This window comes from Mus musculus, chromosome 6, assembly GCF_000001635.26.
Source record: "Mus musculus strain C57BL/6J chromosome 6, GRCm38.p6 C57BL/6J".
In the NCBI taxonomy this organism is placed as follows: Eukaryota; Metazoa; Chordata; class Mammalia; order Rodentia; family Muridae; genus Mus; species Mus musculus.
The window spans coordinates 5,376,817-5,448,905 of NC_000072.6; the positions used below are offsets into that span (position 1 = coordinate 5,376,817).

General features: G+C 42.5%; 1 protein-coding gene across 2 annotated transcripts; it reads left to right on the plus strand.

The window, feature by feature from the left end:
* Positions 1 to 6,569: 6,569 nt before the first annotated feature.
* On the plus strand, positions 6,570 to 56,206 carry Asb4 (ankyrin repeat and SOCS box-containing 4). Of its 2 annotated transcripts, NM_023048.5 has the most exons (6): positions 6,570 to 6,589; positions 13,783 to 13,979; positions 21,408 to 21,707; positions 46,526 to 47,016; positions 52,924 to 53,037; positions 54,043 to 56,206. In NM_023048.5, the coding sequence occupies exons 2-6, from the start codon at positions 13,793 to 13,795 to the stop codon at positions 54,229 to 54,231; spliced, it is 1,281 nt and encodes a 426-aa protein (NP_075535.1). In that variant the 5' UTR covers positions 6,570 to 6,589; positions 13,783 to 13,792; the 3' UTR covers positions 54,232 to 56,206. The 2 variants fall into 2 exon arrangements, with proteins under 2 accessions (NP_075535.1, NP_001342591.1); NM_001355662.1 differs by lacking the exon at positions 6,570 to 6,589 and having other exon boundaries at positions 13,594 to 13,979.
* Positions 56,207 to 72,089: the final 15,883 nt, after the last annotated feature.

A 72,089-nucleotide genomic window follows, 5' to 3' on the forward strand; every position in this document is an offset into this window, starting at 1 on the left:
TCGCTTGACACACTTCTGATGCTTAGAACTTAGGAAGTTTGACTTCCCGGTACGTCAATCTTATCAGATTTATATGTGAAAAATACCTAAATGGCGGATTTCCATATAAAAGGAGAGGACATTATAATGTATGAATTTTAAAATAGTGGTTTTTGAGAAATTGCACTGTGGTAGTCCTGCCTTCCTGGGGTTATTCAACAGCACTTCAGCTCATATAATTGCCACACATGCCTCCTATACAGCACCCACAAGGCTCCCAGGTCGGTTACCATGACAACAGGTTCTGATGAAGTAACCCGTCCTGATACTCTGCATTGGGCTTCTTCCTGGAAAAGTTTCATTTATTTATTTATTTATTTATTTATTTATTTATTTTAGTTTTAACATACTCTTCCAAATTATGGCTATACAATTTGTGACTTCTTGTGTTTTCTTGAATATATATGTAACGTAGCTACTAAATGCCTGGGCACACACAATTTCTTGAGCAATAAAGGAAACCGGGTATAAAAATTTAAATAGAGATTGCCTTTTCATGATGGCACCATTTTGAGAAGAAGAGAATAATCTTTCAGAACAGAGAACACGTGATGGGATGGCCATTGGAGGAAAACAGCTCCTTCCATCTTCATGTTGCTACGAGAAGCTTCATCCACAATCCACAGATATAAGTCCAAATAATTGCAGGGTTTTGTGTGTGTGTGTGTCTTTTAAAAGAATGAGCACACACTTGCTGTAAGCTTTGCATTCAAAAACATCCTATAGTGTTTTCCTCAACCAATAAACAAGAGAGCACACAGACTCGTGTGTCTCCTGACCACACTCATCCCTCCAGGAGGCCCTGAACCATTGGTTAGGTGTGAGGCTGCTAGTGACAGCCAGTCCTGCCAGACCTTGCAGCTGTGTGACTGAATGGAAGAAGCAAGGCTAGCAATGCTGCCCCATCACCTAGGAAATAGGACTCCAAGGCCCTGGTCCACCTAGTAATTCATTTGAAACACACAGAAGCCTTTCTTCCTTCCTATAGTAAAAAAAGATACTTGCATGTTCTGTCAAAAAAAATCCTTTTTAAATTTCCAGGGTTGCAAGTTCTTTACAAAATAAGCTTAGCTCTTACTGTGATTTATTTTTAGAGACCTCAATTTAACTGATTTTGTCCAGTATTTCCATTTTAGCAGCCTTGGTTTGATTTTGATTAAGCCCTGGATCATACCATAGAACCCTTCCCATTCAGTTAATTTTCTAGTGTTTTCCATATACACATCCTTTGGACCTCTGGTAGCCTGTCTCTGAGGAAGGATCTGTAATGTCCACTGAGTGCTATGGAGGTGGGGGTGGGGGTGGGGGGAAGACACATGGTCCCTTCAACTGTTCTGCTTGCTTCATCGAAGTCAGACATGGTATTGAATGAGCTCTACCTTGCCAGAACCTGAGAGTCAAAGTAATTGTCCCATGGTTTTAAATACAGACTTTCCTTTGCAAAATAATTTTGATTCCTGCTTGCTCTTCTAATTAATGGGAAACAGGAGCAAGATGAGTAGGTCTTTTTCATGTGCCCAGTCTCCAGATGTATTTAAAAATAAAATGCACAAACAAGGTCATACAAGACTTAAAACAAACTTAATTAACATGGAGCAGTGACTTCTGGGAGGAATATGTGCTTCTCTTCTGGATTCTTGAATGTACTAGCTGACTCTACATATCTTGCCTCTCTTCTTCTTCTTCTTCTTCTTCTTCTTCTTCTTCTTCTTCTTCTTCTTCTTCTTCTTCTTCTTCTTCTTCTTCTTCTTCCTCCTCCTCCTCCTCCTCCTCCTCCTCCTCTCCCTCCTCCTTTCCTCCTCCTCCTCCCTTTTCTTTTCAGACAGGGTCTCTCTATGCAGGTCTACCTTTCTCAGAATTTGCTATGTAGACCAGGTTGGCCTGGAACCTACAGAGACCCACCTACCTCTGTATCCCAAGTGCTGGACTTGCGGGTGTTCATCCCCGTGACTAGCTTGTTTGTTTATAAAGGCAAATGTTCAAATGTTTGGGTTTTTTTTTTTTTTGTTTGTTTTTGTTTTTGTTTTTCAAGACAGGGTTTCTCTGTATAGTCCTGGCTGTCCTGGAACTCACTTTGTAGACCAGGCTGGCCTTGAACTCAGAAATCTGCCTGCCTCTGCCTCCCAAGTGCTGGTATTAAAGACGTGCGCCACCACCGCCCAGCTAAATGTTTGGTTCTTAATAAGTCTGAGATCCTAACTCAATATCCTCTTGCTTCAGGAGAGAAATCTCCTTACCAGAACTTTAAGTTCAAGGGGGACTGTGTGTTTAAAAAATTGGATTTGATTTCAGTGGAGGCATAAATGGCAAATTAGTAAAGGCTGCTGATTCTGGAATAGTCGTCATGCATACTAGAGCCAATTCTGGTTGTTTTACATATGGTCTGCTTTATGAAACTGTAGAAGAGAAACTGAAACCACGAGGCTACACAGTATCCTTGTGTCTGTGCTCCTGAACACTACAACATTCTGCCTCTTATCCAACACACAACAGAAAGCGTAAGGACTGGAGGATGGGTCCCCAGAAGGCAGACATGGTGGGGGTCAGTAATAAATTAGGTGATGGTTAGCAATCTGTGGGTTGTCCCCAGGGCTGAGGGAATTGGGTACATGAGGTTTAGACCTGCACTCATATTTTCTCCCCACAGAATGTGTCACAGGCAAAATGGAAAGCATCATTGTTCTATGACACATGGAGTCAGGGCCGTTGCTCAGACCCGTGTGCTGAGAGCAACCCACCACGCAGATTAATGATGTGTTGCTGCCATCTTGAAAGTCTTAATTTTCGAACCAGGGACTCTCGGTTTTCATTTTTCAGCATGTTCGTGGGGTGAGGGAGGGTGGGCAACTCACGAAGCCTCCAAGGTTCCATGTCTCTGTGAGTCCTTTGGAGCTGTAATGCTATGAATGTGCAGCGGGCGCCGAGGAGATTTGCATTCTGCTGCAATGCAATACTCTTCCTCGCAGAAGAAAGCAGTCAGCTCTCACTAATAGGAGTTTTAATGATGCTTTGCCAGAGTCCATGTGCACAGCCTGGAGCCAAAAGGCTCAGAAAGAGCTTTGAATTCAACAGCAGTGTTAACCACAGAGGGAGCCTTTTGCAGAATGATAAAACACGGCTAACCTCAGTTGGATTTACAGCTGGCCCTGCGCGGCCCTCTGCCGAATAAGTCTGGTCTATGTACAAAACTTCAGTTTTGTCCTCCGGGAAGCTCAACCTTCCAATTCAGAAGTGTTTGCATAATTTAGGCAAATTGACCAAAACTTGTAGAGAAAACAAAACTGCCACAGTACAAGAAACCAAGCCGATAGGCCGTTGGCTTCCTCCAGTGATGCTTGCTTGAGAAAGTTGGCACCAGGATAAATAACAGCTCACGGGCGGTGCGTGGTGCGCGTCTAGGCAGCCGGCTGCTGTGGCAGCTCCGTGGCTTTCTCCGAAGTGAACTACGGTAGAGTAAGCAGACTGTCTCCACCAGCACAGCCATAATACCAGTGAGCAGAAACTCCGTGGTGGGGAGGGGCATATCGAGTTCTCCGAGAAGAAAGGGAGGTTTGCACCTCTCACTATCAGTCAGGAGAGTCAGAGCCTTCATAGTCAAAGCTAGCTGCCTGGCTACACTGAATTAATAATGATGGCTAACATCTTCCAGCATTTACTGTGCCCCAGACACTCTTGTAAAAGGGCTTTACACATGTCAACTTAGTTAATCCTCACAACGGCTCAATGAGGTACATATTATTATGATCTCCGTTTTAAAGGTGAAGGGTGGGAGGCACGGAGAGAGGGCAAGCGGTTAAGTCAGGAGAGCAGCTGCCTGGCTGCGGGAGCTACAGGTTTATCCGGGACAATAACAGGCACTGATGAGTTCCTGGTGCGGCCTGGCTGGCTGTGCAGCTGCAGAGCTGGCTGTCCTGTTTGTGCTCACAATAAGCCCCCATTAATGAGGGAAGCACGATTGGGCTTCCTTGCTCTGGCAACCTGAAAGAGCCTATAGAATACAGATGCTATTGTGAACGCCTTTGTAATCTGGAGCTTCCCCCACCCTCTTAAAAAAAAATAAATAGAATAATCAACTTCTTAATGTATCCATAGGGAATTCAGGAAAGGGGTGAAGAAGCCGCTTCTGTTTTTGAGGCTTTTGCAATCATTGTTGGCGAGACAGAGCCAACAGATGGGGAACAATGGGGAGAGACTTGAGGCCTGGTGTAAGCAAACAGCCCTGTAGTCTGCCTGTGAATGGTGTGGGAAACAGAGGGAGGCAGACACTTGATGCCTGGGAGGGGGATGCAAAGGAGAAAGTGAATGGTGCTGAATGCAGTTCCTAATCTTCATTCAGCTTTTCCTGAGCTGAAAATGAAGCCATAAATTACCTTCAAGACCTTTTCCAGCTCTAGTGTACCCTTTTATGCAAGGGAGATTTTTATGGGTGATATGTATTAAAAGTCAGACACACCCAAAACTGATATGCCCAGACTACAGCTCACATGTTCAAAGTGATACAGTTTCTTGACCCCTGTGAGCTCCCAAGTGCATACACATGCCAGCTTTCATCTCACCCTTCCCTTGGCAATTAATCTAATAATGATGTTTCCCCCTTAGTGTTCTCTCCTTGTCTTGAACTATCATGGCATCCCCATGAAGGCTAGAAAGAGTCTCGAAGAGGCTGTTCGTCTCTAGAAACAAAAACATCCTTCCTCTAGTCTCTTGGCCTCTATTTATCAAATACTATTTCTTCAGTGAAGTGTTTCTCGAACCCCCAAACCAGTTGATATAATTTCTCCCTTTTATAATGCCCCATCCTTCCAACTTTTCTGGTTTTGATTCCTATAGACCAGATTTGCATTTTGTATCGTAGTGCTGTGTGGTTTCTTTCATTTACCTGAAGGAACTGAGATCTGGATTACAATTCACTGTCTCTTGGCTTCAGCCTGGTGGATCCCAGTAGCATACAGCAATAACTCAAGTCCATAGCCATTGAGTTATGGTATGTGGAGGCAGGGCTTCCAGCCAAGCCAGAAATGTATCAGATAGCTTTCAGCCAAGGCAATTTATTGTAGCATGTTGGTGTTTGTTCCTAAGTCGCCTTTGCTGGTGACTGATGTACCATCCTTCTAACACTCCTGAAAACCTCATAGTCATGCTGAAGAAAGAAATTCACCCAGGAGAAACGCCAGACGGATCAGGAGTACAAGCTCCCCGCCCTTTTATGCCCTGGAGCTATCAAAGGCCACCTAGCAACATTATCAGACAGGGAAAGGAGGGCATATCTTTGATTTCTCAGTCTTGCCTGGGGCCTTGACTGACAGTAGCTGCTGTTTTAACCTCCATCTGTGTCTTCGTGCCTTTTTAGAAGGGACTCAGGAAAGCTTGCTCTGGCATTATGGGGAATATCATCAACCTAGGAGGAGAATTCTGAACATGAGATGCAAGCTTGTCTTGCTTTCCCACAGCCCAAAACAGACGTATATGACAGTGAGTATGGGAAATAAACATATAGAAGAAAACACGTCTAGTTCGTTTACAGAACGCTTCTTAATACCAGTGACGTAGGAGCAAAGGATCGTGGGTGGGCGGCTACTCCTCCCTGACAAGCCTTAATTACTTTTATATTTATTAGACATACATCTTGAAATGATTCTATAGAATCATAGGCAAACCTATGGTAAAATTTCAGCAGAGAAATTCATCCTCGAAGCAAAATTTAATCAGCAAGGATAATGGTTTATATGGATTAAAACACATTTTTAAAATCTGCGTTTGATTTCATCTAGACCTCGTTTTTATCTGCATTGGCTCATTTCTCCCATTTTTGAGAGATTTTGCAGCTGGTCTTTCAGGTTCATTTTTCAAGGAATACTGCCCTCATGCGGCCGGGTGTGCCAAGACCGCTCACTCTCTGATTCCCTCCAGAGGACGGTCTGTGTGGCTCTGTGAGAGAGAGCTTTTGCTGCTTGAGGCTGTGTCTGTGGGTTCCTTTCGAAAACATGAATCCTTAAAATGCTTGCCAGGGGATGCACTCTGGTGCAGCTTTTGACTCAATTATCTGCTTACTGCATCAATAACCAACACATGCAAAAATAATCAGTCGCTGATCATTTTACACACTCGGAAAGTCCTCACAAACCCGACTCCTTTAAAGTCAGTAGAACGCGTTAGCCTTGCTTATTCCTGTTAGCTGCCTCCTTGTTACGATCCATGTAAATCAGCCAAGGCAGAGAGAACAAAACAAGAATCCTAAAACGTGGTGCGGGGAAACTTGTAAAGGACTGAAATTTGACTCTCCTCAGTAATTAACATAGTGGAACAAACAACGGAGGTGGGCTCTGTACTTTCTTAAAAAGACAAGGTTTGACAAGATACTGTTTCTCAGCTCCAATTCAGCCGTTCTATAGCAAGAATATCTGTAAGCAGACAGAAAATATGCAACCCTTCTCTCCACTCTTCCCGGGTCCTGCAGCTTCATTTGCATGATACACTCCAAACAAATTCTCTGCAAGAATGTCGATTTTACATTATATCCAGGGAAATGCGCAAAGTGCTACCCCAAAAGGTAAAATCAAATCGATGAATCTTTGCAACTGGTAAACTGCTTCTTGGTTTCTGTGAACTCTGAGGGCTAAAGGGCATCCTGGGATCTTAGGAAAGAAGGCTTAGAAGCCTGCCATATTTCTTTCCCACATGAAGGGCAATTTTCTTCCCTAGCTATACTTTGCCTTCAAAAATTTGTCAGAGGTAAAGAAAGAATGCAAACGCTGCCTGGAGTACAATTGCGGGGTCAGTGTTCTGATTGAGACAGAATTATGGCGAATTATTCCCATGAGTTGATTTTGTGAAGTGTGTGCTGGTGTGAGGGTGGAAATACAAGCCGGCGCTAGTGTTTAAACAAGGCTGCAAGGGCAGTTGCTAGGAGACCCTGCACACAGCTGATGCCCCCACTGCGGGCTCAGACGTGCTTTGTCTGAAGAACCCGGCCTTTCGCAGTCAAAGATGACATTAAATGTATAGTCTGTCAAAATTTAGGTGGAGGAAAAATTCAGGTGGACCAGGGCTCGGTTATTGCTTGTGTCAATCTAGCTATTCTGACGTCCATCACCCATTAAGGATGGGTTTTGAAAGGGAAAATATAGCATTGTGCCAGGAACCAAGAGCCTCCGGAAACGCTCAAGGGAATTTAGTTACAAATGCAGTTTGAATACCCCGATATGAAAGGCAGATGGTCTGGGTACCAGTTCCGGGAAGCAGGCGGCCCCAGCTAAGTAATCACTTCAATGTTCCAAATAGAGGACCTTGAGTCCACAAACAGAGACTTCTAAGAGGAAAGGCGCGCGAGTGTGATTTTAGATCCCGCCGTTTACAAACAACCATTTCAGTCATTTGTGGGAACCGTTTAATAGACTTTTATGAGAAACACATAGGCTTCCAGTTTGTAATTTAGACCTTAGAGATGCATCGAACTCGAGAGCTGAAAGTGGCTTAGAAGTTCCTCAAGCGCCCCCAACTGGTGGAAGGAGAAAACTGACCCGCTTTGTGGATAAGTGCAGTCTAAAAAAAACGTTGCTTTCTTGGTTTTCAGAAACTCAGGCAAGACTACTTGCCTTTGTAAAATAGTATCACCCACCCTCTGCCAATGCTCAAGATATGATACCCGGTGAGGAGTAAAGTAGAGGAAAGAGGAACATTTTGAATTTTGTGTTTTGAATATCAGTAGCACGGGAGCCAGAGACACAGTCAGTTAAGATTGCCTGTCTTCTCCAGGAGAGTCATGTTGTTCTGTGAGCATCGAGACCAGAATCATCCACAACTCTTTGTAGTGCTTTTCCGTGTACAAGCACATTCTGTGTATTAATTTTTTTCATTTGTTTCATAAAGTCTGACAATTGCTCTTACACGCTGGTGGTGAAACTAATAAGGATTTGATACAAGGTTTAGTTGTAACTCCACTACCCTACCTCCAAATAAGGAATAACTTCCTTGGCCAGTGATCTCACAGAATAGCTAATTGAAATCTCAAAGTGGTTTGAATTTTTAATTTTGTTTGTTTTGTATTTATACTTCATAGCCAGGAAAAACAAAAACAAAACAAAAAAACCTCTGTACTTTTTTTGCTTTTTTATGAAAAAAAAAAAAAAAGAAACCCCATCAGCACTTCCCATGTTGGAGAAATTAGTATTACTAACCCTGGTACATAGTAACTTTCGGAATGTTGTTCCAGGCAGCCTTGAGAGAACTGAGCTGGTTGGGTTCAAGAAACAGAAGGAAATAAAAATTACCCATCAGTCCCACTCTTAAACTTTACTGCAAAGAGATGTCTTTAGAGAGATGGAACCCAGGGGCTGATATGGCTTCTTTGCATCCTCTTGGCAGAGCTTAGGGGCCCAGGACTTGTTGCTTTAGCCCACAAAGCTCTGTCCTTACAGAGAAAACCAGTCTCGATGTTCCCTCCCCTCCCCTTTTCCTTCGTTCTAGGAGATGCCAACCACCATGCGGGGAGGGTATTCAGACAGGCTCCTGGAGAGACTGTGGACAGAAACCAAGGCATCAGGATCAACTTGTTAGTTAACTAATCAAGTCAGTTCAAAGCGGCATCAGCTCGCCCCTGGCCTTCCGGTCTTTCATCTGAGGTCCCAAGCATCAAAGCGCCAAGATAAGCCTTTCCATTGTGCTCTGACCTAGGGGAAATTACCTGAGAAAAGATTACAAGGTTACATGGTTGCTTCAAGCCAACACATTTGGGGACTGTTTGTTAGGTGGGAAAAAAGAAAAGGAAAGGAAATAAAAACCCCACAAACACAAAAACAAACCAAAGTAAACAAGCAACCAACAAACAAAAAACCCCCAAATTATTTGCCATTTGTTGTTGCAGAGGTCCACACAAGCCTGGGTTCTTTTTTTGTTTGGTTGTTTTGGGTTTGTTTGTTTGTTTGTTTCTTTCCTTGTGCTTATGAGCCACCCACTCACCTCCCCCCCCCCCCCCAAACATTCACATGTGGTTACAGGTTTGAGTAGATCCTTTAATTAGATCCTTCTGTGTCTTTTTTGTTTGTTTGTTTTTCGAGATAGGGCTTCTCTGTATAGCCCTGGCTGTCCTGGAACTCACTTTGTACACCAGGCTGGCCTTGAACTCAGAAATCCTCCTGCCTCTGCCTCCCGAGTGCTGGAATTAAAGGCGTGTGCTACCACGCCCAGCTACAACCCTTGGTTCTTAGTTTTCCTGACTTCTGCATTATAAATAACGATGGTAATTTCAATTACAGTACTAACCCTATTGCCAATTGGTATAGAAAACTTGGATCAGATCTCTGCTGAAGCCCATACAGCTGGAGGCTCTCACTGCATTTGTCCGTGTTGTCTATTAACCCAAGTAAATCTACAGTTAAAGCAATCTCTGTACAAAGCTTTAACATGCAAATATATGAGACAACAACAGCAAAAATTGATGCAGAGTGTCCTGAGATTTTACACAACTCCTTAAGTATGACAGAGGAGAAAAAAGGCGGTTTTCAAGCAATCCCATAATGCACAGCTGTGAGCCCATAGCAAAGATAACCCACTCCTCTGCTGGAAAGTCAGAGAGGGCAAAGGACTTTGCTCCCACAAAAATTCTAATTTCTGAAGATAAGTTTTAGGAATCTGCTTCTCACTTCTTCCCTGTGTTTGCATTTAACAACTGTAGCTTAATAGTGTTAAATCCATGTTTAAAGTGATATAATAAACAAAGGAACCATTTGTGTTCCAGAGATAACACACAGTGGGTAGATTGTGTGGTATACAGCCATTGAGATAACAAGCACCTGGGCCTTTGTGCCTGCTCCCTCAGGTCCCCAGGGAGTACAAGAGGGTTGTGGAACCATTTGCCTCAACATCACTGTCCTGTCAGGAAGGTCTTCCTACCATCAAGATCAGAAGACATGTCCGAGACATGTTGTTAAAGACTAATGAAAAACACGTTGTCCAGGACGGGAGTTTTCATTTTAAGAGACAAAGCGGAGGAGGGTTCCTGTCAGGTCAGACTAGATGGTGTAAAACATGGTCACTTCAAAATGTAGTCTCCTGTGGCCTAAGCAATGGATGCTATTTGAAGCTAAGTCTAGGTAATGACGTCAGGTCTCAGATTTTTTTTTTTCATTAGTCACAATATTCCAGATACGTTGCTATGACTTCGGTGAGAAATTAAATTTCTATTTTTTTTAAAAAAGATTTACTTATTTATTATGTGTAAGTACACTGTAGCTGTCTTCAGACACTTCAAAAGAGGGCATCAGATTTCTTTACCGATGGTTGTGAGCCACCATGTGGTTGCTGGGATTTGAACTCGGGACCTTCGGAAAAGCAGTCGGCGCTCTTAACCACTGAGCCATCTCGCCAGCTCCTAAACTTCTATTTTTTAAAATTCAAATTATCTCTGAATTTTATTCTTTGGTTCTTTGCTTCTAGTAGAATGGTAGAAATAATGTTCTTAATTTTGAAATTTTCTTCACAGAAACTTTGCTTTCTCAAAATATTTGACAAAGATACATTTATTTTTTTACAGCTATGAACCTGGATCTTTAGAAAGGCAGAAGTTATACAAATCAGATATTAATAAGATAAGCTTTTGGAGGTTGGGGCAGTAATTAAGTGGAAAACACTGGCCTAGCATTCATGAGGCTGTGCATTCAACCACAGCATCCAACCCAAACTGAGCCAAAAGACCAGCAGCTGCCCCCAGCGCAGCTGAAGCAACAAGAGAACAACAGAAGCAAGGACCCGGGGGCTTAAATAATAGCATTTCTTCCACAATGCAATGATAAGCCCTGTATCCAGGGTGAAAGATCAATGAGCTAGTTAACCTAGGAAGAAAAAAGTAAAAGTTAAAGAGCAATTAACACTTCCCAGATTAGGCATTTTCTAGCCAGGATGAAGTCTTGCTGGATTAGGAACAGAGATACAAACTGATCCTGGGGTTAACAATACAGTTCCCATCCCTGTTCACATTCTTTCATTGTGCTAGCTTTGCTCTTTATGGTCCCTGCATAAGGGGTGGAGGTGGGGATGGGGGTGGGGGTAGGGTGGAGTGGACAAAAGTGAGGGTGTCTCTGGAGAGAAGTCATACAGTTTCTGAAGTGGCCAATAATTGATTGTCCTAAAGTATCCATGTGGCTACAATGAATGAAGAACCCATAGCCAGTGGCAAATGACTGGAGCCACATACTGTATGACCAGCAGAAGCTAGAAGGTGACTAAAGCTAAATAAGACCCAGTGAGTGGAAGGAGACACTCTACCACCCTGCATAGAGTTCAAGGATGGGGCTCCAGAGGACGGTGAGCCTATTCAGGATTCCTTTATTCTCCAGACTCACATGGGTCTGGCCATACCTGTAACTTATGGCATAGTCTTTTATGTGCTGATTGTTAAATACCAGTGTTTTAAATATTGTTTGTGCAATGATCACAACTTCCTGAATGTCCTTTTACAGGGAACATCAGAACTGGCAAGGACACCCTTAACTCCTAGAGTTGTGACTACTTATATAAAGAGACTGCTATGTATTTGGACCATATTAAACATATCTGTCTGGAATAAAATTAAATTGCCCTTTACTTAATTGCCAAGCAAAGTAGGGGTGGGGGTATCTGTGAAGGGGATCAGATCCATGTAATTGTCACAAGACACATTCTGTGTGAAATTCAAAGAAGTTTGTAACTTTGTGAACAAAATCCATTTGGACAAGTGATGGAGAAGATCCTAAGCCATTAACACACAAAAGTCTACTTCAGTGGGGATTCTTGTATGTTTTTCTCATTGATACATTTCCAGTGTTCTGAATAAGTGACTTGTCATACACTAAGCACCACTAAGTATTTGCTGAAGAAGGTATCTGGGGCTAAGTTCAGGCAAGCCTCTCAGAAGAGTCTCCAATATATGTTCAACAAAAGCAAAAGGTCTTAACAGTGTCCTGGGGTCTAGAGCCAGGGCTGAGCAGACAGAAGGTCCCTGTCTCTTCGTTTCCGTGTCTCTTGATCATCTCACCCTTGCTGGAGCCATCATTTTGAAGTATGTATCTAAAATTTAAATGAGTAAACTATTAAAATTTCAAATAAAAGTTCTTTTAAAAAGTATGTAGAACTGACCCTCAGTGTTGGAAGTCATGGTAGTGGGTGTTGGCAGATTGACTCTCCCGTCTAAGAGTGTGTGAGGGGGTTCTGGTGGGCTTACAACTACTCTGTTGGGTCTGGGTGTTGAATGTGAAAATTGTTATGATTTGGTAAGTTCTGTGCTCAGGACTGGCCAGTTTTGTATATTTACGTTCCACATCAGTACATCAAGTGAAAGGGTATGCTGATTCGCAGTTGCGTTTATAGACATATTTGTTATTGAAAAATTTAAAAAATTCACACTGCAAGTACTGCAGGGATTTTTTTATATCATTTTTCTGAACCTATCCATGATATGTAAATTGCAGCTAATTTGTATACTAGTTAGCACTTGATAATTTTCTGACATTAAAGACACTAATAAGTAAAATTAAGTCTTCAGTTTTGTCTCTAACTTTTTCTGTTGAAAAACTAACAGGGAGAAATTTTAATAATAAAAACTAGCAGGTAACTGCATATTGCCCATGACAGTAACCAGCTGCTTAACTTTGGGCCACATTTGTTCCCTGTGTTCTCTCTGTCTCTGTGCCTCTTGTCCCTTGCTCTCTGTCCTATTTACATGTCTGAACTGTTTTAAAACAAAAGTGTTAAAGACCTTGGATGGAGTTAGCTCAGTAATAAAACACAAGCTGTGTGAGTCCCTGGGTTTGATCCCTAGCAAACACACACACACACACACACACACACACACACACACACACACACACACAAGCACTATGTAAACAGACAGAGGATGTGTGAGACAGTGTGCTAATTGATTAGGCATTGCTTTAATTGAGGACAAACAGGATTCTTTTACAGAACCCAAATACCTGACTCACATTTTCAAATCAATAAGCTCATAGTAGAAAGTAAGATCCAGCTTGTATTTGTTTTTGTAATTTGTTCAAACATGGCTTTTTTTTTTAACTGACTTGAGAAATAAAATGCAGGGTTCAATAAAGTCCACTCACTTGTTGCATTGATTTTCTTGTTTCTTCAGGTTCTTTTTTTCCCCTAAAATGACCCCCCCCCATCATCTCACTACCCCGCCCTGCTTTTCTCATAATATTGAAAAATTTTTAAGTGTAGGTTACTGACAAACCTTCTGTTTGTTTTTAGATGTGCATAATTAGGCTCGATTTTACAGGCTCATTTCACAAAATCATTAAAGGTTTTCAGTAGCACGTGTATCAACAACAGAAACAAATTCTCATTTGGGGCTATTAGTTAGTCAGACTAAGATACTGCGGCTCCAGCCAGGCGCCAGATGTTTTTTGTTGAGGAGAAAACATAAAGAGAATTAAGAGCTTTGTAAATCTTACACTTTCACTTTGGTCTTGTAAGAAATAATTGTGACATTTCATGCTCGGAAATGTGTCACAGAAGCCTTCCTGCTTATCGACTCCACGTAGAGCGGAAGGGACCCGCTTACGTATCTCCAGTTTAAAGGACCTGAGAACTCAGGGAGAGTCTGGGAGGATATTTTGAAGTTTGAAATGATCCCTATATAAATAGAACGGGTCAGCATAACTTTGGGATAAAATTAGCCGGCAGTTTGTGGACTCTCCAGCCTTGCCTGTGTGCTGGGTGCTGCTCTCCTGATAAATCATTGCTCCGCTTCCACAGGGCTCCGAGGATGGACGGCATCACTGCCCCTATCAGCAAAGCTGGAGCTGCCAAATTAGTTAAGAAAGATTTCCTGGAGGCTCTAAAAACAAATGACTTCGGAAAACTGAAGGCTATTTTAATCGAGAGGCAAATAGATGTGGACACAGTGTTTGAAGTTGAAGATGAGAACATGATTTTGGCATCTTACAAACAAGGTAAAAGAATTGGAGAGGTGTAATTGTGAAATTGATACAAAATGGATTTTTAGGTCAGTAGGTCAGCTTTTGTCTTTAAAGCAGTCGTTCTTATTGTTTAAGTGTTTGTTTAGACAGTATTTCTTATTTTTAAAAATCTTCCCTTCCCTTTTAAAAATCAGAGCGCATTTGGGGGTGATTTTCATAGATCCATACAGATTTTTGTCTATGTATTTCTATTTATTGCTCTTTGCCATTCTTGCGCCTGGAATTTGGGACCCTGGGAGGTTGTATTTGTCATGCACGGTGTGTGGGGGACTTCCCTTGTGACTGTGTTGGTACAGAATAAAGAAAAGCCTCTAGGCTCTGCTTAAAGACGCTGAGATCTCTGTGTGACAGTGTGGTTCTCGGTCAGGCTGCTGATTCTTTCCTAACAACCACTTACAGATATATCACCTCCGTGTCCCTGTGAATGAGAAAGGGGACCTTCTTTTCCATTTAGAGAGTTAATGAATGGCGAAAGATGCGCCAGGGGCACTTCGATGGTCTGCATCGGTTTAATGGGTTTCAGTGCAGGAACAAAAGCTGAACTCTAAACACCACAAAGTTAACTTTTATTTTTCTTTTCTGCTTGGCTGCAATAGTAGAGAAAAAAATTGAAAAATTAAAATTCAGAATCTCTGCTTTGTCCAAAAAAAAAAAAATAGGAAATCAAAAATTATAACAAAATTCTTTAAGTCTCCCCCTCCCCTGGAACTCCTCTTTAATAAATCAGAACAAGATTAACACACTCATTCTGATTTCTCAAATCAACTAGATAATGGGAAAACTTCAATAGTTAGACCGTTTGGCGAGCATACTGCAAAGAAAGACTCTATTTACCTTCACTGCTGCCTAGAGAAAATATGTGGGAAAGTCTTGGGAGTCGGGTGAAGGGAGACCTATTTATGTTCAAATATAAATCTGTTTTTTATTCATACAAAATCGTTAGTGTCACCAAGTTGCAGATACAAACACAAGTAGGATTTCTCTCTACCTAATTCTCTGTCATTTCTGAAATAAGTAGAGATGAGTTGAGGTCAGTTGCTGGGCTTGCTCTTTGATTTGTGTTTTATGATAAACTGTCATTGCTGTTTTGTCTGAAAAATTAAGAGTTCTATTTTTTTTCTACAAAGTTGAAAAGATTCTGTTGAAGAACAAATTATATGCTATATAATTAGGTTTCTTGGAACTTATAACTTTGTTTCGTGGTTCAATCTGGATACTAAGTTTATTTTAAAGAAACTTCTATGTGTGCCATATACAACAGGGCTCAGATTCAAGCCAGTAGCTAATGTATTTGATAGCGAGCAGCAAAGACCACCTTTTCTTATCTCTCAGGCAGGTAAACCCTGCAGACAGGCTCGGAAGTTCTGAGACAGGGAACTTAGAAGTTTGGGCTCCTGGAGAGCAGGCTGTTTTTTTCTGTTATCTCTTGGGTATCATAATCCCCAAATGTGAAGAAACTGTGTTTTAAATTCTTCTTGTCAAAATAAGCTAATTCCTGTGGCCCCCGTGGAACTAACTTTTTATTTATGCCGATGATTGTTTTACTAGCATTCAGGCTATGAGGTGTGGCTTTCAGTTAGAGGCAGAGATTTAAACTGTCTCCAAAAGAAAAAAAAGTCTTATGTAGGTGTTCATCTGGAAATATCAGGGTTTGCATTTGTATTTTCAGGGCTGTCCAGGAGATCAGTGTGCGTGTGTGTACATAATATCTATAGAAATAACTTTTCTCTCCATTTACCATGAATATGTAGCTGTGAGTCTGGGGTAGAAATCCCACTTTCTCAAAAGTTACTTGAAACTTTTTCCTAGGTGCCCACCTCCAGGATTAATGCCAGCTTTTTTTTTAAGGTAGGAATGGAAGCAGTGAATAGAACCCTCGCCTCGGCCCTGTAAAGTAGATCTAAGTGGTGATATCAATGTCTTACCTCACAAAGAAATTCTCAGAACAGTGTGGGACAGAGCGCTCTACAACTGGGTAGCTAATTAGTTACTCAGTCCCTTCTGGAGTTTGTCTAAGAGATGGAGCAGCCCCTGTGTGGCCTTGAAGAACATGTGTGGCTGGATTACTGTCTCTGAGACTTTATTCTTGTTGTTGTTGTTGTTGTTGTTGTTGTTGTTGTTGCTGTTGTTGTTGCTGTTGTTGAGTAAAAGGAGACTTTGGGGATTGTTGAAAGGCTACATGCTACTCTTTGATTTTTTTTTTTTTTTTAAGTACATGGAAAGGCTGCTCTCCTGACACTGAATAAGGAAAGTTCACAAAAGACTTTGGCTCAGTTTGATTCATTTTTATAAGACGTGAAGAAGCTTCATATTCACGCGTACTCTCAGCAAGGGGACACATCTGTCTAATCTCAGAGTGGGGACACATCTGTCTAATCTCAGAGTGGGGACACATCTGTCTAATCTCAGAGTGGGGACACATCTGTCTAATCTCAGAGAGGGTGTCTTCTGCTCAGTTGGCATTGATAAATGAAACAAAATCTACTGTCAGCAACAGTTACTGGTCACCTTGAGACTTTCTTGCAACTGATGATGTGAGTCTGTATTCAACAGTTGATTATCCTCAGAGGGCTAGCTGGTCTGAAGTCCACCTTTAACCAATCTGAGTTTCTTTTAAAACACCCTACCTCCTTTTCCACAGGATTTCAAAAAGTAGTTGAATTTGTTACTAAATACACCCTGTGCCAGCTAATGTCAAGATCCCTGTGTGAGTACTGGGAAGGTAACATAGAAATCCACTGGCAAAGATACCAACTCAGAAAATAAACATCCCAGGACACTAAGCTAAAAACCGCATCAAGTGCACCAGTAATTTAAAGATGACACCGCCTGCCCCAACTAAGCTAGTGTGCATTCTGTAAGGAGTATAGAGCAGAGATATTGGGCTAGACGGCTCTTTCCTCCTTCTTGTTCTGGATCCTTCTCCTTAAGAAACTCCCACCAGCGAAGGCAACCGGTTAAGGCAGGCTCTACAATAGTTCTCAGTGTGTGCCAGGGATTTGCCCGCACTTAACATTAATTCTTAAAGCCAGCACTCACTCTTTCTGCACACCCCGTTATTTTTAGTTTTATCATGAAATCTTCAGATAAAAAAATCCCAGTTTGTTAATTTTAAAAGTCCACTCTTTTCACTTTGTAAAGCTAACCAACCATTAAAGCATGCTGGTCTGTATTTGCAATAAATCGCAGAGAATGACAGGCAGAGACGGGGCAGAGAGGTTTAAAACATAGAAATATAAGCAAAATACAATCTACTGGACCATCACTTTATTTTTATTTTAAGCTAGTGAAGCCACATGTTATGGCTCAAAGAACAACTTGTCTGAGCTGCTTCTCTTCTTTTGCTGTGTGTCACAGAGCTCAAACTCAGGTATTCAAGCTTGGCAGCAAGCACCAACTCAGCCATCTCGACAGTCCAGATAATTGCTTAAAAATCACAGCGACGCAAAGAAATCCTGACTGCCCAAGTGAGGTGGTAAACTGCTGGGTGCAACTAATAGTTGAATGGTTAAAGAGAAGTTGTGACATAGTTTATTTTGAGACAAGTAGAAAACATTTAGGGTAAAGTCATAGCTAGGAGAAATCTCCAGAGCTTTCCATGATATTGGTTCTCTCTGGTAGCCTATATTCTGGAAACATGGTGGATGTCTTCCAGGCCGTGTTTTGTTTTGTTTTGTTTTTCCCAGCTATGTATTTTGGTTCTTCCTCAGATGAGCTTTGGCTCCCTCATGAGATAAGCAGAATATCAGACCTATCTCTGGTATGAAACTCCCTAGTCAGCAAAGTTAATGAACACCCTTTATTAATCAGTGCAAAGCACTTTAAGTACTTCATTTATGGCCCACAGCTTCTTCTGGTCCCTTGTATGGCAGTCATAGTTTTAATTAAAATAATCAATGAATGATTTCACTTGAAGACTTCCTGGCAGATACTCTATCTTCCTAAGGAGCAGCTGATGCCCAAACATCATGAACACTTTTTATGCTTAACAAATGATCTCATTATCACTTATTTTTTTTCTTCTTTTAAAAATTTTTCTTTCTTCCTTTTTTTTTTTCTCTTTTAATTACTGGCTGGAGATGGGGTGGGGACATCCCCTTTTCTAGTTTCTGGAAAAGTTTTTCTCTTTAAAACTTGGCATTTCAAGCCTGAGTCTCTCTCTCCCATCCTCTAGGGAACCTCTGAGAATTAGCCTCAGAATGTTAGCTATTAAACTAGTAGCCTAGAATTGTGCTTGGGTCTCTAATCTTTCAGAGCTGTGTAAACAGAGGGGCATGGTCCCAGAAACTGTCTGCTAATCCAGCCAGAGCAGCGTGTGCAAACTTTGGTGGCAGCCAGAGGCTTGTCCTGGCGTGGGGCTGGTTTCCCTTTGATAGCATTAGCTCTGATAACTGCTGCGGAGCCTGGGTTTAAGCTTTAGTCTAACCAGAGATGTGTAGCCTTTCCAAGTGCTGGAGCAGAACCAATGCCCCCTTTCAAGAACGGGCTGCAATCCTTCTGTCCTCACCACATTCCTTGAATGAGGGTGCTTTCTGCCTAGCCTTGCAGGCTTATGACTTCAGCCTCAGATTTATACGAAACACTCAGAAGTGTACACATAGCTCTACATAGTTTTTGTAAGGCTAAAACTTGTAAAATTTCTTTATAACTTTTAGCTGTGCAGATCAGAAGTAGCTTCTGACAGCTTTGGGGAGATTGGAGTTTGAGAGTTAAAAAAATGTTTTGTTGTTACTTTTAAAGATTTTCTTTCTTACAGGGACATATGTACCTAAAACACAAACTCACCCAGTCTTCTCTCCCACTAATCTCACTTCTTCCTTTGAGAATTTCATTTCTACTTCATTTAGTCTGTACACACGCGTGCGCTCACACAAACACACACAAACAAATACACACACACACACACACACACACACACACACACATACACACTACATGGCATCTAGGTATTGTAAAAGACAGAGAGACATATTACCTTTCTGTGGCTAACTTACTTTGATCATTTCCAGTCACATCCATTTCCTGAAACCATATAACTTTCTTCCCTTTTAAGGCTGGAAGAAAAAAAAAAATCACATTTTTTTCTCACCTGTTCTGTTTTGGGCACAAGCCAGCAGATCACAGAGACACGTGCACAGCCATACCTATGCATAACTCAGCCATAACACTGCATGCTACGGATGAGATACAGAGCCAATGCAAGTGTCAAGCCACACACTTAGAGAGTTTGGCCTCTGCCACTAGTGTTTAGATGAACATGGTTGTGTCCCATGATTTTGATTCGACCCACACTAGGTAACCCTCATGGAAACCCTTGCATGCGTACAGATCCACTGTGGTACGCTCTAGGTGGACGGCATGAGCAGATTACATCCTGGTGTGAAGAAGGGCAGCAGTGAACATGAATGCTACAGACCCCTGTGGACATGGCTTGGACTGGGGGGTTTGTGCAAAGGGAATGCCCTTGTTCCTGTCTCAGCCTCTCTTCTACTAAGCCCATTGCTGAAGCCAACCTTTTCTGAACCCAGCTTGCAGACATAGGAATATGAGTGGCTTTCCCGAGAAGGCAGCGCCTTCTTTCCTGCCCCTACCCACAAGTGTTTTATCATCTTCCTTTCCAGCCTGCCCTCTGTGCAGCCAGAGCACACAGTTCAGTGGCAGCTGGCCTGTGTAGAAGTGCACAGAGCTGTATCTTCCAAAGGTAAAGATCAAGAACAAGTCACGTGTTCCTGGCATGCTGGAGATGATACTATGTGTATGTGTGTGCAGGCACATGTGCACGAGAAAGTTCTGATCTTTTGATATATAGGCGTTACCAATAGCACATGAATTGGCCCACCTCATCCTTGGTTTCAGAAGCTCGCATGACCTCAGATCTTGTTCTCTGTGAGGCTCAGTGAACTTATTTCCATATTTTCTGGAGAACCTGTGCTCTAGCCTGGTGTTAAAGATGGTACTCTTTCCTGAGGAGTGCTCTTTTTCTCTGCTTAGCACAGTTAGCTTTCCTGCTTTGCTGAGTTATTCAGGCCCTTCCAATGCTACCTCCAACCCTACGAACAAAGTTCTGAAGTTCAGACTAAAAGCAAACATAAACATATTCACAGTCTGCAGTGAGCCCTCTAGGGGCAGCAGCTAAGGTGTGCTCTTCTCTCCCAAATACACCACGCTATGGGAAGAAGGGGGGTGGTGGTTAGAAATAGTTCCATTGTAGCCTTGGTGACATTCCAAGATCCTGTGGTCTGTGAGCCTGGTTCTCCAGCTCCCAGCTATGATTATAGACAGATGAAACTGAGTTTTGAAAGCCAAGGATGACTGACTGGTTAGTTACGTGTTAAAGGAAAACTCTTTTGGTCCTGCTGGGAATTTAGGAGAGGGAAACACAGTAAATGAACACATTTCTGTGCCAGCAATGTGGCACGTTACAGATGCTTTCAGGAGCATCTTCCCTTCTTGGTAATCTGTATCATCGTCTTGGAACTAAACCTGTACCATTGCCATAAAGACAAACAGAGATGGAAACCCTGCATGGCAGTAGCCCATGATATTGGACTGAAGCAGGAGATCTGTGGCTCTAGCAGGCTGAGAAAGTGGCACTCTTGTCATCTGGAGAATCAGAGGCTGGGGCAGGATGATCTGCCCTCCAGAGCCTGCATCCTGGGTTTCTTTGGCTTTACATCAAAATGGTGTTTTCTTAATCAGCTCTCTGCTCTTTCTTCCAGGGTCACTCTTTTCCCTATGCAGTTGCAGGCACAAGTTTTCAGTAAGTTGCAGCATGACAGTGACGTAGGAATGATGATAGGAAAGATCACGCAGCATCTTTGCTGCCAATAAGCAAAGTACACTTTCGTTTTCAGGTTCAAAACCAGCTTCATTCTACGCAGATTATGGAAGCAGTCATTACAAGTTGCTTGCTGAGGGGCGTTCCGTCCAGAACGTTGGGATGATCTGGGTTCAATGAAGCAGGCCTATTGTTCCGCTACCAGAGAAACTAAGGGAGGAGGATTGCTGTGAGTCCAAGGCTCATCTGGGCTATACAGAGAGACTCTGTTTCAAAGAGCTAGATTAGAAGAAGAGAAATCAAACATTTCAAGTGGTGAGAATGATCTGTCTAAGATAGTAATTCTACAAACATTCTCTTTACTAATTTGTACCTAGTCAATGGGCAAAATTGTAAAGGAACAGGGATCGAGGAGCCGTAGAGACTGTAAGAGTTGCAAAAAGACCGACCCGTGTCAAATCTCAGAAAAAGGCTCTGAGAGACTCAGCGGCTGCCAGTGACAAACTCCTGATCCATTTTTAATTCAACCTTGTAATTGTGACCAAATACCTTGTTAAAATCCTTACAAAGCAGGAAAGAGCAATGGGCAGAGTAGTTAAGCTCATCTCCCTTTCCTTTTCCAGGCTATTGGTTGCCCAGTTATAAGCTGAAGTCTTCCTGGGCCACAGGCCTGCATCTGTCAGTTTTGCTTGGTCATGTGGAGTGCCTGATGGTACTGCTGGACCACAATGCTACCATCAACTGTCGTCCCAACGGGAAGACCCCTCTGCACGTGGCTTGTGAAATCGCCAACCTCGAGTGCGTGAAGATTCTCTGTGACCGTGGCGCAAAGCTCAACTGCTACTCCCTGAGTGGGCACACTGCTTTGCACTTCTGCACCACACCGAGCTCCATCCTCTGTGCCAAGCAGTTGGTGTTGAGAGGTAAGACACGCCTGGTGGCGGATGTTGGGCTTGTACACACATGGTTTGTTGTATGTGTTCATACACACATAATTTGAGGACTTCGTCATTCTGCCTGGCCTCAGGTGATGTGGTAGGCCTTCCAGCACCTTCAACCTGATTTCATGGTGGAAATCTACATATACATGAGTATTTACATCTTTTTTTGTTGTTGTTGGTTTTATAGTGTGTGTGTTTCCTACTGAGGTCCTTCAGTGACTATCACATACAAATCTTATGTAAGAAATGAATTAATTTTTATAGCTACTTAGTGTGTTTATTTAACCCTTATTATGCATCAGGTAAAGTAGTAACAAAGAGAAACCAGTTTCCATTCTCAAACTTATATATATTTATAGATGTACACAGGAATTTATGTATATGTGTACATATTTCAGTAGAGGAGGATATTAACAAAATAGAAACAAAATAAATTTTAATTATAAAAGTAGGGAAGTGTTATTAAGGAGAAAATATCATCTATGTTAAGAGTCAACTATTACAAAATATTAAAGACTTTTCCAGGTCAATTAGTTGTTTTAGTTGCCAAATAATATTTCATGTAGACGTGCCATGCATTTTACACAGGTCTCAGTCAAGAGCTTGTCAACTTTGGAGAACTGTGAATGTAAGTACCTGTGTGTAGATTCCTGTAGCTGGACACATTTTGATTTCCCTTGTAATACACATCTAGAGGTGAGAAGATGGATGGTACACTTATAAGAGGCTGACACCCTGCTTCGCAAAGTGGCTGGATCACTTCTTAAATTCCATCAGCGATGGGTGAAAGCTCCAGTCACTTGCTAGTCTTGCCAAAATTGATAAAATATTTTACTTTATCTTAAAGTACAGGAATTTTACTTTAAGGGTAAAAAGTTTATCTCTCTCATAAGTGCATAGCAGTGTCTCTCTGTGGCCTCAGGGTGGCGTCCTTTCTGGGTGAATGTCATCAAATAATACTTGATGGATAAATTTTTACTTGGAGAAATATCCGTCCCTTTTCATGAATGAGCTGCTGGCTGCTTGCTTATCCTGTATACAAGATGAGGAGTTTGCCTTTATAAGATCCTTAGCTAGCATGTAATCATGTTCTCTCTGTCTCTGTCTCTCTTTCTCTCTCTCCTTTCCTCCTCTATTTCCTTACCCTCTCTTTCCTACTTTTTTCTTAATTTATCTCTCCTCTTTTTTTCATGACAATGTCTCACTATATAGCCAATGCAGTCCTGAAATTTAAGAGTTCTAGCACTTTGGGAGACTGAGACAGGAGGATGACAGGTTTCAGACCTGTTCAGGCTATAAAATCAATGAGAAATTATCTGTAAAACAAAAGAAATAATAACAAATCAAAAAGAATGAATCTAGACAAAGTCAAGATAAATGCTAACATTAAAATGACCAAAGTCTAAGGAGAATGAGAGGGAATGAGGGACATCAGTAACTCAGGACTAAGAAAGAGGTGTGCTCAAGGAGCAAGGACCAGCCAGCTACAGGAAAAGCTTTCAAGATTAAATGAGATATTCCTTAAATCAGGTGAAAGGTTAACACCAAAACAGCAAAACTAAACAAAATGAAAACCAGCTTGATGGCATCCAGTGGAAGCCAGATTAGGCTCGGGGAGGGGGTATGTGTAAATGGATGTTTTGAAGAGAATATGGTAAGAACTTCTGAAAGCTGTTTGCCTGGGGAAAGGGCTCAAGAATAACCTGATTATGATGGCTGGGGCAGGCTGCAAGGCTAAAGGTGACTGTAGGGGAGGCCAAAGGAAAATTGCAGACCACGGGCACAGCAGAGTTACTTTAGTAATCTTTCAAGTACCCAGGTTTCCATAGATAAGATGGGATGAGATCTGTAGATGACAAGACAATTTTAATAACAATGCCCTATAAGATGATTTCCAACACCAGAGTAGATAAGGTGAGGCCATCCAAATCTGAGGAATTCCCCATCAACCATTCGGAGGCAAAGGCATTGGTGAAAAATGAGAGAAAGCAGGAAAGGTAGATATTTGTGTGAGAGTAGGGAAGACTGCAAAAATAATTTACTCAAGAAGTGTAGTAGCACTAAGTGTAGTAGCACTACTGAGTCCAAAAGATGCCCCTGAAGCCATGGGAATGAAGGGGTCATCAGCACTGCTGATCTCTGAGGAGGGAGGGGGAAAGGGGGAGAAGGGGAAGGGAGAGAGACAGGGAGGGACCGGGAGGTCTAGACTGAAAGAGAGAGAGAGACAGAGAGACAGAGACAGAAAGACAGACAGACAGAGATAAAGAAACAGAGGAAATGACAGAGAGAAAGATGGAGACAGAGAGAGACTGAGAAAAGGACAGAGAGACATATGGAGAGAGACAGAGACAGAGAGACAGAGGGAAAAAGAGACAAAGAGATGGAGAGAGACAGAGAGAGAAAGGGAATAACAGATACAGAGAGAGAGAGAGAAAATGACAAACAGAGAGAGAGACAGACAGACAGAGAGACATGGAGAAAGACAGAAAGACAGAGATAGAGACAGAGAAGCAGAGAGATGAGGGAAAGAGAGAGAGAGGCAGAGAGAGACAGAAAGGAAGAGAGAGGGGGGGAGGGAGGGAGGGAGAGAGAGAGAGAGAGGTGAAGGAATCGCTGTTACCAGCTTGCTTAGCTCCTATGTTCTGGACACCCCCACATTTTATATTTACTTCCTTCCTCATGTTAGATTGAGTTTGGATTTTGTTCATATTTAAATAGTTTAAACTTTAGATTTCATATCATAAGAAATGACAGATCTGTTGTTCTGTTAGCAGGGACAGCAGGGTGACACCTGGAACCCACAAGCCATGTCCTAACTGTCCTCATTCTCCTTTCCCATTTTTAAACCTTTAGAATTCTATACATGTATACAATGAAATATGAGGATACATCCATCATATTCCCCTCTTTTACACCCCCCAACTACTCCTAACATTTCCCTGCCTTTATATCCTTGCCCCCTTCTGTTTAAAGTAACTCACTAAGCTCACTTGGTGCTTCCCATATAAGTGTGCGTGTGGAGCCATCTACTGGAGCATGGGCTGCCTAGCAGTGCCTGCACTGCCAAGAAGAGTAAGGCTTCCTTCAGCTGCAGGTGGCTGGCTCTTCAGCAGCGGCTGCCAGGCTTCCTCTTTCTCAGCCACCGCCAAGGTAGTACACACTGGGGGGAATCTTGACTACACACACCCACTTTTACTTGGGAATCCCATTTCTGGGATTAGACATTCATTTTGGACAGGAAGACATTTGACCCAGAGATTTAATTTGTTCCCAGGCCCAAATTCAAGCTGTAGCTGTCCCTCCAAACAAGGCTATTCAGAGAGTTGGAGACAACAGAAAAGGCAAGCTAGACACGTTCAGCATGAGTCTAGGACTGGGCTCCGTAATTTCCTGTGCGTCTTCAGAACAATCTGGCAACCACACAGTTTGTAAACTGTACACCTGAACTTCCAAACTTTACATATTATACATACATACCCATACATATGGATAGATACACGTATATGTATATATGTATATTGTGTATATGTATGTATATAAATATATATGTGTATATACATATATTTATAAAATGTTAAGACATATCTGATTTACTTTCACCACTACAGAATTATGTATATTACTGAAAAATTTAGAAATACTTGTCTTCTTAATAGAATATTTTGTTATGCTATATATATCCCATGTACAAAATAAATGATATAAAAGTATGTTCATTTGTACAGACAATTTTTATTTGTTTGTTTGTTTGTTTATATAGGGTCTGGTTGGTCTGGAACTCAGTCTAAGGGAGGCTCTAATTTGTAGGAATTTTCTTGTCTTAGACTCTTGAGTGCTGGGGCTACAGGCATGAGCTACTCATTACAGGCATTAGACTTGGCTAATGTTTAATTTTTTTTTAAATAGGCTTTTATATGAAGGCATGAACAGTATAGATATATATTTTAATTGTGTAATACTATGTGTATCAGAAAATAATATGTAAGTTATTTATCAAACATTACTGTTAGCTAATATCTAACAGTATCTAAATAACTTTTTGTAATCTTTGCTTACAGTGTGTGTGTGTGTTTGTGTGCTTGCACATGAGTGTGCACACACACCATATGGTTGAGGTGCGGAGTTCAGAGAGCAACTTTTGAGCTTCAGTTGCCTCCATTTATCATGCACCTGTTGAGCCATCTCCCTGTAGTAATCTCTCATAAGTAATTTTTTTTTAAAGACATGTCATCTATAGGTTAAGACCCTGAATTTTAGGATTTTTAAAAGATAGGGTCTCAGTAGCCCAGGCTATTCTTTGACTTGGTATGGAATCTGGGATGGCCTCGAACTTCCATTTCCCCTGCCTCTGCCACCCAAGTTCTGAAATTACAGGTGTGTGGGCTTATGCAGTGCCAAGCCTCCTGTCTGCTGGGCAAGCATCCTACCGACTGGGCTACAGTTCTCGCTCCCTCTTCCTATTTGGAAGGAATCAATAGAAAAACAAAATTGCAAATGAAATAATTGGGAAGTGTTTTTTTTTTTTTTTTTGTTTTTGTTTTTTTTTGTTTTTTTTTCTTTTATCTTTGCTGCTGCTTCTGTGGAGGAAGGAAACCCAGGTACGTGCTTGTGGGCCAGCCCTCCAGTCTGGAGATTCCAGAAGAGTCTTAAGGTTAACTCTCATGCCTTTCTGGGCATCTTCGCGTCCTCACCTCAGGGGGCAGCACTTGCAAGGCAGTCCTCGGTCAGAGGTCTGCTGCAGCAGCCCTGAGTGCATGACTGCACCCTCTACCAACGAATTAGTGCAAACTGTCAGGGTCACAGCTAGTAACGGCGAGCTCCAGGCTGAGCTCGCACCCCTGTCTCTAGGGAACTCGGTTGACGCCGGAGTTCTGTCTGGCCGGGATGATGTTGTAGGTAGGTGCTTTGGAGAAGAAGTCACATACATGTCTCCCTGACCGAACAGGAGAATGGAGACGGCACACAGGCAAGGAAAATAAGCCAGTCTAACATGAACCTCGGGACCAGAGAAGTCCATTAGAGAAGAGCCAGTGCCATGGCAACTGAAAACCGATGTAATTTCATTTGCTATTTAATGGGCTCTTTGTGGGAAAGTGCTCTTTGTGGAAAAGGCTAATTGAGTCCAAAAAATTGCATGCAATTTTCTCTTAAAGGATTTTGCCCTGTTTTTCACTGTTGCAGCGGTGACTGTGTCCCACGCTGGATTTTGCCTGCTATTTTTTTGTTTGCCTTTCTACTTAATGCCACCATCTTCTGGCCTTTGTTTCCTTTGGTATTAGTATAATGGCGTTCCTCAGTCGAGAGGGCTTATTTACCTCAGCAAAAATGTCCATTCTTTGCTTTCTGCATTTCCCTATGAATAAAGCAAGTCAGGTCAGGTTTGGCTGGCTCCTAAACTGTGCATTATTTCCATTCAGCCCTTTTCCTGAGAGGAAAATGAACACTGCTTGCTTTGGGCCACATGAAGCAAATCCTGACAGTAGGAGGAAAATTTGTTACCTGAGGAAAGCTATAAAAATTCAAGTGGCTTCTGACAGAATGTAGCACGAGGGGAAATGTAAAGAAGACCATGCCTTTGAAAAGACCGCCCTCTGTTCCTGAGGGCCACAGTAACACAGGTCGCCTACCTACTCAGGAGTCCCTGACCAGTGAGGCCCTCATTTTAATAGGGAAGCACCCCCACACACAGGACAGCCCACCCTCTCCCTACCTCGCTGCTGCCCACATTCCCATCCCTTGTGCTGTGGACTGTGATCACATAAATCTGGCCGCTCCATTCATTCATAGCCCACTCCAAAGATGCTTGCCCCTTCTGTGGTATTGTAAGTATACGTAGGCCAACTGAATTTAATTTTTTCTCTAAGTTGGTGTTATTTGTTAAAATTATTTTAAAGGAAATGACATATCACTACTAAAAATAAAAATTAAAAAAAAAAAAAACAGCAAAGGGAAAAATCTTTCATTGCCCAAAGAGAAACAGAAACAGTAAATTATAGGCATTGACTTTCGTGACCACCACCTGCTCAGAGCTCGTCCTCTATCAGATGGCAGAGAGAGTCTCTAAATTGCCTTGTCTTCCGAATGCTGCCTTCTGTCACCTTTTCTCCTGTACTGAATGAGAGAATTGATATAAGTTGGGGGCTCCTTTCTCATCTCCATCAGATAGCTGCTTCTCCAGCCTTTATGGAGAATCATTGCACACTTTGTAAAACACAGCCTTCAGCAGGGCCCTGTAAAGTCCATGATCCCCTTTTGTGGAATGTTAAAACCTCCTTTTCAGAATTGAGGCTACTTTCTCCACATCTCTTCAGCCCTGGGGGGCCTCAACATAAATAGAAAAGAGGAATTAATAATGTATGAGGAGCAAAGAAGAGGAGGAAAATTGCCACTATTTCCTACAATTATGTTTATCTACATAAAAATAAAACCTTAGAAAAATCTACCATCAAATGGTGAGGACTAATAATTGAGTTTAGCAGTTGTTCTGCATCTCCAATCGCTCTACCGACAAGTCAGCTGTATTTCTATTTGTAAGAAATAAGCAGTGAGAAGTTGTAGAGGAAGAAGATGCTGTATAGGGCTGGAGAGATGGCTCAGTGCTTAAGAGCACTGATTGCTCTTCCTGAGTTCAATTCCCAGCAACCACATGGTGGCTCACCACTGTCTGTAACAGGATCTGATAATGCCCTCTTCTGGTGTGTCTGAAAACAGCTACAGTGTACTCATATACATAAAAATAAAATAAAAAGAAGATGATTTATAAAATCACAAGAAATTGAAGAAATCCAGAAATGCATGTAATACAGGAGATCGGATAATGTGCTATTTGAAAAATATTAAGATATTACATTCAAGGTTCATTATGAAAAACGCAATGCCATGTTTTTCCTCAGAGGCAGCTGCTTCTCTAGTTTGGTTAGCCTAGAGTTTGCATATTGCCAAACAACTGTCACTCATCTATGTTTGAGAACAGAGAAGATGTAACCGTGTAAGTTCTGTGACAATCACATAGAGGCATTATTAGCACCTATGTCCTTTTTGTCTTTGGAGAGTCATATGACACCTACCTGCACTAGGTCCTTCTCAGTCCCCAGGTCCCCAATGAGTTACATTATAACCCAAAGCTCACCACCAATTAGAACAACGTCTTCTTTTAATTAGTATTTTGTCTTTTTTTTTATTTGCTTAGATTTCGATGACTTGTTGATATTTTAAGCCTTTTTTTTTTTTTTGGTGTAAGTTGCATTGTTTTTGTTTCTTTGTTTGGTTTTTATTACAAAAATATTTAACCTCAGCCAATATTTTAATCAACTTCATGTTCCAGGAGGAGGAGTCCCTTCTAAAGCCTTCATGTCTTGTCCTGGGAACCTCTGTCACCCTGGGGATCTTTTTTTGACATCCAGGTCTCCCTCCCCTCCTTAGGTCAGATTCCTCTCTCCCTGAATCATGCTTTTTTTTTTTCTTCTTCTTCTTCTTTTTTTTTTTTTTTTTAGTTTGTTGCTTTTTGAGCTGACCAAATCCTTAACAAGAGCTCTGAGAACTCACGCTGGAGATGATAAACACCAATCTTCCTTGATTGACAGAGAAGCCCGGATTCATAATTATTTCCCTCCAGCGTGATGAAAGCATTCCCCCACAGCCTCTGTTTTTCAAGATGTTGGTGGCAAATCTGAAGCCTTTCAGCCTTTGCTCAGTGACCTATGGTACTCGTTCCTGGTGCTTTTAGGGTTTTCTTCCCACCCTTGTTCTGAAAATTCACAAAGATCTGCTGGCATGCATTTCCTTTAGTGTGCTTTCCCAGGTCCTTCCAACCCCCTCAGTACTTCTCTGTCCATTTCAAGTGTTTTTGTGCACGAATTCTTTCCTGCTTTTTAAAGTCTTTTTTTTTTGTGTGAATTTTTGTCATTTGAATATTAGTTCCCTGGCTTTACTCTTGCGCCTGCCTTTTGCTGATTTCCTGCCCTGGATAGGTTTTACCTTTGTGCTTTCTTTCTGGATTGTCTTAGAATCCTTGGCTGCCTCTCTGTATGTAAGATGGAATGACTGAATTTCAAGTAAAGTCTATACATTATTAGCTTCACTCACTCTACAAGATTTGGCTAGATTAGTCATTCAAATTTTTTTTTTACTGGTTAGATTCTCCAAAGGAAAAATCTGGCTTCTTCCTAGAGGTTCAAGGTAGAATTGCTAGTATTCTCGGTGATGGGTCACAGGTAGTGCAACCACAGTAAATCTACCTCCACTCTGGGATATTACCCTCTCCTTTTTACAGTGCTAAAAGCTACTCCTGTGTGAGCCTTGAAAATAGCCTTCCATTCTGAAGTCCATTTTCCATGCGCACCATTACAGCTGCGTGTTATGTTCCATACTCCCATCAGACATTGTTAGGCTTTCATAGGACATTGTCATTTTCTTTTATCATACTTATCTTTGCTTAGTTCTTTGATTACTGTCTACTTGTGGGTTTCAGGAGGACGGATCTTTCCCCCAGCATAGCTAAATGCACAGTAGTACCTTCTGCATGGTGACTGTCAAGTCTATATTAAATCTTCAAGGGCTAGTGCTTGAGGGACCAGTGCACTTAAAACCTTGCCAGTACCTTGCCAGTACCAGTACCGGAACAGTTGTATTCAGTTTTTGGATTATTGCATTTATTTCTTTCCCATGAGAATTTACTTGCCAGACAGAGAAGCCAGAGACATCCAGTGTTCCTAGGAGATACAGTGAGTTGGGGATTAGGAGATCTCTGTTGATCTGGTGTCACGGACGGTGTTAAATACTGCAAAAATTGAGAGACAGGAACAAAACTGAAGATATTGATGGCTAAAAGCGAGGTGAAAAAACTTTTAAAAAGTATTATGAAGGGTCGGCAAGAGGGAGATTCTTCTTTTTTTATGTAACACCTGAACATAAACAAACAAAAATATTAATGGAAATTCTACTTGGTGTTCAGAGTTTGAAGACAGAAAGAGGTGGGTGGGGGTGTGAGGTGTCTGACAAGTTTAGGTTCTAAGGTCCAGAGAAAGCAATAAGATTGCCTCTGGAGAGGAAAACCCCACTTCTCTCATGCCCTACAGTGAAAATGGGGGAGGATGGAGACTTTGTTGTATGGTTGTCAGGGTCTGAAGGAGTCTCCATTTGCACTGCATTGTCTAAGTAAATCAAGTCATAAAGAGATCGGGTCAGCACAAGGATTTAAGACTGAGAGAAAAGTGTTTGGGATAATGACTATAGAGCATGAGAAATAAATTAGAAAGACAAATGCTGGACCGCCTGGAGGGGCCAGCTAAACCTCTCTGCTGACCTCTGTCATGGTACCAGGCTTGTTCTGAAGATGTCACAGCCACAGTGAGGTTCTTGCCAAAGGGCATTCAGCTGTTTGGAAGGAGGTACTGCCACCATCACATCTAATGTAAGCTGGTGCTGTGATAAAAAGGGAGAGGATTGGAAATTTGGGCAGCAGAGAGGATGGGATGGTAGGGCATAAAATTATCTGGAGGGGATGGGATGAAAGTAAGGAACTCCTACGGGGCAAAGAGATTGTAGGAAGGACATCCTGCAAGCTCTCAAGATGGCTACAGCCAATGGTATGCAAGCCAGATGTAAAGAGAGACGGTAATGGCAGAGAATTGGACAAGTGAGTGAGTGGTTGCCAGAGATCAACTAGCTTCAGAAATGGCTCAATCCATGCTGGAGAGTAAGTAGGAGTCAGAAGGGAGGGAAAAGTCACTGATGAGAACGGGGTCCAACATCTGAGAGGCCAGGGTCCTGGGTCATCCCTGCGTGTGTTTATTAGACACCCAAAAGAATGGTGGGCTCTTATGTACTGAAGCGAAATGCGACTCAGGTGTCTGAATCTATAGAAGCTGGTGGGAAGATAAATGTATTTAGGAAGGAGGTTAGGTAGCTAAAGAAGTGAAGCCTTCAAAGAACCAGGGATGTTCTTTTTATTTATTCCCCCCCCCCAAGGGAATTAAGGAGTAATTGGAAACAGCAACGGGGAGCCAGATATATGAAAAAGAACACCCTGCTCTATACTGAAGGCCAGAGCTAAGCACTACATTCCTTGCCTGAGCTTGGAACAGAGCAATGCTAGCTTGGTCGCCATGGTGACCAACGCCATGTCTCCGCTCTCATTAATCCTGTGTTCCAAACTAAGCACTTAGCAGTAGCTGCTGAATAAATGCAACAAGGCTCTGCATACTGAAAAGGGCACATTCATGTTAAGCAGGGGAAAAAAGGTTTTCAATTTCATTCATTAAACTTGAGTAAATAATTTAATATCTTTGTGCACCAGTCCTCCAAGCTAATGAATAAGGATAAATGCTTAATGGAAAAAGCTCGCTTAATAAAGTTAACAGCATCGGCTCTACACATAAAAGAAATTGATGTTGCCAGCATATATGCACACGGAGGAGAAAATGGGAAGGAAAAGAACATATATTAAGCACGTATGGTATGGCTATGTCAGGGACTTTAGAATAAAATGTCTCATTTAATTCTCTGACAACTGTGTGAAGTGCATGTTATTTTCCTCATCTCACAGATGAGAAATCAGAAAACCTGGCTTGTCTCATTTGAGCAGGCTCAGGGCTGTTTTCCCCAAGTCCATGTTGGTTGGTCCTACTGTGCCTCAATGCGAACTGTATGCCACTCTCCCTTCTGAGGCGGTGGGCTGATTAAAGAATTCTACAGAGACTTTGTGCTTCCTTGACCTGATCTGGGACGCTTAACCATTATATCTGAGTTCCAGTAGTTTGAAAAAAGTCACCCACCATGAGGTGTTTTGGATGTCGGCTGGGCAGGGTAAATGTGCTTAGTTTAAAGGACACACACACACACACACACACACACACACACACACAACAGTTGATGCATCTTTGGCTCCCCCAAAGCAATAATTTATTCCCACTTCATCATTTTCTAGCACACAGAAGATCTAGTTTTGTAAGCAGACAACCTAAGTGAGAACAATTCAGTCCTTTTTAATAGGATAATGCCTTTATATGGGTTTTCTGATTTGCTGCAACAATACAAGGAGGCGGAGGGAAGTGATTGAAGAAGTTATATTAAAAATCCATTTATTCATTTTCCTTAAAATTAAACTCTGTAATTAAAAATACCTCTTTGATCAATTTCCAAATTACTGAAATTTGGAGGAATTGCAAGATATTAAGTAACAAAACCAGCTGGGTGGGTGCAAGTGGAAGCTCTGACTTCCAGCAAGGAGACCCTGTGAGATGCTAAGCAGCAGATGCAGCCCGTTGCCAAGCAAACCCCTGCCTCTAAACTCACTTGTTATTAAGCTGCTTCTTTTTAAGCGGTACCCATTAGCAATCCAATTGCCAATTATTTTTACCTACAAGACTATTCCAGGATATTTTCTCAAATTACAAATTGTGAGGTGTTGCCAACAGGAGTCTCCGGCATCCTCAAAATCAGTTCCCTCTTCCGGCAGGCTTTCTTTAGTTTAAGCTCCCCCCTCAAAGCCAAGGCAGCTTCCTCTCTAAGCTTTCAGACTGGGTGTGTTATCTTCGCCTTATAGCTAGAAGCATCTAGAACGGGAAATTAAAGGATGGCATTTTCTCGGGCCTGAATGACTTTATTTTTTTTCCATCAGCGCTTCTATAATTTTTTCTTGTTTAGAGGAGCCTGGACCTCATTATCCTGTGAACACTTTAAACACCATTTAGCAGAAAGATATCAGATTTGGAAACACAAAGGCACTGTTTTCTTTGTAACCTCTGCAAGTAATGACTTACAGAAGATAATCTAAACAATTTCATCAGGTGCTCAAGGACCCAGGTTTGGAGGTGCCGGTTAAATCGACAAGGCCCTGAGACTCTCATCTCAGCTCTTTACTAATCCAAGTGAGAAAACTCACAAGGAGGGAAAATGGCAAAAGTATGAGGCACATGCCAGCTCCTAAGACATTTCTACTCATCGGAAGGCCCCTGGGAACTGAAGAAAAGCAGACACTTGCCTTTTCTGAGACAACCCCCTTCCCTGCCCCTGCAGCAGTGAGAGTAGTTCTTCGTCAATACCACCAGAGACCCTCAACACAGCATCCTTAGCCTTTGTTCACTGTGGATTTAGGATTTTGGTACCCCCACCCAACCTTTTTCCAATGGACAAGGCCAGACTTAGTTAAGAAGGGGGCATGATAGAAGTAAAAAGAGAATCTGCTCTCTGTAAGGAAGGTTGAATCACTGTAGATAAGGTCAGAAGAACCCTAGGAAATGGCAGGCTGGACTTCACAATAATTGTAAGAAATCCAGGTGTGATGGCACAGACCTGCAGTGCCAGTGTTTGGGGGACTGGGCTGTGAGGATGCCGAGTTCTAGGCCAGGCTGGGCTATAGAGCTTTGCCAAAAAGAGAGAGAAAACCAAAACCTTGTCATACATGGTGTTTTATGGCACACCTGGAGTTTTGTCTACACTCCTCTTAACTTTCAAAACCATCTCATGAGGCTAACTGTATTCTTTCCGTTGAACCACTTAAAACAAATCTGGGAGCAAAGGGCTTAACTTGTAAAAACCAGATAGTGGTCAGTGACCTCAATGCAGAGTACCTGTGCTGGACACTAGGTGGTGCTGTCTCACCTATTCTAGAGAGGGTGACTGGTAAGGACAGTCTTGGGACTGTCCTGGACTTTGCTGTTGCCCTGCTCAAAGAATGTTTGTCTCCACTATAACCTGCATGTCAGTCAATGAACTTGAGTTCTCCGGTGCTACTGATAAGGGAAAAGCAGGTCGGTGACACGTCCTCCTTTGCCAACATTTCTGGTTGGATCAGGGTGGGCAGTGGGCAGTGGGCACGCCTGTCTTGGTTGTGACAGTCTAAACTCTGAAAAGTAACGTCTAAAAGTGTAAGTTCTGTAGCAAGATTTCCTGAGTTAAGATCTTAACTAGTTGTGCAGAACAGAGATGGAGTGACAAGCCCCTTGAATCTTGGCTCTCACCAGTTTCCTCAAGACACTGTTAATAGGTCAAGCAATTCAGCATTGGAGGGAATGCTGAAACAAGCAAGACCCTCACACCTGCAAGTGACTATGCATCATGTCTGGATCTTTCTTTCTGTGTTGGGTCTGTGTGGCATCTTTACTTCTGTCTAGGAATAAATGCTCCAAAGTCCACTGTGTTGTGTGGCTAGCAGGTGTGGTACAGAAGACAGACCAATGACCAAATAATTCTGGGTAGGCTCTTGTTAAAGACATCAGCTTCCCTCCTGTCTTGTGCATGCTAACATGGGCCTGTACAAAGTTGCCCAGAACACACGCATTTATCTAATCACAGAGTTCTTTTCAATATACCACACAGTATTAATATGTCATCGAACAGAATTTGGGAAATGCTGATCTAGAATAATGATAGTGGGCTTATAGGTAAAGGAGAAACCCTCATTTAGTGCAGCAAGAACGTGAGGTTTTGTATAAATCAGTCTCGCTCCCTGCTACCATCTCAGGGAGGCCCTGGAAAGAGCATCAGTCAGGGGAAAGGATCTCCTTTTGCAGGCTGGGAAGACAATCTGCTTTTATTCAAAGTCTATAGATTGAAATGAGAATCTTATCCAAAAAAAAAAAAAAAAATCACTTTTACAAAAAGAAGCCAGGAGGCCAGGGAGTAATATAAAAATGTTGACTTTTTTCATCTGTGGAAAACATATGTGTGAGTTTCACATATGTACAGAAAGTAAGGGCAGAAGGGGGACTTTGTGGGGGGTGGGGGAAGTGGATCAGCTGGGGGAAGAGGGAAATAGCACGACAGCATGAGAATAAACAAGATACAATGAAGGATATGTAGTAAGTATATATGTGTCATAATAAAACACACTATTTTGTATCTTAAATAAATAAGTTAGCAATTAAAACAAGCACCACCATAAGAAACATCTAGAATAGTATTCGGTAAAATTTGGATCCAATAACTTTTGGCTGATCCTGGCCCAGGTACCACTTCTGCTGAGTCATGGTTCCAACCTCTGGCCGTGGCATTATAAGATAATGCATTTGTGCCACTCTGAGCCACTTCATTTGTGATGGTCTGCGATTGCAGTGGTAGGTAACTAGCAGCCATCTCCCATTTCCCTAGGCATTGCCGGCAGCCATTTCTTACTGAGGACCTGGTTATCAGTCTCAACTTTTCTCACCACACAGAGGGAGGTCTGGATATAATAGCTGCAACCCTCCCCAACTGTATTCGCAGAAGAAGGCCTTTCTCCAAGGTCCCCTTCCTAGCTGAGCTTGTTGTCACGTGACACTCAGAAAGCCACCAGAGCAGAATTGTGTCCCTGGGTAAAGTAAGAAGCCTATATTCTGTTTTTTTTGTTTTTGTTTTTGTTTTGTTTTTTTAAGTTCCTCTGGATTAGCCTCTTTTTTCAGTTGAATGGCAATAATAGCATTCATTTCTACAGAAAAGCATTTCAACAGTTTCAAGGGAAGATACGGTCTCACCATGTGCCCCACAAGATGAATGCAAGACTGCATAATAACAGCCCATTTTCCACGAGTGTGAGCTATTCACTCTTATCTCTGGTTACTTGGCTAAATTTTAATCAGTGGGCTTTGGAATTAAAAAGATAAAAGAAAATGAAGTAAACATAAGATGCCTGAGCGCAGTCAGTACCCGCATCTTGTTTTCCAGCTGCGCATCTAGAAAGATATCTTTTCTTTCAGGTTCAGTAACCTTAAAATAAACAAAATGATAAATAAACATAGGCTGTTTGAAAAACATCTGCCTCCCAGGGGACGAGAAGCAATATTGTGAGGAAGCCGGCAGGTAAGCCTTGATATGAAAAAGATTTGCTTCAGGAGTCTCGGGGAACTAGTTTACTATCTCTGCTTCCTGTTCTCATGCGGCTAAGGCAAGCACACCTCAGCTGGGCTTTGGCAGGATGCCTTCTCTAAGATGAGGCAACTGTGGAGGAGCGTGGCCAGCCACAAGGACAGAGCTGAGCTGACAGCCCGTGCTTTGCTTCCCTGCCAGCAGCCACAAGGACGGCATCTCTTTCTCTGTTGTGCAGGGAAGTGTTAGTGCATTGCTACAGGTTTTCCTGTCTAAACTCAAATATGGCTGTGCCCATCCAGTCCCGTGGTTTCAATACCATCCAAGGGTGTTCACTTGAGATTTTCCAGCCTGCCTCACCTCCCGGACATCCAGAACCCTCTATTTCACCGTGTAAAACTCACAACCCCTGGATATTTAATAATGATACTAAAGAATGTCAAATTTAACACACCAAGAAGGAAACTCTTCCTGCCCCTCTAGCTACTTTGTCTCGGGGAGAGGAGTGAGGAACTTCCTTTGCTTTAAGCCTCAGGCATTTGAATGTTGTTACAGAAACACATTTAACTTATCCTGATTAAATCATAGCCTAAGGAGAGCTTAGCATATGTTGGGAATCAAAGAAAAGTTGAATAACTTAGCTAAGGTCACCTGGGAAGCATTAACCAGGGGCTCAAAGTGAGCCTAACAGGATGGACATGGGGAAGCATTTAGCAGAGAATCTTCAACAGGCAGGTCCACGCAGGTGCTTGATAATGGTGGTGAAATTTTCCCCCAGAAGAATCAACAACTGTAACCGAGAGTGTGTTGGGTGGGTTACCCACAGTGTCAGGGTAGAGGGAAAAGGAAGAGTGAACCAGAACCTTTGCTATTCCGTGATAATAGAGAAGTCACTGGAGTTGGTGAGATTACTGATAAGAAAGGATAAAAGTAACCTCAGTGTGTGACATACACTTTAAAGGACAACCTCAGTGTGTGACATACACTTTAAAGGACAACCTCAGTGTGTGACATACACTTTAAAGGACAGTCAGTCTACAGGGAATGAAGAGGTGTGGGTTCCTGTGGTAAGGGGAGAAATGAGTTTTGGACTTCACACTGCAGAAAATGCAAGTTCTAGGGTAATGGGACCTTAAGGATGACAGTCGTTCACTTGAGGCTTCATTTAAAACAGGGCTATGGAAAATATGAGGGGGTATATTCGCTTTAGATTGTAGACCAAAGGGACAAAATTGAAACCAGAATAAAGCAGGTAACTGAAAATATGCTTTGATGGCAGTTAATAACAAACTTGATCCTGGACAAAATTGCATCCTTGACAAAGAAGCAGACCTGAGGAACAATTCTAGAACTCAAGGAAAATGAAGAGCTCTGAACAGGAAAGAAATGAGCTTCAACCTTGGAATAAGAGATGTCCCAAAAATAATATAAGTGTTTATAAGTGAGAAACAGTATGGAAAGTGCCTGGGAGTGCTCCAAAGTAGATTTCTTTAATATATTTGTAAGGGGGCAACTAGACAAACATGCTATGTTTTACCTGCATGGATGTGTACTGCCACCCTTCAAACCGAGTCAGGTGTAACTCACACCAGTGAGAGTGAATGGAAAAGCACTAAGATGAAATAATTCCAGTAAAGCAGCCAGCCAGCTGGGAACTAAACCCTTATGAAGTCAGTAAATGCAATCGGTTCTTCCTGAGACCTGTACCATCCATCTGAATTAATATTTCCTTTGTATGCTCATATGTGTCATGGGTCACCGTAATCTATGGCACCATAAACGCTTCATCCTATTACCATTTGTAAGAAAAGAGTAGTTACTTAAGATGACGTGAAAGGGGAGGCCACCAAATTGCTGTGATTTCATTTGTATCGTTGAGGACTGTGGCTGAAAAGTGGTAAGAAGGGATTTCTCATCAATGGCGGTAGCTTGATAATGAGTGGGTAGCATCCGAGTTACAGTTCCAGACCCTGTGGTAAAATACCATGACCAAAAGCAACTTGAAGAAGATAAGGGTTGATTTCAGCTTAGAAACCCCAGCTCATAGTCCACTGCCAAGGGAAGTCAGTACAGGAACCCCAGGCAGAATCCTGGGGAAGTGTGGCTTACTGGCTGCCTCCCATGGTGTACTGGCTAGTTTTGTGACAACTTGACACAGCTGGAGTTATCACAGAGTAAGGAGCTTCAGTTGAGGAAATGCCTCCATGAGATCCAACTGTAAGGCATTTTCTCAATTAGTGATCAAGAGGGAAAGGCCCCTTGTGGCTGGGAACCAACTCTGGGCTGGTAGTCTTGGGTTCTATAAGAGAGCAGGCTGAGCAAGCCAGGGGAAGCAAGCCAGTAAAGAACATCCCTCCATGGCCTCTGCATCAGCTCCTGTTTTCTGACCTGCTTGAGTTCCAGTCCTGACTTCCTTGGTGATGAACAGCAGTATGGAATTATAAGCTGAATAAACCCTTTCCTCTCAACTTGTTTCTTGGTCATGATGTTTGTGCAGGAATAGAAACCCTGACTAAGACACATGGCTTACTCAGTCTGTTTTGTTTGTTTGTTTGTTTGTTTGTTTTGTTTTTCAATCAAGGACATTTTTTTTTAAATCCAGGGCATGATGCCACTGCTAACAGTGGACTGGACTCATCCACGTTAATTCAGAAACTATTCCACAGGCCCTCCCACTGGTCAATCTGGTAGTGGCGTCTTCTCACCTGAGCTTCCCACTTCCAATGTGACCCTAGTTTGTGTAGAGTGACCCAACACAAATAAGAATTTGTTTTTAAAGGATGCCTTTATAGTTTCCAATTTATCAGAAAATATTTAATCTAAAACTATAAATATTATTTCAAAAGGATAGATTAAAATATGAACTCCTTTGGAGAAGTAGACAGCTCTTTTTCTTAGAAAAAAAAAAACGAAAAATCTAAGTGTAACCACATTTTTTGATATATGAAGCTTTGCCAATAAAAATAGTAAATCATAAAACATTTAGTAAAAAGTTGGTTATTAAGGAACAAAACTTGGTCAACTTCCATTTCTTTATAACATTCAGAATTTTAAAAATTAGTAAATGCCATCCTTATGGAATTAAAATGACAATCTCATACATACCAGGCAATCTTTTTACTTTATTTATTAAGTATATTAGTAAATATCAAGGCGGAAGGTGCCCCGCCTAGGCTTACACTCCGTCCGCCTCTCCAGCTGACCTTGTCTTGTGCTCCCCATCCTCAAGGAGCTGGTATTGCAGGTTGTGCCTCAAGGCTCCGCTTTAATGGATATTCTTAGTCTATGATGCCAACAGATGCATGGCCACAGAGTCCTGACTTCTTTAAAAGTAGACCAAGAGTTATCCTACTTAAAAATTTCATTGATCATGGGTGACTATAACTAGATCATGTATGATACATGTAATATAGTCATGAAATGCTTCTGTTTTTTATTCTGGTGTCTCTTTAAATTAATCATTATTTTGGAGCTCTAATTTCTCCCCTATTGTGGAATGTAGCAAACTCACGTTACTTCCACGAAATTTTAGGTAACAAAAGGTTGCCCATCTCAGAGAAACCTTCAGTCTCAACTCAAAAGTTAGATAACCAGGGCTGACTAAAAACTCAAACTTGATTTAAAATCACACTCCTCTCCGTCCTTTCTGGCTGGGGCTCGCCTGCTTTCAATCAGAAGCATACACCACAGAGAGGCTGCACAAAGTCCTCCCGTCCATTCACAAGGCCACAGGACAGGGCCAGAGAGAGGGAGCAGATAGGATCCTCTGACCTCTCGGACTCTACCTTGGCTACCTCCTGGAGTTTACCTTGGTCACTGTGAGTCTGGTAGTTGTTTAAAGCAGTAAAAATTATGTCAGCTCACAGAAAGAAATTAACTGTAGCTTGTTTGTCATTCAAGCAAAGGCAATATTCAAAATAATTAGAAAACATCCAGTTTAGGATGGAAGCTTTATCTGTAAATGGACAAGCAAGCAGGACTGAGTTGGTTGTTTTCGAAAACTCTGTCTTATGGCAAAGAGTAAAACCTTCCAGATACAGGCAAGTCATCTGTGTGCTTTAACACGCATTTAATTTTTATATGCTTGATTATTGCATATTTAGAAAAAAAAGCGAAAATTTAGTGCTATTGTAATAATAGATATTTGGATGCAGTAACACAATAGAGATATAAGCTAACCCCATTTTACATATAAATGCAAAACACTTTGGCATTTTAGAGAAATACGGGCATTTCTGGGAATGCAGCTATAATAAAAATCAGGGTGGTTTTGGTTTTGTGTGTTCAGAACTTTCCTAACGTGTTTCTCCTTTGAGAGTGTCATTCCTCAAAGAATAAAATTTAGCCTAGAGCAGAACAGAGCACGCAGCATTTGACAACACTGTAAATTCCTGTTGGAGGCCCAGTGTCCCCTTTCCTGTCCTTTGAGCCTGGATCCCCGTTCTCTGACTAGCCCCACTCTCCTTTCCAGTCTCTGCCCTACCTCATCTGCCTGCCCGGTTCTTAGTGCACATGAATTACAGTCCTTTGCCCACTGATGGATTTTAAAACTATCTCATTCTTTGCTACTTGGGGTAAAAGTCACTTTGTATCTATCTCCTTCGCTGCCATTGAAACTTCCTTCTGAAGACAGTGTTACATCAAGGATTTCGGTAGGCTCTCCCACTGTGAAAAGTTATTTCATCCCTGAATGATTTACCCTGCTCACTTAGAATGAAAATACTTGCAAACGTTTGGGGGATGTACCTTATGAGAATGTAAAACAATCCTTTTAAAGAAGCCTCCTCCTTCCCTCCCTCCCTCCCTCCCCCCTCCTTCCCTCCCTCCCTCCCTTTCTCTCCCCTCCCTCCCTTTCTCCCCCCTCCCTCCCTCCCTCCCTCCCTCCCTCCCTCCCTCCCTCCCTTCCTTCCTTCCTTGCTTCCTTCCTGAGACAAGATTTCTCTGTGTAATCCTGGCTGTCCTCGAACTCACAGAGATCTGTCTGCCTGTGCCTCCTGAGAGCTAGGATTAAAGGCCTGTGCCACCACTGCCTATCAAGAGGCCATGTTTCTGTGCATAAAAACTCCATGGAGATTTAAAGTCTTCCTAAATCCATATGTAGATCAAAATAAACCCAAGAGCAAGCAAATGTTAAATATCCCCTGGGGAAAAGGCTAGATTTTAATTAATCTGGATAGTTATTGGACCTTGAAGTAGTAGTAGACCATTGTAATGCAAAGGCAAAGAAAATAAGCAATAAAACAACCCACAAAGAAAAACTGACTAAAGTCATTATCACCATATTTATGAGAACTCAAGCTAAAATGGCTAGGAAGATATTCCATTAGGATAATATACACTTCGATCTCCATTGAGGAACTCATACAAATGCAAATCACTCAAAGTTCTCTACGCAAACAAGACTATTTGGATGATTAATCAAAGAAAAGATTTTAAGAGTTAATAATTATAAGGTGACTAAATAAATTCAAAATTATAAGAAATGTTATTTTTACCTTTCAGAATTAGCATAAAATTTTAAAAATGTGTAACACACTGATAGCAGAAATATCTACTCCACTGTATCAATAGGATAAATGTAAATATAATTCATAAAGATGCCAAACACACCAGACATCTCTGCTTTATAATTCTGTTTTCATAAATTTATTACAAGGAAGCAATACTAAAATTTCTACCTACTTATTATTACTAGTGTTAGTTATAAGATCAAAATATTGAAAAAAAGAAAAGAAAAAGAATACCCAATAGTAAGGCACATTTGCTTCATGGATTATTATTTAATTATTTTAAATAGTCTTTAAAATCACAATTTAGTAGCATAGAAATGATTATGAGAGCAAATTTAAAAAGGAATACAAGTATTATACCACATCTAACTCACTCAAAATTTAGGGGAAAACACTGAAACACAATTAGCGCTCACTGTGCATGTACCAGGTTGATTGCAGTTAACTGGACTCAAAGTTTCATTTCTGATGAAGGCATGGCTTACTGAGAACCCTCCCACGTGAGTTATTGACATATAAGCTGGTCGAGCAGCATTCATTCATCCTGTTTAATGAAACTGAAAGATGTAGTGCAGCTGCTTCATTCAGAAGTCAGAGAAACTCCCATGAATTATCTACTACTCATAGAAAGGACAAAGTGTGGACAGCTTATGCTGAGAGCCAGCGCCAGCAAAAAGAACAGGCGTAGTAAGACTCACAACTGGATGTCGGGTGAAGGAAGCAAACCAGCGATATTTCCTCATGGTTCTTGTGTTCAAATTTAGAAAAGGAGACCAAACCATCTGGTTTAGAGTTCTGCATACAACTGGTAGACTAAACAGAAGTAAAGATGGTACTTGCTTATGAAGAGGCTGATGAAGGCAGCTAGAGTTGCCTATGGCTGGAAGAAATTCTAACTGGGAAGAGAGTAGGAAGGCAGGGAGCTCTTCCACATCAAGAAATGTTTGTTTTCCCACCAGGGCATGGTGGTACATGCCTTTAATCCCAGCACCCAGGATGCAGAGGTAGCCTGGGCTATATTAGTGAGACATGATCTCAGAGGAGGAGTGAGAGAGCAAGAGTGAGAGGTGTTATTTGCATCCTCAACAGGGATATGATTATAATAATATTGAAGCTGTGCAGGTATATTTGTACATATCATATTGCATTTGCTATATTATGAGCTTGAGTCAAATTCCTTAAAAAAAAATGCATAGAAGTCCAAATATCTAACATATCAGCCTGTGGACGTGCTTGGAAACAGCGTGACTGCAGATGGCATCACTAATAACAGTGAAGCCATTCTTGAGTGGGATGGACCTGTTGGAGGATGTGCAGTGTTCTTCCTTATGAAGACACAGATGAAGAAATGTAGAGATAGAGCTGAAGACTGAAAGAACACTTCTACAAGTAAAGTGCCACCAACGCTCGGCAGCCAGCACCAAAGTAAAGACTGCAGAGACTGCAGAGAAAACTGGCCACACCTGCAAACGCTGGGATTTCAGGCTGTCCTCTTCATCATCACTGCAGGAAGATTAGCTTAGGAAGTTGTTGAAAAGAAATCCATTAATGTTCCTCCTATGGGGCTGCAAACCCCTTCAGTTCCTTGGGTACTTTCTCTACCTCCTTCATTGGGGACCCTGTGCTCTGTCCAATGGATGACTGTGAGCATCCACTTCTGTGTACCCCCAGAGCTCCTTGGGACTAAACCACCAATCAAAGAAAACACAGTGTGAGATTTGTGGCTCTAGCTGCATATGTAGCAGAGAATGGCCTAGTCGGTCATCAATGGGAGGAGAGGCCCTAGGTCCTGTGAAGGTTCTATGCCCCAGTATAGGGGAATGCCAGGAACAAGAAACAGGAGTGGGTGGGTTGGGGAGCAGGAGGAGGAGGGAGGGGATAGGAGGGTTTTGGAGGGGAAACTAGGAAAGGGGATGACATTTAAAATATAAATAAAGAAAATATCTAATAAAAAAAGAAAGAAAAGAAAAGAAATCCCTTGTATCTTCCTGCAAAAAAGCAGGAAAGTTCCCTGAAAGTTCCCTGAAAGTTCCCTCACTGAGCCTCTGAACTCTAATTTCTTGAAGAAATCACAAGAATCTAAAATTTAAAAAACACTATAGATTCTTTTGGAAAGTTCTTGCTGGAGAGAGAAATTCAATTCTAAAAGTCAGACATTCCAGCTCAGAGAAGGTAACTACCATGCATTCAGTTATCCCAAGATAACTGAAGGGCCAAGAGTCCAAGTCCATTACAAAAAAAGCCCAAAGGCTGTGGTTCCCTCTAAGTTGGCCTGTAAGATTTTCCTCCTGACTCTTTGATTCTCTTTCTTACTGGAAACTCTCCTGCAGCTGAAGTGACCCTGCATATGGCTTCCAGAAAGACATTTGTATTCATCCTATCTCACCTAGGAGCAGAAACCTGACCTGAAAGGAGATCTCACCGAGAACCCTTCTGGGTCAGAATGCTGATGAACACGAGCCCAGAAAGAATGGCTTTGATGACAATTCTGCCTCCTGCAAGTGAGAAGCCCCAGTATTTGCTAAGCCGTAGCTGGAGAAACCTCACTGGAGAGTTGATTTCTTAACCAGACACGGCTTGTGGGAGAGTTTCCTTCTTTAAGTATATTCTGAATAATCAGGGGATGCTGTAAATAAGGCCAAGAAGGCGCTATTCATGTGAGAAAGCTGATTTTAAATTTATAAAATGCAATGGCATCTCTACTACATCTGGTTTTCATATAACAAGCAATATAAAATTTCCTGCAGAAAAAATAATAATGAGGTAGAATAGCATACTAATAAGGGATTTTCTTTCAAACCAGCTGCCTGCTTGCAAATTTCTACTTGCAAGCTCAGTACCTTAGTGCACTTTGTGCAAATTGTTAACCCAAGGATAACTTTCTCCAACTATAGAATTAGGGTAAAAACTGCATCTACTGCAGAGCTGCTGGGAGATTCCATGAGGTCCTGCATGAAATACAGGTTATGATGCAGCACATTGTTCAACTCCAAATTAATATCGGTGACAGTAATATCAATAACACTACTATCATCAACGACTGATGATGATGATGTTGATGAGTCTCTTTGAACTTGTATTTGGAGGACCAATGAAAATTTCCAGTACAATTATTTACGACGCTGGCCCTTAGGCGTCATTTGGTCCACCTCTTTAAATTAGGCAGAGATGGAAATTTCTAGTTTCTCAGGTTGGTAATTCTAACACTTAAAATTCGTTATCAGAAAAATAAAAACCACACTGGTTTCCTGTTCTGTTCAGTAAGTGGGTTTCATGAAGGCATTCCCAAAGTGCTGTCCAGGGAAATCATTCCTAAGACTGTGTTTGCCCCAGTTGTCTATGAAATCATTCTCCCAGTCACAGTCTGCTTCCTCTCTCTCCATGACTGTTTCTAAAATGCTAATTTTTACAAGTCTTAATGCGAACTATGACGTTTAAGCTGTTTTGGTGCTAAAAACTGTGTGTGTCTCTGTGTGTGTATCTCTCTGTGTGTCTCTCTGTGTGTGTGTCTCTCTCTCTGTGTTTATTATATCACAAAGACATAGCTCCCACCATACTGTGACTTCAGCCAGTGTACCTGGGAATTTCATGCCACCATAGTTGGTTTGCATCAAACTTTAGATCTGCCTGCTTTGAAAGAGAAGAAAGATTATTTTATAAAATGGCTAAAACAGTCTTTGAGGACTGGAAAGGTGGTTCAGTGGTTAAGAACACCTGCTAGTTTTGAAGAGGATGTGGGTTTCCCACCAAGAACCCACAGTGGGCTCTCAGTCAAATGGAGCTCCAGCTCAAGGCGGGTCTGCGTACATAGGGTGTACATAGAGAGGACTGAGCACACTCACACAAATAAGTAAAAATTTAATTTAAAATCTTCGTACATTTTAAAGTCCCCTGCATGAGCTGCAGTTTTTAAATATATTCTTTATTTTTAATTTAAAATTATGTCTATCTATCTATTCTTATTTGTGTATGTGCACGTGTGTGCATGGGACTCATTGGGACCATTAGTGAAAGTTGGTTCTCACCTTCCACTATATGGGTCCCAGATACCAAACTCAAGCAGTCAGCCTGCAGTGGCAAGCTCCTTTACCTATTTTCACCCTTTAAATTAAAAAAAAAAAAAAGTCCACAAAATTTTATATTTTTATATGCTTGGCATTTTAATGATATAAACCATTTTGTTATAGACATCACTTACTTCTAAATCTACCAGGGAGTGAAGACCAGTGCTCAAGACTTGTGAAAGAGATCAGGTCGTTAGCTCTTCTTCTGGGTGCATTTGCTAGCAGTCAGGAGGACGGAGGTGTTTGCTTAAGGAGTGACTTACACTAGGGTCAGCAATGACCCAATGGCTAGGTGGGAATCACGCATGACAGGCAAAGGTTAAAGAGAGCCCGTGAGAAAGAGTTATGCTCAATGAACCTCATGAGGAAAGTCATGAATATGAAGGAACCATAAACACATATGTGTGTTTAAATATCTGTCTGCTTCTAATTTCCTCCATAGGTGCAAACGTAAACATGAAAACCAACAACCAGGATGAAGAGACACCCCTGCACACGGCGGCCCACTTCGGCCTCTCTGAGCTGGTTGCCTTCTACGTGGAGAACGGGGCCATCGTGGATAGCATGAACGCCCACATGGAGACCCCACTGGCCATTGCCACCTACTGGGCCCTGCGCTTCAAGGAGCAGGAGTACAGCAGGGAACACCACCTCATCTGCCGCACCCTGCTGGACAACAACGCCGAGGTCAACGCTCGTGATGATGATTTCAAGTCCCCTCTACACAAGGCTGCCTGGAATTGCGACCACGTGCTCATGCACATGATGCTGGAGGCAGGAGCTGAGGCCAACCTCATGGATATCAATGGCTGTGCCGCTATCCAGTACGTGCTGAAGGTCACCTCCGTGCGTCCTGCTGCACAGCCTGAGATCTGCTACCAGCTGCTGCTGAACCACGGGGCTGCGCGCATCTACCCCCCACAGTTCCACAAGGTGAGGCTGCATCCCCGCTCTTAGCTCAAATAAAGGTGTGAGTGCCCGGTGGGTGTGCCCTATAGTCTCCCCGTGATTCCAACTTGTTCAAGACTTGAGTCTTTGAACTAACCGGTTTTCTGACCTCCATTCAACCGTCCACCCTCTCTTTGTGTGTTTGAAATTTGAGGAGGATCTGGAAAGTCAGCACAGAAAGAAAAGGCATTCCTGCCTAATGTCGGGTCTAAAGACTACAGAGCCTGTTTTAGAATGAGTTAGCTTAGGCCAAGAAAGAACTGCACATTCTTCCAATTGGGCAAAAGTTAGCAATAATGTCAGCTAACACATAGGGATTATAATGATTTGTAACAAATACAGCACATTGTTACAAACATTCGATATATACTCATTTGATTTCCTTCAATAATTCTATAAAGGATTCATTATTCTGTTTTTTGAGGTGGTGAGACTAGGACCTGACCTTAAATAATTTATTCAAGGATTTATTCACAAAATATCATACAGCATGACCTCTTTTTCAGAACAACACTAATTAATAATCTCTAATGGGCTGGCAGAGAGCAGATGCTAATGATGTTGATATGACCAAGACAAGGTACCTACTAAAGTAGCTTCATCTACTGGGAAAGAAAAGCACACACGGAGGTCATGACGGAGTAGCGGGACGCAGGCGGTGCTAGCATCAGGTTAATGATGATCATTAATTTGTAGTCAAATGCATTTAACACTTAAAGCAAGCCAGATGATCCTGGAGCTCTGAAAGTTTAACTTAAAGAAGCTGAGAAATTTGGAGACTATTCTTTCTAACTCAACTGAGACCATCCCTCCCATATACATATATAAAGACATATAGAATACATACATACATACATGCATATATACACATATAAACATATAGGGCATACACACATATATGTATATGTATACACACACATATATACATACATATATATGTGAGGACAATCTGGGAAAAGTTCTAGAGATGGGAGGACAGTCAGAAGTGGTGATGGGCATGCTCCTATTGGTCCAGCATTGAAGAAATAGAGGTAGGGGGATTGTAAATTTGAGGCCTGGGTTACAAGGTAAATCCTTGTTTCATACTATTAGAATTACAAAAACCCCAACCTAACTACTAAACAAACAAAAAACAAAACAGAAAGGAAAAGAAAAAGTAAAAATGGTAGAAATCACTCAGGAGTAGTGAATTCCATGAGGGAGACCTTCAGATAATCCAAAGTGGGTTCAGTTCTTGAGTTAAGACCCAGCGAGAGTCAGTAATCCTGACTCAGGAGGGAATTCTCAGTTGCATCTCAGTATTTCAACTGAGCATTAATCTTCACTTGCTGTTAGGACAGAGCCTAGCGGTTGGGAATGCTAAGTGTCTAGCTGGCCGTGTACTGCTGTAGAGCGTATGAACACATCACTTAGTTTCCCAGACCTCCCCTCACCCCCAGACTTCTACAGCACTAAATGGAGACTGGGGGTGGCATACCCACCTGTCTGGTGAGGCAGCGTCCCTGTCTTCCTGTCCCTTGTGCTTTGGGGGCAGGGTAAGAGCTTCTAGCACCAGCCCTGTTTGGTGGCTCCTCCCAGTTCTGTGTCCCCAGGAACGCTGAAAGCAGTGTTAGTTAGTCTTCCTTTGGGTTTTGTTTGCTCCTCTAACTTCCTGTGCTTTAGCTGATGGCTAAGGGAATTTAATGTAGGCTTGGATGGTTTCATTGCTGTCCATGTTCTCATGTGTGTGGCTTGGGAAAGTGGAAGGAAAACTTCAACGCACTATGCAGATGCTCCGACATGATTTAGAACAACCACTCCACGGCCCAACTTCCCTAAGAGAAAGTCGTCTTGACGACAGGGAAATGACTGACTCATTTATCCCGAAGATAAAGTGATCTGTTCTCCCCTGCATGGGGAATTCAGTTTCCTTATTTACAAGGAACAAGGTCAGAGCGGCAGATGCTGTCTTCCCAATGCAAAGTGGAAGAGAGAGAGCCAATGTATAAATTACATAAGCAACGTGGTGGGGGAGGATGATAGGGTCTACGATTGCTTTCCAGGGTACAAAAGGACATTTGATTCTTTTTTTTTTTTTTTTCTTCTGCTGCTAGCATAATTCTGAAGAAAGCGACACCCTGAGGAGCCAGAATCGAGATTTCTTGTAGGTCAAGAAAGACATTTTTTTCTGGGGAGGGGAAAGATAATGTGAGAATTTGGGGGAGGTAAATGTGATTTCTGCCATTGAATAATGTTGTGTGCAAAGCCCATTGCTCAAACAATTCCCTTGATAATAAGTGATGTGTGTGTGTGTGTGTGTGTGTGTGTGTTTGTACACAAAAACATAGCATTCTATAGGGTTCAAGGTAGCTTTAGGAGAATTTCTTATTGAAAAATGTCTTACAAGTGACACCTGAAAGAGTTAGAGAGACATCTTTAATCTCCCCTTGTGCGTTTCTCTCTGTGTGTCAGGGTATGCAGGTACCTGTGTATGTGTGTTTGGAGGTGAAGCCAATTTAAGGTTGACTTCATCAATCACTTTCTACTGTATTTTTGGAACAGACTCTCTCTTTGGACTTGGAATTTGCTGCTTAATTAAGGTAATTGGCCGACAAGCTCCCAGGGTGGCATTCTCTTATCTCTGCCTCCCCAGCACCAGGAACAGGATGCCAATCTCTTTTAGAAAGTCTTAGGGATAAAAGTCAGGTTCTATGCTTGCCTAGCAAGTGCTCAATCCATTGAGCCATCTTCCCAGCTCCTTGGATCTATACCATGCTAGTTTATGCTTTAGGAGTTAGATGATGAGGGCGTGGCATCTGATCCACTCACCGGTGATCACTGTTTTAGAAAACAATTTTATCTTTGTCTAGTTATTATTTTGTGATGGAAGAAAAAAGTCACTATAGAGACAGAGTGTGAAGCCCTCTGGTGTCCTCTGCTTCTTAGCCCATCAGAGGCTAAGCAGAGGCAGTGGCTTCTCCTTTGGTGTCCACAATGGCTCCCTGTCATGTGTTAGTTTAGGTTCCTGGCAATCAGTGTAGAGTGATGCTTTAGAGTTTGTTATCCTCTCTCTCTCTCTTTCTCTCTCTCTCTCTCTCTCTCTCTCTCTCTCTCTCTCTCTCTCTCTCTCTCTCCCTCCCTCCCTCCCTCCCTCCCTCCCTCCCTATCTATGTATTACCTGGGTGAAATACTGAGGCCTGAGATGAGTCTAGTTGTGTTAGCCCCAGGCGCTGAAGTTCTGATAATGACAGTTAGGAGGCTGTCAGGCAAAAAAGGATCCTTATACGGTTTGAGAATCAAGACTTCTGTCAGAAGAAAACTAAGTAGTTAGAATGTGTGGTGGTTTGAATAGGAATGGCCCCATAGACTCTTGTGTTTGAATGCTTAGCCCATAGGGAGTGGCACTATTAGAATGTGTGGTCTTCTTGGAGTGGGTGTGGCCTTGTTGGAGGAAGTGTGTCACTGTGGGGGAGGGCTTTGAGGTCTTATGTGTTCAACTTAGGCCTAGTGTGGCAGTCTCCTTCTGCTGCCTGAAGATCAAGATGTAGAATCTCAGCTCCTTCTCCAGCACCATATCTGCTTGCATGCTGCCATGCTTCCTGCTATGATGATAGCTGACTAATCCTCTGAAACTATAAGCAAGCCCCAATGAAATGTTTTCCTTTATCAGAGTTGCTGAGGTCATGGTGTCTCTTCCTAGCAATAGAAACCATATCTAAGATAAACCATCAGCAAAAACTAATGCCAGCAGTTTAGGCCTGTGGTCTCTGAAGATTGCAAAAGGTCAGGATTTGGTCAAAATATTTGGCCAAATATTTTTCCCTAATGAAAGTTGAAAGTCATTGCTTTGTTATACACAAAAGGATGTTGGGTGCAAATGGAAGCATCAGACATGTGAAGTTTGGTTTCTAAACATCTACACTTCTGTATGTACAACTTTATTTGAACCTTTTCTGCCCCTCCTTTTTGTAATTTCTATTACACATGTCCCAACTCCATCTCTTGGTGTCTCCATGCCCCTTAACTCACAGGAGCCAGACTTCATTACATGCTATTTAGTAGAGTACCCTCAGACCTGTTGTCTCGTGTTTTCACGACGCTCTTTCCACGGCCCCTAGCTTGTGTTTCCAACCTTGCTATTTGTCTCATTGACGGAGAGCTGCAGGAGGATTGGGTTGGCTCACTGATCCTTGGATCTGGAGAATATGTGAGCTCTTTGCTCTTCAGGGTGGCTAGCCTCCAGAAGTGAGCTCGACAACTAGAGAAGGACCTGCAGACAGAGGGCAGAAACATCATTTCAGTGGAGCAACAGAAGTCCCATGAGACTGGTTGTTCAACAGTGGATGTAATGAGCTTTCTGCTATAAAGGTGGCTTTCTGATCTCCATCTACGTGTTATTCTCACCTTATTCTTAGTGTACACTTTATCAATAAGAGAACATCACTCACGGGGCCTCTACAACCCTGAATGCTATAACATGGAAGGTTTCAGAGTTGAGCTGTCAGCTCTCCTGTTCATCATCCTCAGTTATCCCTCAGAATCTGGTTCATTCTTTATTCACTTCACCTCAAAAAAGGTGGGAGAGTTTTCATGAAGGGTTTTGTGTGTGTGTGTGTGTGTGTGTGTGTGTGTGTGTGTGTGTGTGTGTAGTCAACATGGAGAGAAGAAGCCTTGGCAATTTGGGTATACTTGTAGAACTCACACAAACCTTCCTATGTAAACAAGAAGCCAGTGTGGGAGGCACCCATGTGAGGTTATATTGATAGCTAAGACCTTCCTTTCCCCTTATTCTACCTCATCTAACCAGTAGAGAGATGATACACCATGGCACACATACTCAGATATGGTGCACACATGCCAGAGACCTTTCTATTGTCCAAGATGGAGAGGGGATCTCTGCTCCTCCAAACAAGGATCTGTGCTGACTAGACCCAATCTCTACAGCTCCCTGGCTTGGATTGATGCAGTTTTTATGCTTTACTTTTATTTTCAAATTTTACTTTTAAGCTTTTATCTTTGGTGTATTTGAGGGACTGGGTACATGTGTATCCCAGGCTGGCTTTGGACCCTCAATCTTGCTTCAGCCTCCTAAATACTGTCATTATAGGATTGTGCTGTAGCTGGGATTTTTTTTTTTTAAAGATTTATTTATTTATTATATGTAAGTACACTGTAGCTGTCCTCAGACACTCCAGAAGAGGGAGTCAGATCTCGTTATGGATGGTTGTGAGCCACCATGTGGTTGCTGGGATTTGAACTCCTGACCTTCGGAAGAGCAGTCGGGTGCTCTTACCCACTGAGCCATCTCACCAGCCCTTAGCTGGGATTTTTTAAAACCATGTAATATAACCCTTAATTAATTACATGGGCTAACCCTTTATTAGCACTTGTCTTACCTAGTTCATGTGGTTTTGTTTTTTCTCTCATTATCATAATTAGAACCCAGTGGGGTTTGTGTTGTTTGTTTGTTTGTTTGTTTTTGCTTTTTGGATATTTCTGCTTTGTCTTCACATTTTGTAACCTAACAAATGCTACTTGATTGCTCTAGCAGATAAACGCAATATTGATGGCTAGTAAAAGCTTTGCTCAGGTGGATTAATAACCCAGTTTAGTCTGAATCTAAAATGAAATCCCTTTATGTCCAGTGGGAAATGTTGATGACTTTGGCTCACCATGGTTTTGTTTGCTCAGTGAAGTCTGGAATGGAATATGCTAATGATATAACTACATCTCATATTACCTTTCGTTCTTAAAGAAAGTGACTGAGTATGACACCAGTCCACTACAGGTGCTGTTCCTGGAAGATGGCTTTGGTTGACTCACTGGTGACTCTTGGTTGGGAATTCTTGATGTCTGTGAGAGATGTGAGTCATGTGCCCACACCAAGTGACAAGATCTCTGTTTCCTCTGCAGGTGATCCAGGCTTGCCACTCTTGCCCGAAAGCCATTGAAGTTGTGGTCAATGCCTATGAACACATTCGATGGAACATAAAGTGGAGACGAGCCATTCCTGATGATGACTTGGAGGTAAATGATTCACTTTCTGTGGTCTTCACTAGGGAGTGCTGCCAGATGTCTGGATAAGCCCTCAGCATTCTTGTTTAACACATTGGTTTTGAGAGTGCTTTCAAAGTTTATTATTTTTTTCAAATGTAATGAAACAAAGGATTATAAAATGCAAGTTTGAGAATGTAAAACTTTATGCTTGTATATCTGTCAAATATGTGATATAGGAAGTCTTGGGAATTTCTCTGAGAGAAGTTTGAGTAAATATATAGAGGTGGCAGTTTTATTTTCCTCTAATTTAAATGAGTTAAGGGATACTATCCAGGACTGCTGACTCAGCAATTTTTCCAGCATGCCACAGTGTTTTATATCACTAGTGAGTTTACTTTCAACTATATCTAGGTGCTTATGACTAAGCAGAAAACACTATTTCAGAGTCTTCAGTGAGCCACACGCAAAACCCTTAGTAGAACCATGCCCTCACTTGTGAACTTAGAGACTTTGGTCCATCTGTGAACTAGCCCTTCCCACAGAGCATCCTGTTCTTGACTTCTGAAGGCTCCGCTGTGTCTAATATATGAGAGGTGCCAGGTACAAAGTTCCCTGGACTTAGAGGCCAATGGCTCATTTGTATAGTCTTATTCTGCTAATTGTTAGCTCTTTTACCTTTTTCACGTTGCTTGCCTGCTAGCCGCTGCCAGTGGGTATTGCCAGGAACATAAAGGACATGCTATAATATTGAGCTGAATTAGAATCGCCATTTTGGTTTGAGCTGGTTTGAGTTCAATCATGGCAGTTTATATCATGTCCTGGATTGTGAACGTGTACCCCTGCTTTTCTTTCCAGTCTTATCACATGCCACTTTCTGCCCTCCCATTTTCATTTGGTGCTCAGTTTTGTTCACGATCAGAGACTCTAGAAAGCTCTTCTTATGTGGAAAGGAGGGATAGGTGCATCCGTGTGAGTCTTTATCTGGGGAAGCTGAGGATCTGCCCTCAAATTAATCTGTCCCACCTTGCTTTCCAGAAACACTGGGATTTTTACCACTCTCTCTTCAAGGTGTGCTGCAACACCCCCAGAACCCTCATGCACCTGTCAAGATGTGCCATTCGAAAAGCGCTACACAACAGATGCCACAAAGCAATCCCTATGCTGTCCCTCCCACTGCCGTTGAAGAAGTACCTGCTTTTGGAGCCAGAGGGAATCATTTACTAAGTCTTAGGAGACAACAGTTGCCAATCCTAGATTTCTAAGGGGACTCACTGGGTAGACGCAGTTTGCATGGATAAAATGGTCCTTGGGTTGGTTATCACACTTTAGGGATTTTAAAACACTTTACAAACACCAAGCCATTAATCCTAGAGTAGTATGCTGAGGGAAAATAAGCGAGAAATGTTAAAGAATTTTCAGACACAATGGCTACATTTAGAAGGCAGATACTATTATAGTAGCTCATGTGACAACATACAGTGACAACTTTTATTAGGTGCCTGATGTAATTTGTAAAATGTTCACATATGATTTCATCTCAAAAGGGACCCACATTTTCTTATAACCAATCTCATTCACTACATTATCAGTAATACGTTTACATGATTGTTTCGTTTGCAATGTAGCAGGTTTTGTGAGTGACCGCTTAAGCTTGGTGTCTCCCACCAGTGACTATTGAGGAGACATTACTGTTACTAGTTTTAGAAACGCCTTCTCCCCAAATCAAAGTCATCCACTCCTTTTGGTGACAAATGCACAGGAGTACAGTGGGAACAAGATCTTTGAGTCTAGATAGAAAAAGAAGGGAAGAGCAGTTTACTTTATAGCCTAGGAATAGACATTTCAACACACTGAGCCAGACACTGGAGGCCGCAGATGGACCTCCAGGGTTGAATGTTTAAAAGGGGATCCAAACATACGAGCAGATGACTGCTGTATGAAGTGATGGGGCAGGAGTACAGGTGCAAACTCATATGTACTGCTTAACTTTCTGAAGTGTGCTCTGACTTGAAGTGCGTGATTTATTTTATTTTATTTTTTTTTAACCATGAAGACAAAGCACGGAGTACTGTTTAGAGGAACCTGCTACTATTGGAGTAAATGTCTTTGAATTTTTCCAGACTATTGAGATAGTGTTTTATTTTGTGTGGTTTCCTGATTTTAGTACCTTTCCAGAGTCTGAGAAAAAATATTCTACACTCCAGCTCTCATGTAGACGAGAAAGAAATTTGAGGAAGTTTTTAGGCAAAAGCAGTTGTAAAGAGAACGTCTTAATTGATTTTCTTGGTGTTTTCATGGAACAGGTAGACAGTTTAGAGTATTTTAGCTGATAGAAAAGGAACTTGCGTTTTAACAGTGGCTCCCTTCAGTTGGAAAAAGAAAGAAAGAAAAAAAGAAAAAAAAACCTTTGCATAGAAGGAAATATGCTATAAGACTTATTTAGTATTTGCTAGTACAATCACACTGGTATGCCTCCTGGAGAACTTTGTTTTCCTCATTTGGTTCTCAGTGATCACTGTTGGATTAGCTTGTTGCCTCTGGGCACAGACTTGGTACCAGTTAAAATTGTAAGTAGTGACGTGTAGACACTGTACCGCTGTGGGCAGACTCCTTTCATTTCTCTGTGGCGTTGCTTCTTGCTTCCTGTCGGATGTTCTCCTGTTGTGGTGACTAGAGATGTTGTCAGACATCCCAGTAGTTCCCGATGTAGCTGTGTTTGTAAATCGAGACCCTCTTACTCCCAGTTTTGTGTAGGTGGACACGTTCATGTATTTGATGTATCAATTTAACTCAACTGATTTCAGAAAAAAAAATTCTGTATTAGAACAAGATCTCTAGCCTGAAACGGAATGCTGAATTTGTACAGATTACACATAGAAAGTAGTTTGCTTAACTGAGTGTTATTTAGAACATATTTCAGAATATTCAAAGGGTTGGGGGCTTCTCTCCATCACCAGGAACATTCTGGCAGAAAAGTCTGTGCTGGACTGATTTATCACAGGTGTAGTGGGACTGAGAACAAGCAGACAAGGTTTTCCTCATATAGGGAGCTAGGGATGTTTGTCATAGTGTTGCAATGTTTCCCTTAGTCTAGTGTGGAATATGTAGCCACTTGTTTTGAATTGCTTGCACATGTGTTTAATGTGATTATTTCTGTACCTTGTCCTTTAATAAAACTTCAATAAAGATCATAAATAAAGCTCTGGCGTTTCCTTTCATCGCTGGGAATCATGTCAACAAGACTCGTCTTCCTCGCACAATATTGACTCTCAATACTGACACAGACTCCCCATCCCCACTCCACCCCCCCCAAAAATGACTTGTTTCACTGATTACCTCAACATTTAGGAAGAGGGAAAAAATAAAGAATTATACCCAGTCAACAGATAATGTTTTCCAAAGAAAGTGAAAGGGGCTGGAGGTGGGGAACGTGGCTGAAACAAAACAAAATGGAGACTGTCGCCATTTTAGTAAGTGTACTTTAGTTAAACGTAGAAAATTGAACGGAACACTCCTGGTCTACTTACCATCTCTGGCATCCTGGGTTTTTCGTTTTCCTCTAGTCCACAGTCCTCTTCAGAATGCTGCATGAGAGGTGGCGGCTTTAGTATGAGGTAGTGCCTTCCTCTTCACTCTTCTGGACATCTCTGCATCTACGCTTCCCTGTGTTTTTAATCACCCAAATGAATGGTACATCTCCACTTGTCCTTCCATTTGGAGCCCAGTGAGTTCTGATAATAGCACAGTAGTCAGAAGGAGATGGGAGAGATCAGAAAGCAAGAAACCATTTGCAGTGAGTTATCAGCCTGGCAAAAGATGGCAACACTTTCAGTCTTGGTCCTTATGTGATTGACTGTGACAAACTCACGAAGTTCTCAGCTTATACATTCTTGAAAACTTTTAAAGAAGAATGTAATTAATGCCAGGCTCTGTTCATCACAGAATACCAACAAGGAGGGCTAGAGAAATCCAGCCATGTATTCTATTTCTTGGAAGAATGCATTTAGCATCTCTACACATGTAGTGGTTAAAGGTGGATGGAAGAGAAAGCATGCCTCACCGGTCACTGTAAGATCCACTCTCAGTAGGCCAGTGCTTCAGTCTACTTGCTTTTACTCAGAAGTCAAGAGTGAAAGGACACAGTGTCTGTGTCTGCTTAATTAGAAACTACCTAATACTATCTAATTGAGCTCTTTTCGTGACACAGTGGCTGATTAGGCTGGGTTTTGGAAGCTTTATTTCTGTGCAACATTGCCTTATTCAAGCGTGCAGTCACACCTGCCATGGATGAGATGCAACCCACAACACAGGCTGATTTCCTCCCCCTTGCCCCCACTGCCTTTTTAAGCAACATGAATTGGATGAGGTGCATTTAAATTTGTTCTTTACTAATTGGTTTTCTCAGATAGAGGTGTGCCTCAATGGTGTTGGGTAACAACTATGCAAATATATGCTAATTGAGTCCAGGAAATAAAATAGGGATACACTTTGCATTTTCTAAATTAAATAAGGCCCTGGATTACTTTAGACTTTTGTGTTTATCAATTACAGAGGAACTAACAAATCAGAGTTCTTACTGGAGGGTATGTAAGGCACTCTCAGAGATAGAAGATGGGGAGCCAATCCAGGGGCCCAGATACTATGTTCTCAGAGACATAAAGGAAGACCCCTTCCCCTTTCTAGGTTTGGAGAAAGCTGCAAGTCGGTACATGGCTAATGGGCAGTAAATTCTAATGGGAAATCTAAGCCACCTAATGGAGGGAGGGAAGTGTAAAACCTGAGCTGCCCTTCTGAACCCATTCCCTCTTTCTCCTGCTCGGAGCCTTGGCAGGGTGACTTCCATTCAACTCTCAGTTGGAATCTCTTCTCCTTGGGTCCAGGCAATGGGACGAACAGTGGGAGAGGAGATCACCTTGTCTTGGTTCCTTCTTGCTAAGCTGCTTGCTAGGGGCTGGGTTCGTTGACATAAACACATCTCCTATGAGAGACCTCTCTCCTATGTTTCCGTTCTACCTGGGATATTGGAGCTGCTTGCTTCCCTTGTTCCTTCAGACCAAGGAGAAGTCAGTTTCCACTGAACTGCCTTTGCCCCCCCAGCCAGGGCTTTGCAGTATGCTTTGCTGTTTTCTCAGTAAATAGGCTTTCATTAAACTCTGTCCAGTTCTCTGCTCAGGTCCTCTAGGGATCCTGACAGGCCCAAAGTCACCCAGTGTTGCCCAGGCAGTGTGAGCATGGATGGTCTTGGTTAAGTGTTCCTGGGGAGGTCACTGGGGCCAGGGAAGGCAGTCAGAAGACATACAGGTGGGCTGGATTCATGATGTGAGAGAGGATGGGGCTGGGGTAAGAGGAGTGCAGGGGAGCTGTTAAGGTCAGGTTGGCACTGGAACAGATAGTGATAGACATCACACCAATCTTATAGACATGATGGAGGGAGAAATGGACATTTCCTATACTTGGATCTTGGGGGAAAGGTCCTGGAAAGTCATATTGTTACCATTTTCTCCATTTCCCTCAATTCTTCAAACTAACAAACAAATGATAAATAAATATATAGTGCTGAAAAAGTATGTAATCATGACAGTAATTAATGCTTTCCTTTGCTTATAAAACACTCCAATCTTATAGTCCAATTATTCTTGAATGGGAAATAGATTACATTTTTAAATATTCTTGCATTTTAAGATATTGAAACCTAAGTACTTTTAAAAAACCCTATTAAGGAATGGGAACTGACAGATTGGAAGCCATCTTTGGAAATTCAGGATCTCTGCCATTGCCAGCACGGCAGGACTCATCAGTAAACTGTTTATAGGGGCAGAGGATAATTACAGTCCTTCAGGGTGAGGGACGTTGTAGAACTGATGTCAGAATGGACCGTGAGAGGCTCTGAGGACAATTCAGCAGGGTAAAGTGAGGTGTCAGCAAACTGGGTCTTAAGAAACCGCTGTTCAATCTGCAGTGAGTTCATAGAAAACAGAAATGTACATCCCTAAGCTAGCAGTGTAGTGAGACATAGGAACAAGCATGCCAATGGTGTCATTTACTACCATTAATAAAATCCCTTCCCAGAGGAAGATGTGAACAATAACTTCCCTTCTCCTAAGGTCCCAGTGACAAACTAAGTCAGGATTCCACCACAGTTCACCCTGGGGAGCTAATGAATTTACTGAGCTTCCTTACAGAGCATAGGTGAAAGGCCACTTACGGAACTATGGGTGCCCCCACGCTGCAGCAAGCTGCAACTGGAAAGCCTTTGCCTGGTTGGGATGGAGCCATCCCTGTAGCAGATAGGCCTCCCCTCCCCTGGTCTTTCCCTGGTCTATGTCTATACACTCCAGCCCCTCTCCAAGCCCCGCTCACAGCACATGTGGAGAGGAGCAGCTGGGTACTCAGGGGAGGGGCTTGTCCTCACCCCTGCAAGGCCATCCTTTTGGAATGGAGCAGTGTTAACTCTATACGACAGTCAACTTCCTACCTGGAATGCCAATCCTTCTCTTCCTTTCTTCTTTTTTTCTTTTTTGCCATGGTGGGACTTGAACACATGTCTTTTCAAGGCTAGAACAGCACTGTCCTATGCAGCCACAAAACCAGCCCCTATTTTTTTCTTTTTAATTTTGATAGGCATGATTAAATACCTTTCACACAAGACCCTTTGGGAAATGGAAAGAAATGACACACATATGCTTAAAATTCATGGATGTCCTCAATCTCCACTCAATGGTTAGAATGGTCCCAGTGTCTGGAGACACCTATACTGCAGTGCTGGGTGGCATGCTATGGCTTGGAAGGGAGACACAACTTCTGTCCAGTTTATTGCCCCTTCATTGATACAACTTCCCACACTCCTGAGTTACACTCCTAAGGGCAGCAGTCAGAGAGACCTGTTAATGGCTCTTGGCTTTGGGTAATATGGTCTGAAGGGCACAATGTGGGAGAGTTATTTCCTGCCATACTGCTGAGCTAGACAGAAGTAAGCAGCAGTCACTACTGAAATGAAGCCTCTGTTGTGGTTAGTTTTCTGTATACAGCCCAGAAATAGACAATTCCTTTCATAGGTCTGTTCATTTAGTTTTCTGTCTTTTTTTTTCTCCCTCTCTCCCTCCCTTCCCTCACATCTCTTTTCCTTTCCTCCCTTCTTTCCTTCCTTCCTTTTTTCTTCCTTCCCTTCCCTTTCTTCTTTCCTTCCCTTCTCCTTCTTCCTTCTCCTTCTCCTTCTCCGCCTCGCCTCGCCTCGCCTCCCTTCCCCTTCCTTCCTTCTTTCTTTCCTTCCTTCCCTCTTCCTTCATTCCTTCCTTCCTCCTCCCTTCCTCCCTCCCTTCCTTCCTTCTTTCCTCCCTTCCCTTCCCTTTCCTCCCTCCTTCCCTTTTCTTCCTTCCTTCCCTTCCCCTTCCTTCCTATTCCCCTCCCCCTCCCTTCCCCTCCATCCCTCCCTTTCTTTTCCTTCCCTCCCTCTGTCCCTTCCTCCCTTCTTTCCTCCCTTATTTTCCTTCTTCCTTCCTTTCCTTCCCTTCCCCTCCCCTCCCCTCCTCTTCCCCTCCCCCTTCCCTTTCCCTCCTTTGCTACCTCCCTTCCTCTTCTCTTCCCTCCCTCTCTCTGTCTCTTCCTCCCTTCTTTCCTTCCTTCTTTTCCTTTTCCCTGTCAGTTTTTCCTTTGCTTTCCGCCTCTCCTGGGGTAGAATTTCAATGTGGGCATCTAGAAGGCATGTTGGGATCTTTTTAACAATTGACTCCTGCATTCTGTAAATTGTGGCATGCATTTAGTTTACTCTTAAGCCTTGAAAAAAGTGGGAAAGTTGCCCCCACTTTAATTCTTTGTTTCTTTGATTCCAATTTGAAAGCCCTAAATATGGCGAAAGTTCTTCTCTTTCTAGCAACAGATTGTGGGTGAGGTGTAAAGGCCAAGCTAGAAACAAAATCTACCAGAAAGTTAACAAGAGAGGCTCCCTAAACGACACACTCAGGGATCTGCCTGATCCCTATGATGCCAGAGACAAGAACCACATATCTAACCTGGGTTACACAAGCTCACATGTTGGTGTTCGGAGTCAGGCAAGTTCACTGCCAGGCTGTAAAGTTGTAAAGGTCCTTTCCTTGGGGAAGCACAAACTAATTACTTCCCAGGCGACATCAAAACAGCTGGCACTGCCTGGCTCAGACGCACTTTATATCTTTGGCCACTAGGGACAGTGGGGAGTATTTGTGTTTCACTGCAGTTTATGGAAGGGGGTGGGGGGGAGGATTGGGGGGGTGGGGGGGTGGGGGGACAAAACAACCCCTTTCTTTTCCTCCTTTCCCACTTCTCCTTTTTTTCTTTCTTCACCTCCCCCTCCTCTTCCTTCTCTTCCTCCTCAATCTCATCCTTCCCTTCTCCCTCCTCTTTGTCTTCCCCCTCCTCCTGTCTGCTCCAGGGCCAAGAAAACAGTCTACTACAAAGTTATGCCACCAGCCCAACTTTTGAAAAATTACATTTATTATTTTATACTTGATCTTTTTTCCTGCTAATTTTGTATGATCAAATGATTTGTGGCCCACAGACAAGTCATAAAAGGCTAGGCACATATAAGTAACAGTCATGCGTGAGTGGAATTCATGCCTGTATCTCTGAGCTCACTGTATATCCTGCAGTTGGCAGGGGAAAACCTGCCCAGTAACAGAGGGGAGACAAAGGCAGCATAGGTCTACTGGCTCAGAAGAGGCCCTCTCTCAACATGCTGACATGTGAACATGTTTTCAACCTATTGTCACCATGTTTTCTGCATTGAAACAGAGATCTGATTCACTCAACAAGTGCTTCCCCATAGTTTGCCTTTCTTATTTGAGTATTATTTGGTGCTTAAGCCCAAGCAGTTCTGGAATGGCCAGAGCATAGCACTCATTGTGCGTAACAACGCTTGGCAGAGTTGACCATTCTTGCCTCTAGAAGCCTCTTCAATGCTGTCTTGACCTCCTCTCCTAATTGCTTGGACCCACTGGGCAACATGAAATAGACTCATCATTTCTGGGCTCTAGGCTCAGTGTACTCCAAGACTCCTAGTCACTGTTACAAACCTGGAAGAACTCAGAAGGGCAGTGAGGGCTATCTGTACAGGGTTTTGAGTTTCTTTGGATCAGAAGAAGCATGTAAGAATTTGTGAGAAATTTTGCCCTAAAGTTAAATTAAAAAAATCATTTAATGTTTTTAAAATAAAATCCAGCAACCCAAATTAGAATTTTTGAAGACCAAATATTCTCTGACCTACAACTCAAATTACATACACGCTCAGGGAAGGTTTTGTTTGTTTGTTTTTGTTTTATATTTAAAGTTATATGTGCCCATAAGAGAAGAAAGCTTTAGATGATAAAAACACAGGAATTCTTAATACACAATTGTTATCTTTTGAGGGTGATATATGGAGGGATGGTACGTATAGTGCAAAGTGTTTGTCCAGAACCAAGGGTGCAGTGATGTAATACGACAGAGGTAAGAACTACTTAAAACACTCCACGTTCATTGTTTGCTTTATTTTTATAAACAAATAGTCATTATTTTTTGTTCAGCAAACATTTGCTATTGTAAAGCTTCACACCTCCACATTTAGCAACATGTTCCCATATGCGGTTGTGACTCACTGCTTAAGAAGCTGGGGCTTGCAGTGGTCTGAAGGAGAAAAGTCCCCCAATAGACTCATGTGTTTGATTACTTGGTCCTTTGCCTGGTGGTCATGTTTGGGGAGGTTTTGGGACCTTTAGAAGTGGAAGTCTTGCTGAGGATGTACAATACTGGAGGTAGGTTTTAAGGGCTTATAGCCTTACCTCACTTCCTGTTCTCTCTCGCTCACTTGCTCCCCCTCTCCCTCCCTTCCTCCTTTCCTCCTTTCTTCTTTTCTTCTTTTCCCCTCTCCCTCTCTGCTACCTATGAGTAAACAAAGATGGGATCATATTAGCCATCTTCCTACACCTATTGATACACCAAGCCTTTCTACCGTGATGAACCATATCGCCCTAAAATAAGCCCTTTGTTCCTTAAGTTGTTTTTGTCATGGTATTTTATCATAGCAGCAGAAAAATGACAAATACAAGGCTGTGCCAGGTAGGGTTATGTAAGTAGATGCCATGATGCTCACACAGCTGTTACAGTCACTAGAACTTATATCCTTCATTAAGCAGCACAGCTGAATATGCAGCCTATTGGATATTTCTCTAGAAAACTGTGACTTAATACATTAGAAAAATCTGCTCTAAATACTCTTACTTAAGTATTTTGTGGCCATATTTTAATTTTTCACAGATAAAGAGAGTTTAGTGAGCGGAATTATGGTTGTCTGTAGGTGCATAGTTTCTGGGATGACAACTTGGTATCAGAGAACCAATCATGGAACTCATCCTAGAGGAAGACTAACCCACTCCCTGAGAAATCATCAATTGCTTCAGTTCTTCATCTTCGCTTGGAGCTCCATGAGATTTTTCTTATCCGGAATGGCATGTCAACTGGCGCTATCATTGCTGACGTCCTGTTTAGGCAGCTCTACTGCTGAAATCTCATGGGTGTCTTTGTTTCCCTGTCATTTCTAGAAGACACATCTCCTAAAAGATTCCCAGTCCTCTGTCTGTTCCCACCCTTTCAAGTTTACTAGATCTTGGGTGTAGGGGTTGTGCTGTGGATGCAGAGGGTGGATTAGTGTTCCTCAAGGAGGCGCTCCGGGATGGGTTCTCCAATACCAATGGGAGCTGTGGCCCCCAGCTCTTGTTCTAGCATATTGGCTAGTAGTGGCTTACTGTAATGGTCTTTGTGTGCTGCAAAAGAAGAGCTTCTGTGGTGAGGAGCGAGAACTTCACTTCCGTGTGGATGTAAGGCTGAGGACTGAGAATGCAGTCAGAATTATGCTGGCTTAGGAAAACAGCAGGAAAAGGTTCTTATCTAATATCCATAACCTCATTAGCCATGGGCAGTTGACTGTTTATAGTATCAGGAGTTGAGGCCTTCTATTGAGAGGGCCTTGTGTCCCATTCGACAGTGGTTGGTTACCTCCAAGATATACGTAAGTAGCGCTATTGCATCTTTAGGGCTATCTTGCTCTGTCTGTCTTTTTCTATTTTTGTGGTTCATAGGCATTTAATCTGGGGAAGACTATTATTGATTGATTTCCTCTCTTGACAGCTTGCTTGGTACCTTCTGCCACTATGAAAGTTAGCCCTCAAGTAGGATGTGTTTGGACCAGTTCCAGGCTAATTTCCAAGACTTCTATGTTCAAAATACACAGTGTCTTTTTCAGCAGCAGGAACTTACTTTCAACTTCCATAAGAAACTGTCAAAAAAAAAAAAAATCCAAATGCCATCCATTTTCTCTTCCACCATCAGTATCCGAGGTCTCATCGCTGAGCAGTCTCACCCATAGTTAGGGAGGTTAGTTTTCCCACCTTTAACCACGCTGAGCACACTGTGGTTGTCTCTGGAGTTTTAACTTCAGTTTCGCTCAAAGTTAATGATGTCAAATAAATTTGACTTGCTATGATAGTTTATTGTGCTGTCAGCCTTCCTGGGTGAAAAGGCACTTAGAAACTTGGCAAGACAAACTTCTGCGAAGGTCTGTAAAATTCTGTCCAGAGATGACTGCTGTGTGAGGCACCATAGAGCGAGAAGGCCCTCCTCACATGGGAGTGGCACTCTCAAGCAGGCTGGGGCCTCACTGGAACAAAAAGTAGGAGAGAGAAGCCCATTCTCACACAGCAGCGAGGCCTTTCTGAGGGACGATGTTATTTGTTGCTGCCATTGCTAGGGACAGGGGACACTTGATACCAAGTCTTGTGACTGAAGGAATGGTGTGTCGTTTGTCATTGCTGGTTATTTGAAAACGATGAGCATGTGCTCACAGAGGCCTCAGCTAAGTGCTGCTGGCAGAGTCACCATGAAACAGTTCATAAACTGAACCCTTACTTCACGCTTGAGGAGACAAGAACTGCAGAGTTCCACGACTTTTTTTTAAATTTATTTATTTATTATATGTAAGTACACTGTAGCTGTCTTCAGATGCGCCAGAAGAGGGCATCAGATTGTGAACCACCATGTGGTTGCTGGGATTTGAACTCAGGACCTTTGGAAGAGTAGTCAGTGCTCTTAACCGCTGAGCCATCTCTCCAGCCCCAAGTTCCACGACTTTATCAAGATCATGGCGTCATACTGTCGAATGTGCTGATCATGTCTGGAATTCCCACATCTATTGTTTTCCATTTTTTGTCTTTAGTTATTAGTAGCTTGATGAATCAAACACAGGGATCATCATTAATTCTCTTACTTCAGTTTGGGGGGGGGCTATAAATACAGAGATCTAGTGACGCTGACTGAACAGACAATTTGATTTATTTGTACTCCAACCCTACGAATACTACAGTTTTCATCATCTAGATGATGAAACTGTAGCACAGACAAATCATGTCATTGTCCAGTGTCACACAGCTAATTAGAAGTGTAGATAGGATACAAGCTTAATTACAAACAAACAATGTCTGCTCATGTTCTGTGTTGTTACACACACAAACACTCATATACATATGTACAGATACATATGCACATATTTAAACATATACATCTCTCATGTCATAACTAACTGTGGTCCTCTTAAATTTGAGAGGTTTATGGATCAGGAGGGAGAATTCCAGTAGAGCTATGACACAGGAGAAAACTGCACGGCAGGAGAGGGCTTACAGGAAGACTGCAGTCAGTCAGCACAGGGCAAGACCTTGAAAGAAAAATCCACAAGGAGTCACCGGATAACTTGCTAGCGGCATATACTGGGAGGTGGAGAAACGATCAACTTTGAGAAAGAAAGTTCTGGCCCGTCTTGTTTATAAGAACTGGTGTGTGGCAAGGAAATCTGGTCTCTGATTTAGATACCCTACAATACTTAGATTACTGTTTTTAAGGTCAGAATCCAGAAAGAGAAGCTAGGTTGTTTACCACTTTTCTATTCACAGGGAGTGAGCCCTCTGAGGCCCAGCAGGGACCCCTCACGCTAGCTGATTAAGCCTCCTCTACTGGGATTTCACCTTCCAGATAAGGGAGAGTGAGACGCTGAGTCGCTGAGTCATTGTCGCCTACTCGCTGGCTTTGGCGGACTGGTGTTAATCTGTGTTATTTTAGCTCCCACAGGGTGAGTAATGTGGCCAGCCAGAGGAGCTCATGGGGGGAGGGGGGGGCGGCGGGAGGGGAGCAGGGGAGCAGAAACAGGTGCGAGACCATCTCTTTGCAAGTGAGTATTTTTGAATCAGGATTTACTGGAACAGTTAGGCTCCCTTAAACTTTATTTTGGCCTCAATTGAATGAGTGTCACAACCATACCAACAATGTGCCTTGGACACGGTGTTGGGTGGAACTTGCCGATCAAGTCTGAGACCTCCTGACACTCCAGACAAGAAATAATTTGTTACAAGGAACAACTTCATTTGGTGGTTGCACAAGCAAACATGTTTTTAAGTTCTTTAGGCACCCGGCAGGGAACATGTCGTTCTGTCTGGGAAGTAGCCAGAAAAGTATGAGAGAGTTAGAGCAATGCCAAGAACAAACAGCCAGGCTGCTTTCTGCTCAAACAGGGACACTGTGTGGTGCTGGACGGCCTATCCGTCTTTTCTCCTCCCTCCCATACTGTGTACATTGCTCTTCTGCTCTTCTCAATCCTTGGCTCGTTTTAAAATTATTACTAGAGGCCAGTATCACCCCAGGCAAGTGCAATCTTGCTATCCAGCCATATGTCAACAGGTTCTTGCTTCTTTCATGTAGTTTGTGTTTCCGGAACTCATACCATGAAGCTTTAGGGTGGAGCCAGGAGAGATCAGCTGTCACTTCTCCCTCCCTCCCATCCTTGCCACAGATTGAAAATAAAGAGTCTCAGAAGTCAAGCCCCCATTCTCTCTTTGTTCTCGCTATGGCAAAGAAGCTTACGGACCCTTGGAATTCAGCTAGTACCACCGAAGTTAGAGAAAACTTGGCTTTGACTCCAGAGCCTGCACACGCCTCCACCCTTTCCTGAGTCTTCCGCTTTCCCAGTGTATCACCTTGATTCAGCTACAAACCCAAGTTTATCCATGGTGATCCCTTTACAACAGTGCCAGTAAAAAACCAGCACTATTTCTGTTTACTTTAAAAAGAAATATTTGCAAAGTGAGCTTTTTCAGACATTCCTTATGTTTATATGAGGCATAGTTTCTTGTTTCAAAGTTGTTAAACTGACTTTCTAAGTCTCGGTCCCTTTTATTAGTTTTGAGACTTCCGATAACCAAGAAGTATCTATAAGGTGTCAGCCACCGAATTCTAAAAATCCTTATTATTCCCATCCATTCTCGTATTCATCCATCCAACAATCCATCCTTCCGTCTGTCTATCCATCTGCCCATCCATCCATTCACCCACCATATTCTGTGTGCTTAGTGCCTAAGTGTGAATACTACCTTTTATATGGTAGAAGAATAGTGTAAAAAAATCTATTGCAATTATGTGATGAAAATCGACGTATATACATATATACTTACCACTTACCAAATAGCTGAAAATAGAAAAGTTTAGGAGAGAATGACCTTGGTGGTTGTAAAAGATTCAGCAGGGAAAAATGCAAAATTTAAAGAGCCACGCCCAGGTAGGATGCACTCACATCCAGGTAGGAGCCATCACATGGCGAGAGTCCAATGTGGGAAGACAGGGAGATGAACGAGGTGCTTTGCTGACAGGTGGAGGGTGTCATCAGCTTAGTGTGAAGAGTTGACTGACCATTCCAAGGCAGTGAGTCCAAGTCCCCTCTCAGCATTCCTAAGCATGACCTTGAGCTAGTCACTTCCATGGTTGGTTATCTAATAAATATTTATGATCTGTCACATACTGAGCATGGTGTGGGGGTATGGGATTCCCCTGTCCTCCTTGTCTGTATGCATTCCTGCATTTTGGGTGTCACTGTGGCTTTGCTGGCTCTATGCCTTACAACATGTCATCTGTAAAGTGATAGGATAATATGTAGGTACGCTGGATGAGTAAATGAGCAAATATGAACAAAACATTTGAGTCTTCTCCGAGAGTGCCATTGTTTTGGAGGCCACATGTAAGTGAGAAGGATAGTGGATGATGTCCTTCTGTGCCTTGTAAATGTCCTACCCACGTTCTAGCAGATGCCACAATTTCTTTTAATTTTTTTATTACATTAAATTGTATATCTGTACATATGTATGTGTGGGTGCCTGTGTGACACAATATGTGTGTGTAAATCAGAGGACAACTTGTGTGAGTCTCTACCATGTGAGTCCTAGTGACTGAACTTAGGTTGTCAAGCTGTGTGAACCTTTACCTGCTAAGCCATCTTACCAGCCCCTCCCTCACTCCCCGGTTTCCTTTTTTTAAGACTGAGTAGTTCATTGTGTATGGAGATTTTTCCTATTGCTTAAGACTGGGCAACTTGGTTCCAAATTTAGTGAAACACAAATACCATAGAGGTCAGAACAACAACGGCGTTATTAAGAGGCAAGTCTATCTCCATACTTCAGTTATCACTTGATGATCATTATCTTCAAGGAGCTGTTGGAGTGCAAGTCACAGCTACAGAATGAGTGGTGTGTCTCCAGCTCCAACAAGTCAGTGACAAGTTCCAAGAGGAAGACCGGTAAAGATTAGATTTGTGTGTAAGAAGTTGAGCCTAGAATCTAATTTTTCGGTTGCATGGCTACTTATGCAATGAATTTGCCAAACTGTTCTTTTCTGCCTACTTGAGCAGTAGGAAAGAAATTCAAGAAGAAAACTCGAGGTGGAGAAAATGAACAACCAGAGAAGGCAGCTCATTTCCCCTAGCTGGCAGAGAAAGGGCTCAGGAGTCATCTGTAGAGGAAGCAAATGCCATGGAGGACACGAAACTTGAACGATAATGATGGAAGTGCCACCTGACTAACAGTCACCAAGAGAAGAGTCCCAAGAACAGCAATCTACAGGCTGGAACATACCGGGATGGGATCCAAAAAAGATTGTGAGAGACCCGTGCGGATTGACTTCTTATGCTGGGTGGTCACACAGTGAAGAGACAGAGAATCATCAGATGTCACCCAGGAGGTGCAACACTAGGAAGCCCACCTGGCCAAGGGTAGAGATCCTACCAGTCACTGGTAAGCAAAACATCTCATTCCCTGTAGTGTATCTTCTGTCTGTGACCTCCACGTAGAAAGAGAAGCAGAAGACAAAGGGATTTGAGTGGTGAGGGGGTCCAGAGAACCTTCCCATCCTGCCACTGGATTCAGTGTGGGTGGTAGACATTTATACTGGTCCACAAACTAAAACCTTTGCAATCCCAAAGGCCAGGGAGCTGGGACCTGCTGGAGGTGCCGTAGAGTCTTAAGAACGAGCAATTCTCTGGGGCTTGTTAAAACCAGTATTGGAGGCAAATAAAAACCTGACAGGTTTGAACCCTGTGGAGGGCACAGAATTCAATAAGCTGCAAAAGACTGGAAGGAGTTTGACAAACACTCAAGGCTCCACAGTGGCGGATATTATTCCTAGACACCCAAAGAGAATAAATATTTTGACAATATACACATAATTTTTTACTGAAGGGGAAAATACTCTATTTGTAGTTTTGGCTTATAGCAACATACGCTATGCGCTGTCACCAAGTTTTCATTTCACCTCAAGAAGGGAGATGCTTTTCCGGGGTTCACAGTATTCTCTTGTTGCTGTGGATATTTGCTTTCTTTGGCATTGTGTGGACCTCCCTGTTCTCCAGGAACACAGAGGTCATCTAATGTTGCTCTTACCCAGTTAAGAAAAAGAGCTGAAGGGCTTGAGAAAGGGAAGAGGAGTGTCTGTGGGGAGTGGGGCGGGGCGGGGTGGGGTGGGGCGGGGCGGGGCGGGGCGGGGCGGGGCCCGGCTGAGCAGAGCGGAAGGAGAGGAACTACAGTCTGGATGCAAAGTAAAGTACTTAAGTAATTTAAAAAGAAAACAATTTAAAATGAGAAAAGAAAAAGAACTATTTCATTAAGAAAGAAAAGAACAAGTTATTAAAAACAGAATTTTTGCCGGGTGTGGTGGCGCACGCCTTTAATCCCAGCACTCTGGAGGCAGAGGCAGGCGGATTTCTGAGTTTGAGGCCAGCCTGGTCTACAAAGTGAGTTCCAGGACAGCCAGGGCTACACAGAGAAACCCTGTCTCAAAAAACCAATACCAAACCAAACCAAACCAAAACAAAACAAAACAAAAAAACCAACAACAAAAACCAGAATGTTTTGTGCAAGAGTGCAGACGGATCAATTTCTGCAAACTTATGACACCCCAAGGAGACAGAGTGGCCAGGTAGTAAAATAGAAGCAAGAAGACAGTGGGCTTGGGGCTCAGTGTGTATTTTTTAAGCATTTTATTTGTGTGTGGTGGGTGTGCCCCCTGTCGCAGGCTTTCCCGAGTGTTGAGTGAGCGACTGACTCTGTGCCCTTGCCAAGGTGTACTCATAGACATCAGAGGACAGCCCCAGGTGTGTCTTATCTTTTGCCTTGTCTGAGATCAGGATCTTGCCTGTTGTCTGCCATTGTGAACAAACACACAGGATAGCTGGCATTGCTTTCCAGCAGCCTAAAAATGAAGAAAACACATGAATGATATTGACTTTTATTGGGGGTAAACACAAGCCAAAGCGTCTTCCTATTTCACACATAAGAACATGGAAACCCTAAATCCTAATTCCGAATCTTTATTTACAATAAAATGTTATCTGTGTGTGTTAGAAGAGAACGGCCTTGGAGAAGCGTGGGTTTTTGTTACAGGCCTCAGTGTTTCTACTGCAGCTGGAGTTTTTGTTACTTAAGGCTCAGTAGTCAGCTGGCTAGATGCTGGGGCGCAGCCTGGGCTGTGAAATAGTCCTTTGTTCAAATAAACAAAACAAATCAATCAGGCAGAGAAGGAGTTTCTATCTCTAAACAGGCTTGACTTCGCTGTCAAGCTGACGGAATTGGAGAGGAGCCTTGTCCTGAGGCTGAGTCCTTGTTCTCCGTAACCCTCTTTCAGGGAAGATCTACTTACATATTCTGGGAACACAGAACCCTGGTATGGGTGAGTCTGTGCTGCCGGGTCTGGGATAGTGGTTCAGTTGTCTCCACTTACCAGAGCCTATGAGGGATCCCAAAGACTAGTTTTTATGTGGAGTTTAACTCTCTGGGCCCTTCTCAAAGTATGGCCACCTAGCAATTATTCTGTAAATAGTGCAGATCTCAAATTCTTTAGACACTGAAATAACGGTCTCAAGACTGAGAGGCCGGGTGGTGGGGCAGTGGCTTTGGGGTAGTTAACAACAGCATGAGTTCCTGGAGTTCCAGGCTGCTGGAAATGGAGACTGCAATCACTAAACTCTTTTTGGTCAGGAAGTTTTCCTCCGTTAACTATTACAGTTGTTTGTTTGATTTTAAGGATAATGTCAACTTTGGTTTTAGGCAGATACTTATAGGCTATCTTTGAACAGTAGTGGCACCCTACTGTTCACTGCCAGTCACTAGTAAAGTTGTATAAGCCATCTGTCAGCCAAATAGATAGGAATAGACTCGGGGGGGGGGGGGGAACAACTTTCTATCCCCAAGCTTTTTTTCTTTTTCTTTTTCTTTTTCTTTTTTTTTCCTTTTCCTTTTTTGAGGTAGCGACAGTGGAAAGAAATCTTCATGTAAGTCAATGTTGCAATTGTGAGCCAGGATCCAGGGAGGGAGGTGAACTGATTGACCAGGAATCTCAAGAAGGCAGGATGGGCTTGGGAGAAATGCTAGTTGAGCCAAGGCTGAGGCCGGAGGGCTTGACCCCTGAAACTGCACCCACAGCTAGAGCCCTGTATGAAGGGCAACTGGGAAAATGTTTCTTAAGCCAACAAAAACACAACAAAGCAAAACAAAAACACCAATATAATGGGGTTGGGGATGGCTCCGAGTTGTCTCAGAGGTTTAGAAAGCTTAAAGTCCGAAATTTGATTCCTGGAACACTCTCTTCTCTCTCTCTCTCTCTCTCTCTCTCTCTCTCTCTCTCTCTCTCTTCCCCCTCCCCTCTCCCTCTCTCTCTCTCTCTCTCTCTCTCTCTCTCTCACACACACACACACACACACACACACACACACA

Bases quoted from the DNA above. Each gene is read 5' to 3' on its own strand.
- Asb4 (NM_023048.5), top strand. From the start codon at position 13,793: ATGGACGGCATCACTGCCCCTATCAGCAAAGCTGGAGCTGCCAAATTA. The intron at 21,708-46,525 runs GTAAGACACGCC...TTTCCTCCATAG, and splicing joins CAAGCAGTTGGTGTTGAGAG to GTGCAAACGTAAACATGAAA. The intron at 53,038-54,042 runs GTAAATGATTCA...CTTGCTTTCCAG, and splicing joins TTCCTGATGATGACTTGGAG to AAACACTGGGATTTTTACCA.